Source organism: Macaca mulatta, chromosome 3 (genome assembly GCF_049350105.2).
Source record: "Macaca mulatta isolate MMU2019108-1 chromosome 3, T2T-MMU8v2.0, whole genome shotgun sequence".
NCBI classification, from domain to species: Eukaryota; Metazoa; Chordata; class Mammalia; order Primates; family Cercopithecidae; genus Macaca; species Macaca mulatta.
The window spans coordinates 70805266-70877354 of NC_133408.1; the positions used below are offsets into that span (position 1 = coordinate 70805266).

General features: G+C 40.2%; 1 protein-coding gene, 2 long non-coding RNA genes and 1 pseudogene across 5 annotated transcripts; all 4 read right to left on the bottom strand.

The window, feature by feature from the left end:
* Positions 1 to 8776: 8776 nt before the first annotated feature.
* LOC144339834 (tripartite motif-containing protein 60-like) lies at positions 8777 to 9736 on the bottom strand (annotated as a pseudogene). The gene has a single exon (XR_013415261.1). The product of XR_013415261.1 is annotated as a tripartite motif-containing protein 60-like (transcript).
* Positions 9737 to 10821: 1085 nt separating this feature from the next.
* Positions 10822 to 59957, bottom strand: LOC710897 (uncharacterized). 2 transcript variants are annotated; one of them, XM_077996666.1, is made up of 4 exons: positions 59759 to 59957; positions 34794 to 34920; positions 34169 to 34264; positions 10822 to 17606 (listed from the first exon to the last, which is right to left on the bottom strand). In XM_077996666.1, exons 1-4 carry the CDS (start codon positions 59759 to 59761, stop codon positions 16573 to 16575), a joined length of 1260 nt encoding a protein of 419 aa, XP_077852792.1. In that variant the 5' UTR covers positions 59762 to 59957; the 3' UTR covers positions 10822 to 16572. The 2 variants fall into 2 exon arrangements, with proteins under 2 accessions (XP_077852792.1, XP_014988920.1); XM_015133434.3 differs by having other exon boundaries at positions 10822 to 17630.
* On the bottom strand, positions 50721 to 53513 carry LOC114676893 (uncharacterized). Its single transcript, XR_003728071.2, has 2 exons — positions 51355 to 53513; positions 50721 to 51183 (listed from the first exon to the last, which is right to left on the bottom strand). It is a non-coding gene; the product is annotated as an uncharacterized LOC114676893 (long non-coding RNA).
* A 5580-nt stretch (positions 59958 to 65537) lies between the features above and the next one.
* LOC144339835 (uncharacterized) lies at positions 65538 to 67545 on the bottom strand. The gene is made up of 2 exons (XR_013415262.1): positions 67262 to 67545; positions 65538 to 66464 (listed from the first exon to the last, which is right to left on the bottom strand). It is a non-coding gene; the product is annotated as an uncharacterized LOC144339835 (long non-coding RNA).
* Between the last annotated feature and the right edge of the window lie 4544 nt (positions 67546 to 72089).

Genomic DNA, 72089 nt, shown 5'->3' on the forward strand with positions numbered 1-72089 from the left:
TTAAGGCACTAATCTGCTCTTTAGCAAAATTTGTGAAGAATTATGAAAGGTTTTTGCTTTTTACATTTCTAAGCCATCATTTTGGTTAAATAATTTATAGTAATCTGAAATTTCATTCATAACATCAAGTGTTTTAAACCCCTAACATGTAACATCCTTCTGAAAATCAAACTCTAGTTACAAAATTGTCTTTCCTAATTCCTGGCTTTTGGATGCTAAAGAGGGCTCCTGGAGTATCCACAAGAGAAGTAAATAGGATTATATGACAGGTTTAGTTACATAGAATTGCCAAAATGGTGTTCAATATTCTTTAGATTATATTGTGGTGAATAATACTAATACATGTTCCAAAATTGTATGGGATTTCTAAAATTCTAGTGTCTGAAGTATATGCTATACCACAATTAAGGCTGTTAAGTTATTGTAAACCACAGAAATAATCAAAATTTTTTGTCAATCATGTTTCTGACTGTAACTACCCTGGACATTTTGTTATACACAGACAATTGTTGTCTTGTTTTGATTTTTTTCAAAAAATGGTTTTTAATCAGCTATAGAACTTTGACAGGTGCTCTCAAATGCATGCTTCTGATAACTTGGAGCTTGTGACATTGGAATATAGGAAAAACGTACAGGACTCATGAAGAGCTAAAATGTTCATGAATATTAAACAAAACAAGAGTTAACTGAATGGATTGGACTAATAGAAAACTGAAGTAATCTTGCTGACTTTTGCTTGTAACATTACTGATCATTGTATTGTTTACCAGCATCAAGGAAACTTATTTTGAGCTTATTTACAGCCTTTAATATTTGACTAAGGTGCACTCCTGTGAACAAAATTTGGAGCATGTTTGTCTCTCTGCCTGGCTTCTCCAGAATTTGAAAAATAATGTGAGTATTCTTAACCTATGGCAATATGGCTGTTTGCATCGGGTATGCTTCCCTTTATGGAATCAAGCTCAACTTGCAGAGCCAATAAAAGCCCGTTGGAAAAACTGGCCTCACACCTCAATTATTCAGTCCTTGTGCAGGGTTCCTGATCTGTGGTAAGTAAAGAATCACACTTTCTGATAGGCCCAGGAGCCCCAAGTTTATCTTGGGACCTCAAGAGGAGAGGATCACCCAACTCATAAGTATTTGATAGTACAAACCCATGGCTGGGCTTGACTTTAGAAAGTCCTATCTAAAATTTCTTGTGGAACAGAGTTCCATCAAAGCCAATGTAAAAGACCTATGTAAAAATAATTATACTTGCTGCACTTTATGCAAATAATCAGGCCAAGTATAAGACTGAAGTTTATTTCACAAATAACTTAGTCCTATCATGATTTGTTTTTAACAGAAAAGAGGACTGGATAAAGATTATGTTTCAAAACTTATTATACATTTGTCATTAAATTCTAAACTCATTAGTTTTGAGTTTTTGCCTACATTTTAGATCAACCCTGTTTATTCCTGTGAACCAACTAGTGATCTTCAACTGTAGCTCAGAAGAAACAAAAAGGGATGGGTAATGTAAAAATCTGGATTAATATTCTATTTCTGGGCAATTATCCTGCAAATCCTGCAGAGTGATGGGTATAAATTGGGTGCCCATCCCAATCTCAGTAAGCATAACTACAGCCACTAGTTATCTGGGTGTGTCAAAAGACATTCTTTTCTCTCTCTTGTGGAAAAAGGACTCAATTCCATAGCTTCATCTTAGCATTCAGCTCATAAGCAGTCTATGCAATCCTCTGAGACATAGTTTTGTCCCAACCTCAATTCTAAGCTTCAGGTTGAAGCCCTAGGAAAGAATATGGGATCTGAGAAATCCACAGGCAGATGATAATGGAGGTTAAAAGGCACAGTGCAAATGAGCAAGACTAATTCCAGCCGATTAAGCCAAGCCTCCCATTTCATAGATAAAGCTCATGCAACGATCTGTGGAATAAATGAGGTCTAGTCAACTCCAGAACCACAGACAGCAGGAGAGATAGGGTAAGAGCAAATATTTCCACCCCCCTAGGCCTCCCTGTTAACCGGGGTGAAAGCTGCTTGGATACCCATGGGTGGCACCCTGTCACAATCACTGGGACTTGGGGATACAAGGATGGAAGGGGAAAAGAGAACATTCTTTCTGCTGTCAACATACCCTGGGTATTTGCTAGGACGAAAAAGGAACCAGGGACACCTGCTCCTCTCTTCCTAGATGAGTAGCCATTCATTCATCTTCAGTCTATACCCTTTTCAAATGCATCCTGAACCCTTGGGACTCCTTTGAAAACATGCTTTTTTCCTTTTATCTCCTCTGTCTTCTCTTTACAGATAGGTAATCATGTCTTCATACTGTGGGGCAGTCCCCTCAGATGCATCCTCCAAGCTTGGAAGAATTAATTTCCCAAACCTTAGACTGAGTGGCTTGGGATTGGACTCAGAACAAAAGAACCCAGAAGCCTGACATGCTGGCAAAAGGGTAAAAGATTTTTTTTTTCTTTTTTTTCCCCAGTTGGGCTTTTGGCCCCCCTCTCCCTATGCAAACTGGTAAAATACCTTGGAATTTTTGAGCTGTCCTTGCCACCTTCCCTGTTTTGTTTTAATACATGCTTTTTAATAACCCAGTTTGATTCTTCCCACCTTCAGGCTACCAAACTTCAAACAGTCACACAACCACAGCCTTGGACAATGGCCCCTTTCATAGAGGACACTTAGATAGGCCTCTTAGGGAGATCTGACTGCCATTTTTCCAAAACAGTGCCCCCTGTCAGCAGGAAGCAGTTAAAAGTGTTTTTTGTCCTCATCTTTATTTTGATTCTAACAGTAGTTAGATGTACTTCTTTAGAGAGGGAAATAACAGAGTTAGAAAACAGCCAAGGGTCCTGGGCGAAACCCCATCTTCAAGCCTAAAACAGTCTGAAGGCTAAAAAATCAGACTGCTGGTCCCAGATGAAGCCTGCCTTTTTCTAACTGATTCTCTCTGAATAATGTCCACCTGCACACTGGAGGAAGGGAGTGGAGTCGTGGAAAGTTTACTCCTTGTGCAGGGAGGATGAGCCTGGCCTCTTCAGTTTCTGTGTGATGGTCTGGTGTTCATCAGTCTAGGAGGTGGAGCCTGTAAACAGGACTCCGACTCACTCTGTTGAGGGTTTTTTTTTTTTCTTTTTCCGGTTTTTAACCCAATCAACTCTACTCCTCATCCTTCAGAGTGTCCCTGAGCCTAATCTTTCCTAGTCATGTGACAAGAACCCAATTTTGCTGAAGGAGAAAGTTCTGTAACATGAGAATTTGGAACCCTCATTTAAGATAAGCTTAGTATATGCATGTGGCTTCTTTTATCTGTTTCAACATTTTTCTGTCTTTATGCCAACACCACAGTATTTTGATTACTGTAAATTTGCAACATATTTTTAAACAAAAAAAGAATTACGCCTCTGAGTTTATTATTTATTTCCAGGTTGTTTGGCTACTTGTGGTTTTTTTTGAGTGTTTACAGAAATTATAGGGCAATATTTTGGTGGCTCACTCCTGTGATCCCAGAACTTTGGGAAGCCAAGGCAGGTGGATTGCTTGAGCCCAGGAGTTTGAGACCAGCCTGGGCAATATGGTGAAACCCTGTTTCTACAAAAAATACAAAAACTTGCTGAGCCTGGTGGCATGCACCTGCAGTCCCAGTTACTTGTAAGGCTGAGGTGAAAAAATCAATTGAGCTTGAGAGGTCAAGGCTACAGTAAGCCATGATTATGACACTGCACTCCAGCCTGCGTGACACAGCTAAATATTGATTCAAACATTTTAGAATATTTTAGTACTGCTTCAAAAAGTTCCATTGGTTTTTTTGAAAGAGATCTCATTGATTTGTAGATCATTTTGAATATCATTAACATCTAAAGAAACTTGCACATTCTAATTCTTGAAAAATAGTATGCCAAATAATTTGTTAAGTTTTCACATATATGCAGGCATGCTAGTTTTCTTGTGGTTTTTAATTTCCAGTTATATTTCATTGTAGTCAGAAATACTTTTTATGATTACCATTTGTTTATGCTAAAACTTGCATTCTAGTTTAGAAGTTTGCCTATCTTAGTACACATGCCATACGCAATTAGAAATATTATGTATTATGCTATTGTTGGGTGAAATGTTTTGTAGATTATTCCCAGGTCTTATTTTTCTTTTTAACCTTTTATTTCCCTTTGCATTTGCCTTTATCTTTATTTTTTCTTTATTTTTTATTTACTTTCATCTTTTTCTATTAATTTTATTTCTATTTTTCTTTTTTCTCATTACATTCTCATTTCAAATTTTCTAGAATTCTTGCTTGTAATGTTTTATTTAATTTTTTTGTTTCTTTTATTTCCATTCATATCCCCTATTATTTTTCTCCACATTTCTTTTTTCATTTTTCTAATTCTTAAAATTTTCTTATTTTGTTGCAAATTATTCCATTTATTTCTCTTGATTTTATTGTATTTATTATCTTCATCTTCATTTTATTTTTCACTGATCTTAATCACATTTGTTTATTTTTCTTTATTTCAGTTTGTCCTTACTATTTCTTAATTACTTTAAATTTATCTTTATATTTCATTTTCGTTCTCTTGATTTCATTTGTTTCACTTTATTTTTCTATATTTTGCTTTGTAAAACAGAAGGGATGAGCTATTTTAGATTGGCTTAGCCATAGTGGTCAAGACTCGTTTGCTGAGGCTCTCTGGCAGCCACTCTACCCCAGGAGTCTCCAACCCAGGGTATAGTCAGGGCCTCCCAGCAGGATTGCTAAGATCCCTGGGCAGATCTTTCATTGTTACAGGCCCATCTAGCATTCAGTGTCATGGGCCATTTCTGCTGCTTTCTGAAGCCCGCTGCAAGTCTTTGTGTTGCTAGGCCAAGACTCTGACTGCCTCTGTGTGTCCCAATGGATCCCTCACACATAATCCAGGGCACTGACTTCTTTCCCAGGAGAGGGCCACACCCACTCCACTGCAGCAGGACATGTTTGGACCATATGTGTCTTTTCTTTGTTATAAAAGAAGTTTTTTTTGTTTTTTGAGATGGAGTCTTGCTCTGTCGCCCAGGCTGGAGTGCAGTGACGTGATCTCAGCTCACTGCAACCTGCAACCTCCGCCTCCCAGGTTCAAATGATTCTCCTGCTTCAGCCTCCCAAGTAGCTGGGATTACAGGTGTCTGCCACCACACCCAGCTAATTTTTTTTTTTTTTGCATTTTTAGTAAAGATAGCGTTTCACCATGTTAGCCAGACTGGTTTCGAACTCCTGACCTCAGGTGATCCACCTGCCTTGGCCTCCAAAACTGCTGGGATTACACGTGTAAGCCACTGTGCCCAGCTGAGAAAAAATTTTTTTTTAACTTGACGTATAACTTATTATGAAAATGTCAGCTTTATGGGTAGATATACATGCAAATATGTGCAAAAATGAACATTTCTACATCTTATTTAACGATTTCATAGAGTTGCTATTTTACCCTTTCCTGTCTTTGTATGTTCAATGGGGAAATCTTCAGTGAAGACTCCTCAGTATGATAGACAAAATGCTGTGCATTGATAGATGCAGTGAAGTAACTTCTGGTTTTCACTTGGAGCTCTCACAGCTAGGATTAAAAACCCTTGGTTGTAAACTCACATGATGAGGAGTTATAGTCTGCCATCATAATTGTTTTCAACTTGCCAAGGGAAAAAGTGGGAAATTGTTTCCCTCAGACCTACTCATCTCCCTTTCATAGGTTTTCAGGGTGTGCACTGTCCAGATTGCTTAGAAGCTCATGATCACAGAGGTCGTATTTGTCAAGAGAAAGCTTTGTTGCAGGATTAAGTGAAGGTGTTACCACTCAGGACCCATGGGTCCTCCAGAGGCAGGATGAGCTTAAAAATCATTCCTGAATCCAGAAAGTAATGACAGAAGTTGGGGGCTGCCCACAGGAGAAAGAAAAATGCTCCCTTTTCCTTTCCAAGTGGTCACTGCTTATTCTGGCATTACTCTTGCTTCTGACCACGATGTGTTTCTTAGTCATCTTTCTTGGTATTCCACTGACTGTGCATCTAAGGAAAAGATGAGATGGATGAGAGTGGTAAAGAGAACAACTGCATCCTTCTATAGCCGATGCCTTGGTGAGTTTTGAAGCACACTGAGCACTCAGAAATCCTTCCTCACTATGGGGTAAGTTATGTCAAATTCGACTCCCATGGAAATGGCACCAGGTTCAAGATGTCAAAGAAGAGACTCAGAACCAGTGAATGAGATATGGAGTTTTACTGGGGACTTACATAGAGGGGAGAAGGTCCAGTGTCAGTGGGCTTAGCAGGATAACCATGCCCACTTGCAGAAAGCATGCAGTTTGTATAGCATTTTTATTTAGCACTTTTTTTCTGAGCAACCTTTCACCTGTCAGACTTCATTTAACAAAAAAGGAATGGCCTCAATTCCCTGTGTGGCCTATGTTCCATGCCACAGGATGGGACAGACCAGGGGCTCAGATGTTCCTCATAGATAAAAAACAATCTCCAGGTTGGCCACTACTAGATTTTTTAGCTTAAAACTCTGAACATTCAGAAGCATTTTTTATACATGGTCAGACTCCAGGTATGCCCGAGTCAAGTTAACACTGTCAGTTGCATCCATCATACAGGCTGGTTCAGGCAGTGGAGGTTCTTCTTCCTAAGACTATATTCAAAAAAGTATTTGCTTTTTCTTGAATCATTGGGTTGACAGTTTACTAAAGGCCTGATGTGTGTGCACATTGCTGGTACAGTTGTCTAAGTTAATGAGATGGCTTCATAGTTGGTAGCGCCTGTTCCCGTTACAGGTGTGACTGGGTGTGTACAGGCTGCTGAGGTGCCTCTTTTCCAGACTTTCATTGGACCATGACATTCTGAGGCCCCAGTTCCACCATTTTCCAAGGTGGGACATGCTGAACCAGTCCCTGGAATTGTGGTTCAGGGTGACCAGGCTGCGGCTGCTCTTTAAAAGGCAGAACTGCCAGGTCTGTGTCTTATTTTCCTTGTCATTCTAACGTATCTTTTGATATGGAGACCAGCAAAGTCTGAGTATGTGACAGCCCTCCTGCTAGAGTTGGTACTATTTATACATGACTCTTAAGAGTCAAAGTAGGTTGAGAGATCTCTCTTCCTGGCACAGCCTGAGTAGGCTAGAGTACTGGGACCCTTAAAGCTTAGCTCATGCAGTCTTCAGGGGAATTTCAAAAAACCATAGGATGAGGGGGTAGAGAAAAAGCTGGTATAAATAAGTTGCAGGTGAAATAATTGGAGGCAGGAAGAGAACGGGACCTGCTTGGAACAGTACACACACTGCCTGGGTACAGCTGAACAGTCAAGCCAGTTCTCTGATTTGGGCCTTGTGCAGTGGGATTAACAGGCCCACTTCTGCTCTGGCCTGGGTGCTGAACACTTTGGTTCTAGAACCAAATGTGGATTCTGGACTCGGGAATTCCAGTTGGGTTTCACAGGCCAGTGAAGTGAGGAGGCCCAGGTGTGCCCACAAAAGTGGCTGTGGGTGAGCTTACGCTACACATGGACTGGCTGCTTCTATGCCTACATTCACAAGACAGATCTTCTTCCTCAAAGGCATGCCCAGGGAGATCTGAGGCTCATAGGAGCCAAGTGAAGAAAAAAGGTGATGCCTCAGCCCAGTGCTTTTGCCCTTCCTGGCTTGTGGCTTTGGGGGCTCAAAGTGCTCATCAGAAAAATGGGCAATGAAAGACTGGCTGCTCACCCCACTTTTACCAGGCGACTGCACAATGCTCACTCTGCAGCTCCAGGTACAGCCTGTGTTTCAAAAAGCTGGGGGATCTCTGGGCTGAGTTCAGGAGTCCCCCTCAGGGACTCCTCCTGCCTACCCCTCTGTGCCCACCTGACAGCTCACCATGTCTGCTGTATGCCACCCTTATTGCCTGCTCTTGCCAAGCCCATGTCTCCCTGGGTTGGCTGGGGGCACATGCTCACTGAAGCCCAGGTGGCCTGACCATCCTTCCTCCAATGTACAGCCTTAGGCAGGTGCCACCCAGGTTTTCTCCTAGAATGTGATCTCAGGGGATCGCAGCAGCACATTCCACTCTAACTTACTGACTAGTTAATCAAAAAGTCACTTAATGTACCAAGGTGGGTGTGGGCCTTGACACTCTTGATATCCTTCCTCTAGTGGGGCTGCACTGGGGGTTGCCATCCTTATTTCTTGGTGGAAAAAGCTAGCAGGTGAGGCAGGACTCAAGCGCTAGGGACAGGACAGAGAACCTAGGCTGGCCTCACCCAGGGCCCTCTGTGGCTCCTGCAGGCAGGAGGGCTCCATGGAGCTTCAGACCCCTTTTCTAGGATGGTGCCCATAGCCCCTTCCTGAATCTCCAAGAAGGGCCCACTCTTTCTGCAACCTGCACCTACTGGTCTCTAAATGGAAGGTGAGCATCTGGTCTCTAAATGGAAGGTGAGCATCCATTTATGTTTGTGGACATGGCCTTCTGCTCCATTTCCATGAGAAATACCTAGGGAATCCTGGGCCTGTGGTGGAGGTTCTCTAAGTGCCAAAGTCAGTAAGTCTCAAGAATATAATTAATAGTATTTTCTGCACATTACTATCTCAGGGTTACTTTTGCCCAAAAATGTGTAAAAACAAATATTAAGATTTTTATCCTTTACATTATCTTAATTAGGTCATCATACAAACCTTTTATTTTCCTCCCAATCATTGAATTTTTGTTTTATTCTCTTTAAATTGTTACCTGCTTTAGAGGCAAAAACTTAAAAAAAAAATACACTACACAAATACTAATAGGTAACAGCAATTTATTTAAATGTAATTAGATTTCTTTAAGTAAATAATTTAAGTAAACAGTTTATATTACTTGTATAAATTATTTTACATCTCACCCTCAATCTTAAAAAAAATTTAGCTAGGTATGCAATTCAAAATTGACAGATTTTTTTAAAATAGGCAACAACATTTTATTGGACAAGTTAGGTAATATTCATTCTCAAATATTTTATCTTAGAAATCAACACACTTGACAATTGATATTCATAGTATCTATGAAAGTGACATTCTCAACGTGCTTTATACTTGCCAAAAATTTAGGAGAAAAAAATCTATTCTGGCCTTCAGCAGTAAAACTTAAAGATTAAAGAAATAAGATTAAATTTACTGGTTAAATTACCCAAAAAACTGAAACAGATTCATTTACTTGTTCTTTATCTTTCAGTATCTGATAATGAACAGATTTTAAGATGTTCAGAATCTGCTTCAGTATAGAAATAAGGCCAAACAGCTCTTGTGAAAGAATCATTAAAATATACAGAACCTATCACTTACATTACTTTAAAAAATCACCAAATTCATAGTCCAAAAGAATACCAATCTTATTGGATTTTACTACTGACAGAAGTGGGCTTTTTTAGGACCTGATGCAGCATAACCACTCTATATATCATCCAATTGCCCCCAAATCAACCCAGAACTGAAGGTTGATCCTGCCAGGTCCTAAGAAGACCGTCTTGACACACACCCAATTTTCATTTAGGATTGTTTCCCACTTCTCCTTCCAGTAATGTCTGCCAGAACTACACTTCTGAGAGCCCAGGACAGCAGGGCAGAAATAAAATCTCCTTGGGTTGTAATAAACGTTTGGTTTTGTTCTTCCATTACACAGCTTTTTCTATCCTCGGAGACAGTAAGTTGAGGATGTGCTGTGTCAAGATCTAAAACCAAGGACAGGTGCGGTGGCTCACACATGTATTCCCAGCACTTTGGAAGGCTGAGGTGGGTGGATCATGAGGTCAGGAGATCAAGACCATCCTGGCTAACACGGTGAAACCCCATCTCTACCAAAAATACAAAAAATTAGCTGGGCCTGGTGGTGGGCACCAGTAGTCTCAGCTATTCAGGAGAGTGAGGCAGGAGAACTGCTTGAACCTAGGAGGCGGAGGTTGCAGCGAGCAGAGATCACGCCACTGCACACCAGCTTGGGTGACAGAGCGAGATTCCATCTCAAAAAAAGAAAAAAAAAAAGATCTAGAATTAAATCTACTTGAAATAGTTCTGTCTAAGCCAGAATATAGAGGAGGATGACTAAAATCCTATATATATATATTTTTTGGAGACGGAGTCTCACTCTGTCGCCTAGGCTGGAGTGCAGTGGCGCGATCTCGGCTCACTGCAAGCTCTGCCTCCCGGGTTTACGCCATTCTCCTGCCTCAGCCTCCTGAGAGGCTGGGACTACAGGCGCCCGCCACCACGCCCGGCTAATTTTTTGTATTTTTAGTAGAAACGGGGTTTCACCATGTTTGCCAGGATGGTCTCGATCTCCTGACCGCGTGATCCGCCTGCCTCGGCCTCCCAAAGTGCTGGGATTACAGGCGTGAGCCACCGCGCCTGGCCCTAAAACCATATTTTATATTTTGTTAATCTATATGAAAAGAGTTCAGAGTATTTTAGGTTTCAATACCTGTGGTGCACACTCTTAATACGTGTCAGCAATTCCAGGTTTGACTGCATAGAATTGCCCACTACCTCCCCCAGTAGATGTTTAAATGTAGAAACATAATCTGAAAATTTTACAAGGTTTTCACTTAGTTTTGCTAAAATGTCCATCTCTTCATCTTGTTTCAATTGTGAGAGTCAACTGTGCAACATGGGTACAATTATGCTCTCTTCATATGCAGAATTAATGTCATTGTTTTTACTACAGATACTTTCCATTTTTCATCTGAGACCACAGGCTAATTTCAAAAAGAATATTTACTTCTAATTATGTAGCTTCTGTTACATAGCTAGTATTGTCTTTGTTTACTTCATGTATATGCCAAAAAGACCTGATAACTTACGAAACATTCAACTGTTTACTTCAACAAACTGGCTCAATAAATTTAATAAACTCAATTATGTCAATTTTATAAAGTAAAATGAACAATAACTAAACAAAAATTGGATTAAATAGCATTCTCTAATTGAAACAAAATATAAAATATACTAAACATACAATACATGCACTACGAAATTATTCACATGTGAAAAATTATTTTGTGAACACCATTAAATATTATCAAAGTCACTTTCATAATCTCTGAGGGGATTATACAAAGAATGTTTTATGAAATTAGACGAAAAGAAAATTACATATTATGTCTATGGTGAGCAATAGGCAAACAAACAAACAACAAAAAATTAGAATTTGCACAAGATGATTCTAAGCCAGGAGCAATAACATTTTAGATAAATGAATTTAATACACAGCAGAGAAAATAGATTTGCTTTCAAAATCTTTGAAGTTTCTGGTTTGCTGGTAACTGATCAAAGCTTGTAAAATTATCTATTTCACTCTAATATTTTTCTTTTCTTCTCAAAGTAGGTACACAACCATAAACAAATACGATTACTTTCTCTATAAATCTGTTACACCTAAAGTTTATTTCATAGTGATATATTTGTATATTTAAATCCATGTAAAACAAAAGTAAAGGTCTGTATGTGTTTAGCAGACCAGAGAAGTCATGTTCAACAGAAAAAAGTAGGATAAAATTTTGTAAATAGTTGTTCAGAATTCAGAAACATATAGCTCCACTATACTCATAATCTTTGTTACAACCATCATAATAACCTGTAGTTACAACAAAACAAAAATGTAAGTTATAGAAACCATATTCTCTAAATTATTTTAAGTTAAAGACCACTGACAAAGGCATCACTAGAGATGTTATTCCACTGTTACCCAACAGTATATTGTTACCTATAACCTTGGGTTAAGATGGGATAAATTATCATCAGTGGCAAGATACATATTCAGTGTAAAATAGCCTTAACACAGTAACAACAATTTTGGTTTATTAAAACAAATTAAGTTCACACGTTGTCATTAAAAAGGCATTTTGAAATTCACTGTATTTTAATAACCTTAATTTGCAAATGGTAAAGCAATTTCCTTCTAAAATTCAAATTGTTTCTCTTACTAAGCAGATTATCCTGATCACTTACCACACTCCTATCATCCTGTCACTTATGACACCGCTGTAAACTACTAAGTGGCCTTTCCACTTAGGATTTCTTCATGTATCTTAGATTTCAGTTTACTTAATCTTCCATGGGAAAGTATATAAATCTGTCCATCTAATAGAGAAGAACCTCTCATAACTCTGGTGCAGCAATCATTGACCATGTTTTCACATAAATTCTAGAAATGAAGACATAGCATCAAATGTAAGAATTAAATTACATCAATATTTGCTTTTGAAAAAATACTGAATCCTTTTAATATAAAAAAGTAGGTTCCTTTTAGAGAAAAGTGATCGAGACTGCTGACTAGAAGCAGCTAGACTGTGTAGTTCTCATAGAGAGGAATGCAAGGTATACACAAATACAGCACCTGCAACTGAAACATCCAGGTACTTGCATTGGGAATAATCAAAGAAACAACTTATGGAGAATGGAGTAAAGAAAGGCAGGACAGTGGGCCACCTGGGAACAACGTGGAGCCAAGGGAACCTCCCCACCCAGTAAAGCAGTGAGTGTATGTGTGACCCTGGGAACGCACAATTCTCCCACAGATCTTCGCAACCTTCAGGTGAGGAGATACTCTCATGGACCCACTTCACCAAGGCCTTCAGTTTAACACACAGAGCTACATGGAGTCTTAGCAGAGCAGCTACTCAGGCCTGTGCAAATTCAAGAGCTTTAGATACTGGCTTTCCAGGCTTCCAGAAAAAGCAGCTGCAACTTGAGCAAAGCAGGAGTTTACACCCCTGTACATACTCATAGGAAAGAGGCAGAATCCAGGGGGCTGAGTAGTGATGGTCTGTAGGACCCACTTCTACAATGCCTCACACAGTAAGACCTACTGGCTTAGATTCCAGCCAACCATTGGCAGCAGCACTGCACCTCCCTGGGATGGAGCTACCAGAAAGAGGAGTGGGTCACCATCTTTGCTGCTTGGGCAACTTAGCCATTCCAGCCTTCAGGCATTGAAGAGCCCAAGCTGACTGGGGGCAGAAAGGATTTCCTAGCACAGTACAGGTGCTCTAAAAAGACAAGACCAGACTGCCTGTTAAAGCAGGTCCCCAGTTTCATTCCTTCTCACTGGAAAGTACTTCCCAATGAGGGTCTCCAGCTACCACCACCAGCGCTCTTTGGTGGATGGAGTTTTGAAACCTCTTTGTGATATAGTTCCTAGAAGGAAGAGTGAGTTGCCATTTTTGCTGTTTGTGTGTTAGCTCTTCCAGCCTTCTGGCTTTGGAGAATCCAAATAAACTGGGGGTGGAAGTGGTACCTCTGAACAGCAGAGTTGTCCTACAAAAATGCGGTTAGACTGCTTTCTTGAGGGGGTCCCCAATCATGTTTTCCTCACTGGGTAAGACCTTCAACAGGGGCTTTCCAGCTACTTCCTACAGGTGCTTTTGGGTCGGAAACAGGTCTGTACCTCCCTGGGATGCAGCTCTCAGAGAAAAGGGCATGCTGCCATTGTTGCTGTTTTGCAGCATTCAGTGGTGATAACTTCCGGTACTGGAACATCTGAGGAGACTAGAAACTGCAGTGGACACCCAGCATACTGCAGCAGCCCTTCAGAAGTCATCAGACTGTTACGTGAGTACCTGTTCTCATATATTCTCATGAGGCAGGTTCTCCAGGCCTGGGCCACTAGCCAATCATTGCCAGAGCTATTGAGCCAGTAGCAACATAGCAACTCCCTGGACAGAGCCTCCAGGGGCCTCTGCAGTACAACTGTCCTTGCCACCCTCAGACTCATGAAAAATCCAAAACCCTAAGTGCCTTATTCACACCTCAAACAACCTGCAGTTTACCCAAGGAGAGGAGGCCAGTCCATCCTCCATGGGTCCCACAAACTACCCACTGCTCCTCACCAGACAGTGAACCCCTAACTTGGCCAAAAGTACAGATCCTCCATCCTGGGCTGGCTGCACTGAGTGATTGCTGACCTACATCTCTCTAAGATGCAGCCCCCAGAAGACAAGCAAAGAGATGGGGCAGCAAGCCAGCTCACATGGTACCCAGAGGATTTGGTGCAAGAGCATCTGTAGTAAAGTGTGGCCAGCGACGGCCATTTCTCCAGGCTCAACTTTCTCCCATAAGAGACTTCAGCCCTAGGGGAACTGTTGGGCCTAATTTCTGCAGGATGGTCTTGCAAATCAAAAGCAGCTGGTCCAACTGCGCACTCCTTGGACTGCTGGTCTCTCCCAGGGCCCCAGTCTGGCCACAGCTGCTCACAGGGCAGTCTCAGGTACCCTGGAAGCTCATACCACAGCATCTGCACTGGTGGGCCATGCCTGACCCATGAGAAGCTCCAGCAAGGCAGCCCCTATGACTGCACCAGCCCACGCTTCTTCCCACACTCCAGCTTCCCCCGAGACCATAGCAACTCCCCATATTTCTTTGCTGGCAGATGTCTGCAAAGGCAGGTTTGGCTTTGCTTGCCCCACCAGCAAATGGAAATGCAATATGCCCCTGCCACCCCCAGCAACTGCCACTGTAGATGAAGCTTTGGTGGGCAGAGAGCCAGAAAACTCCACTCCTGCCTTTGTGCTAACACTGTGTGGAGAACAGGGTATCTTCCCACACTCTGAACAATCACTCCTTCTTGGGGGACACAGAGAAGGCATCAAAACCTTCGCTGGCCAGCATCCTCCCCTATACCAACACCACCTTTAAGTGCAACAGTACACAGTCTCCAGCAGGTATCCCCCACTCCCCTCCCAGCTGCTTTGCTCCTGCCAGTGAGGTGAATGCCAAAGACAGGCAGAAACCCCATATCCACTAGCACTCTGCTCCAGCTGTGGCACCTTGGTTCCACAGAATCGCAAACTCCAAATCTCAAGGAGCCAGAGAACACAGTTGGGGCTCAATACAAGTCCCCCGGAGTTAGAGTATGCAGCCTCTGAGTTGTGAGCTGGGCACTGCCCGCCCCCCCCACCACCAAAACAAAACAAAACAAAACAAAACTGCCAGGAACAAAGCCTGTTGGCTGCATCCATCTTATACCACAATCAAATACTCAAGACCATCAAATAGGATTACCAAAACAAACAAACAAACAAACAAAAAAAACCCATTCAAAGGTCAGCAACCTTAAAGATATGCCCACAAAGACAAGACAAAATCAGTGCAAAGATAAAAACACAAAAAGCCAGAGTGACTATTTTTATCCAAATGACCAAATTACGTTTCCAGCAAGGCTTAAGATGACAGAAGTAGAATTCAGAATATGGATAGAAACAAACTTCACTGAGTTACAAAAGTTAAGTTGCAACCCAATGCAAGGAACGGAAAACATTGCAGGAACTGACAGAAAAAACAGCCAGTGTAGAGAAAAATGTGGCCAACCCGATAGAACTGGAAAACACAATACAAAACCTTTATCATGTAATCACAAATATTAACAGCAGAAGAGGCCAAGCAGAGGAAAGAATCTCAAGAGCTTCAAGACTGACTTTCTGAAATAAGACAGACAAGAATAGTGAAAAAAGAAAAGAGGAATGAACAAAACCTCTAAGAAATATGGGATTATGTAAAGAAACCAAATCCATGATGCAAGAGATTGCCTGAAAGCGATGGGGAGAATGAAAACAACTCGAAATACATATTTCAGGATAACATCCACGAGAACTTCCCCAACCTAGAGAGGCCAATATTCAAATGCAGGAAACGTGGAGAACCCCAGTAAGATACCCCATGAGAAGGTCATCCTCAAGACACATAATCATGAGATTCTCCAAGGTCAAAATGAAAGAAAAAATGTTAAAAGGCAGCTACAGAAAAATAGGACAGGTCACCTCTAAAAGAAGCCCATCAGAAAAACAACGAACCTTTCAGCTGAAATCCTACAAGTCAAAAGAGATTAGGGGCCAATATTCAACATTCTTAAAAAAAGAATTCCAACACAGAATTTCACATCTGACCAAGGTAAGCTTCAGAATTAAAAAATATATATGATCCTATTCAGATAAGCAAATGCTAAGAAATCTGTTACCACAAGATCTGTCTTACAAGAGCTTCCGAAGAAAGCATTAAATAAGAAAGACTATTACCAGTCACTACAAAAGCACACTAAAGTATACAAACTGCAGACACTATAAGGCAACCACATAAACAAATGTGCAAAATAGCCAGCTAAGATTCTAATAACAGAATCAAATCCACACATATGAATACTAACCTTAAACATAAATGGGCTAAATAACCAAATTAAAACACAGATGGCAAGCTGAATAAAGAATCAAGATCTAACAGTATGCTTTAATCAAGACAGCCATCTCAAATAAGCTCAAAATAAGGGGAAAAAGAAAAGTCTACCAAGCAAATAGAAAACAGGAAAAGCAGGGGTTGCAATCCTAGTTTCTGACAAAACAGACTTGAAATTAACATAGATTAAAAAAAAAAAAGGGCATTACATAATAGCAAAGGGCTATATATGCACCCAACACAAGCAACACATAAAGTTCTTAGAGACCCTCTAAGATGATAAATGTTCTTCCATCGTTATTACATTTATACTGCATTTGTTCAGTATTAAATTTCTGATGTTGAACACGGTATGAGGACTTGTTAAAGGCTTTTCCACGTTTTTAACACTTGTGGAGCTTCTCTCTAGTATGAATTCTCTTATGTCTGATGAGGTGTGAGAACCAGCTCGATGCTTTGCCACATTCTTCACATTTGTAGGGTTTTTCTCCAGTGTGAATTCTCTTATGATTAGTCAGGTCTGAGAAGCACTTGAAGGTCTTGCCACATTCTTCACATTTATAAGGTCTCTCTTCCATATGAATTCTCTTGTGGTTAAAAAGGGTGGAGGAGCGGGTAAAGGCTTTGCCACATTCTTCACAGATGTAGGGTTTCTCTCCAGTATGAATTCTCTTATGTTTACTAAGGGCCGAGAACCACTTAAAAGCTTTTCCACATTCATTACATTTGTAGGGTTTCTCTCCAGTATGAATTATCTTATGTTTAGCAAGGTCTGAGAACCACCTATAGGCTTTGTTACATTCTTCACATTTGTAGGGTTTCTCTCCAGTATGAATTCTCTTATGATTAGTAAGGTCTGAGAAGCACTTAAAGGCTTTGCCACATTCTTCACATTTGTAGGGTCTGTCTCCAGTATGATTTCTCTTGTGTTTAACAAGGGTTGAGGAGCAGGTAAAGGTTTTGCCACATCCTTCACATTTGTAAGGTTTCTCTCCAGTATGAACTCTCTTATGTTCAGTAAGGTTTGAAAACTTTTTAAAGGGTTTGCCACATTCTTCACATTTGTAGCATCTCTCTGCAGTATGAACTTTCTTATGTCTAGTAAAATCTGAGAACAACCTACAGTCTTTGCCACATTCTTCACACTTGTAGCATTTCTCTCTGCTAAAAATTTCCTTATTTTCAGTGAAGATTGAGCACAACTGGCAATCGCTGCCAAATTTATTACAATGACAGGTTTTGCTATGGGTAGTTGAAAAACATTGATGAAGGCCATTATAACTGCTTTTCTGCCCCTTGCAATTACCCACACTTTGGTTGTCTTTCTTTAAATGTAAATTATTAAGGTCACAGCTTCCATATTTTCTCAGAATCACTTTTTGAAATGAATCTTTTATGTCATGCTCCGGCAATATCTCTGCAGTAAAATGAAAAGAGCCAGCTGGAGAAAAAAAAAAAAAAATTCTCCCTCATTAGACTCAGGTGAATACACTTTACAAATATATAATTATACAAAGCACATTAACAAAATGACAATAAAATACCACAGGCTCTATATTCTTACAGACATATAAACCTACCAGAAATATACTGACCAAAATGCCTTTGCGAGAAGTCTAAGAACCAGTTAAGCATTTGCAGCATGCCAAGTGAGCAAATGCCAAGAACCACATAGAAGCGTTAATAAAAGTATTTCATATTTACCCAACACAGTCATTCTTCATCCTATGATGACTCTAACTATAGACTCCAAACTCCTGTCTTCCCCCTCCAAAAATAAATAAAATAGTGGCACATGTGTCCATGCTTCTGGCTTATTGAGACCTTACCAAAGACTAATTTCTACATTCCATGACAGTGTTGAAAGGAAAGGTGGTATATACTGACAGCTTCAGACAGATGAGACCAAAGGTAAATGACTGTTACAAGAGATGAAAGACTTCAGTATCATAGACAGACAATGGGTATAGCAAGTGACTACAGGATCTCAGTAAGAAACACAGGGAATGGCCAGGACTGGTGGCTCACACCTGTAATCCCAGCACTTTGGGAGGCTGAGGCAGGAAGACCACCTGAGGTCAGAAGTGCAAGACCAGGCAGGCCAACATGGTGAAACCTTGTCTCAACTAAAAATACAAAAATAAGTAGGGCGTGGTGGCAGGCGCCCATAATTCCAGCTACTTGGGAGGCTGAGGCAGAAGAAAGGAGAATCGCTTGAACTCAGGAGGTGGAGGTTGCAATGAGCCAAGCTCGTAACACTGCACTCTAGTCTGGGCAACAGGAGTAACACTCAAAACAAAACAAAACAACAACAACAACAAAAGAAACAAAACAAAACAAAAAAACATGGGGAATCTTTTTAAACTAAAAAACACACAAGCCCAGAGAAAACATTCATAGAACGGGCTTGAGAGACTCCAAAAATCTCTAGCCTAAAAAACTGGTATCATATTCCCCCAGACAAAAGTCACTTAATACAGATTTTGACATGTGGCTTTTTATCGTACAAATTGCAACCTAACATTACAACATATACAAAATATCAAGATAATATGGCTCAAAGATAAAAATGAATATCCAGAAATCATTTATTTAAAAAAGGAGATGTAAAAATTACATGAAACAATTTGAATTAAAGTCTAGATCTACTTTTTAAAAGAAAAAAAAAATCACCCTAGAAAATCACAATTACATCTCAATGATGCTCAATGAGTAAAATGGAAAAAAAAAAAAAACCAAAATGAAATAACAAAAATGAAACCAACAAAAAGATAAAAAGCACAGAAAGATAAAAAAAAATTGTGTAGAACTACAAAAAAAGACTAATATGCACTTCAACATTAGTAAAAAATATAAGAAAATCAAGAAGCTCGGCAAATTTCAACTAAGATTAAAACAAAGAGATTTCTAACAAGACACAACATAAACAATGATTTAAAAGTTGCAGACAAGAAGAGAATCTGGAATTCAGGAAGAAAAAAGAGATGTGTTATTTATATGCATGCTTCTGCCAGATTATGAGTAAATTTAAGAACACAAATCTTTCAGGCAAGAAGGGAGTAGGATGACATTGTTAAAGCACTGGAAAAAAAAAAAAAGTCCAAGCAAGAAACTTATCCAGCAAAAGTATTCTTCAAAATGAAAAGAAAAAAAAAAATCTAACTGTATCATTATATCAAGATCTGTATCAAGATCTAACTATATGTCTTCAAGAGACTCATTTCAGATCTAATAAAAAAAAATGACTGAAAATGGCAGGATGAAAAATACAATTTATTCAAGTGTTAACCAAATGAGAGGAAAAGAGGCAACAATTTATTAAGTTGAAAACTGTCATATTTCATATAATTTACTTTAAGTCAAAATTCACAAGAGACAAAGTAGGACATTCAATTATAGTAAGAGGGTTCATTCACTGAGAACCTATAAATACAAGACAGTTTTCCCAAACACATAAAGCAAACATTGACGGAACTGAAGCAAAAACAGACAGCAATATAATAATGGAAGGATACATCAACATCCCACTTTCAGTAATAAATAGAGCAAGACAGAATATCAATGAGGGAACAAAAAACTTGAATGCACTATAAAATAATTACACCTAACAAATGTATACAGACAGCAGAATACACATCTTTTCAATATCTCATGAAACATTTTTCTAGATGGATGACCTGTGACATCAAAAAAGAAGTCTTAACATTTTTTTTTAATTGAAATTTTACAGACTATTATTTATGGTCCAAATGGAAGGAAACTAGAAATCAATAGCAGAAGAAAAGCTGAAAAATTCAAAAAACATAAAAATAAAACAACACTTTCTCTCCCCCCACTGCCGCCCCGCCCAGATGGAGTATTGCTCTGTCACCAGGCTGGAGTGCAGTGGCACAATCTCGGCTCACTGCAACCTCCACCTCCTGTGTTCATGTGATACCCCTGCCTTAGCCTCCCCTCCCGAGTAGCTGGGACTACAGGCATGCACCACCACGCGCCCAGCTAATTTTTTGTATTTTAGTAGAGACAAAGTTTCACCATGTTGACCAGGATGGACTTGATCTCCTGACCTCATGATGTGACCACCTCAGCCTCCCAAAGCGCTGGGATGACAGACATGAGCCACTGCACCCAGCCAGCAACACTTTTAAGCATGCTCTTTTTCAAGGGTTGGAAGACGTAATATTGTGAAGATGTCCATGCTGCTTAAAGTGGCCCACACATTCAACACACCCCTTTTCAATTTTTAATTTTACTTTTCCAAAAAGAAAAACAAAAACCCACAAAATTACGTAAGATCTCAAGGGACTGACAATCTTTAAAAGCCTGACAATCTTTAAAAAGAAGAAAAATATTGGAAGCATTATGCTTAACAATTTCCAAACGCAAAATAAACCTACAGTAATCAAAGCACTTTGGTACTGGTGTAAAGGTAGAACACCAAAGTAATGAAACAAAATGCAGCACAGATATAAACTCTTGAATATATGGTCAAGTGAGTTATTTGTACACCATATTGAAGCATTATACACAAAAGAAAATAGGTAAAAGCAATTTAAACTTTCCTTACCAAATGAATGGATAATTTAAAATACAAAAAAGGGAATATTAATCAGCTTTTAAAAAGCAGGAGACCTTCTAATACCTATTATAAAGACAAATTTTGAAGACAACATGCTAAATAAGCCAACTACACACACACAAATACTGTATGAATCTACTTACATGGAATCCTTAAAAATAGAAAATAGAATGATGTTTGTAAAGGGTCAGACAACAGGAAAAATAAGTAGTGGATTCATGTGTATAGCATATTTCTTTTACAAAATAAAATGTTCTAAAGATATGTTGCTAAAAATGTCAATATACTTAAAGCTGAACTATGTAATTGAAAATATTAAAGAGTATAAAATATTGTATTTTTAACTTTTACGTTTCAGACAGAGTTCTGCTCTTGAAGACCAGGCTGGACTGCAGTGATGCCATCTCGGCTCACTGCAACCTCCGCCTCCCAGGTTCAAGCGATTCTCCTGCCTCAGCCACTGCAGGAGCTGGGATTATAGGTGCACACCACTACACCTGGCTAATTTTATATTTTTACTACAGATGGGGTTTTGCCATGTTGGCCAGGCTGGTCTTGAACTTCTGACCTCAGGTGATCTGCCTGCCTTCACCTCCCAAAGTGCAGGGATTACAGCTGTGAGCCACCATGCTCGGCCCTTGTATTTCTTACAATTAAGAATATAAAACAATCATTGACTACTAACAACAACAACAACAAAAAGCAAATATACAAGTCATAAAATAGGGGTAATATTTACACAGGCAAACACACACAGAAATAATTATATTGGCAACATATGTATGACTGATTAACATGACTTTTGTCCAAACATTGGTTTAATGTGTACAGAGTTGAAATATTGGCATACAAAATTTTAATACATAAATAAAAACTAAAAACACAATTAATTAATGTGACATAACCTACTGTAAAACATGAGCCACTAAGATAGAAAATAGTGGAACAAAATTTAACAAAAAAATTAACCAAAAAATATTGAATCAACATAGTGTACTACTAAAAAATAATTATTCTAGATAGCCATGCATTTTAACTGTGACTGCACATTTATAAAGAGCACATATTTTGGTATTTTTGTTCAATTTCAACTTTTCCTATAGGTTCAGAAGCCACATGTTTAGGTTTGTTACATGGGTACATTATGTATTGCTAAGGTTTTGGATACTGCTACTACTACTCAGGTGGACAGCACAGTACCCCATAGGTACCTTTTCAGGCCTTGTCTCTTTCCTCCCTTCCTCCTCTAGTGGTTCCCAGTGTCTACTGTTTTCATTTTTTATATCCATGTATACTCAATATTTGGCTCTCACTTATAAGTAAGAACATACAGTATTTGGCTTTCTGTTTTTCTCCATTAATTTACTTAAGATAATGGCTTTCAGCTGCATCAATGTTGCTACAAAGAACATAATTTTTTTTGGCTGTGTAGTATTTCACTGTGTATAGGTACCAAATATTCTTTATCCAATCCACCAGTGATGGGCAACTAGATTGATTTCATGTCATTGTTATTAAAGACAATAAAGTTTGAATCACTAGTATACAGTGAAAGCAATAACATTTTATGGAAAATGCATTATAATCATTCATAAAAAGCTTTGATATGAATAGGCACTTAAATAATACTGGACATACTTATTATGTCATTAATGTATAGCTGCTATTTTTGCACAAAATGTAAAGGTAAGACGACCTCTGGAAGCAAAGTATTACATTACTAAATAATATAAACAACACAAATACAGTACAATATTGTATGAAATAAAATAAACAATTAGAAATAAATTTATATAATCAATAGACAAAGTTTGAGAAAAGTTGATGAAAATGCTAGTAACTTTTTGTACACAGTAAACTTACACATATAAATCAAAGATTATAATATATGGTGTGCCTGTTAATTATCTAGTTCACGTTTTATATAACACATACATTTGAGCACATTACCTCAGAACTTGTGAAATTACAGGCATAGTTGTTATACAGCAAATCAGAAAGAAAAACATATACGACAACCCTAGTAGTCTTCATAGTAAAGAAGATTATAAATTATTTATAAATTGTAAGTAAGTTATTAAGAAATAGGTAAACTGGTGGCGGGCGCCTGTAGTCCCAGCTACTCGGGAGGCTGAGGCAGGAGAATGGCGGGAACCCGGGAGGCGGAGCTTGCAGTGAGCTGAGATCCGGCCACTGCACTCCAGCCCGGGCTACGGAGCCAGACTCCATCTCAAAAAAAAAAAAAAAAAACCAGAGAAATAGGTAACAATTTGGAATTTATTATATGCTGGAGAGTGTTCTAAGTAACCTATGGTATTAGTATTTTTTGGAATTCTGTGAGGTAAGTAGACAAAATCAACTATTCCACAGTAGAGGCATCTGTCATATAGAATTTACATTTCTAAGCTTAGTTCCTACTAAGAAAAATATACTTTTGAAGTGAAATAGATGTTTAGATTTTCTTGTACTTAATCAGATGCTTTGTGCTCTGATAAAAGTTCTCACTTTCAATTTATGTATGATCAACTGACTGGAAATTATAAAGCAGAAAACGTATGACGTCTGTCCCGGGCCTCTCTCAAATCTCTTAACCAAATCTCAATGTCTCCCTACTCCTCTCACAGATGTCTAACATAACGCACAGATTTTTAAAAACAGCTTAAAAAGTAGTGGTCTTCAAAAATTTGCACAAATTTTCCAGATCCCTCAAAGCAATAGAAGAACAGTTAGATTATTTAGATCCTTACAGCATAAAAAGGAGTTGTCTCTCACTGTGAATGCACCAGCAGATTAAATGGATAAAAGACTTAAAGAATTCAAAAGCTTAATAAGCATACATCAAAAAATTGTCCTCCATGACAGTAAGAGGCTTCTCAAGAATCAATTCCATTAGAGAACAGCCTCCCAATCCACATTTTAAACTCTGGGTTTCTCCTTCACCTTTGGACCTTTCACATGTGTTATCTGCTAAATCATTCAGACCTATTTGAGTGTATGGCTATTCTTTTCACTCGCTTCCTAGTCCAGTAATATTTTCTATGCTGCAGAAGGTAACCAGGTCTAGCTTAAAGACTTTGCAACACAACTTTTCTATCCTTCAACAGCAATTGGTCTAAGTAAAACACAATCAACTCCCAGTATTATCCTCAGGAGAAATCTAAAACAATGGATCTGTTTAAAGTTCTGATAAATAGGCCAGACACAGTGGCTCACACCTGTAATCCCAGCACTGTGGGAGGCTGAGGCAGGTGGATCACGAGGTCAGGAGATCAAGACCATTCTGGCTCACATGTGAAACCCCATCTCTACTAAAAATACAAAAAATGAGCTGGGTGTGGTTGCGGGCGCCTGTAGTCCCAGCTACTACTGGCGAGAATCTGGGAGGTGGAGCTTGCAGTGAGCTGAGATCAGGCCACTGCACTCCAGCCTGGGCGACAGCGAGACTCCATCTCAAAAAAAAAAAAATAAAATAAATTAAAATTTTTTAAAAAGTTCTGATTAATAGTCTCTCTCCCTTAATATGAAAATGATGGAGTAATGAGAATTAGTCTGTATCTGCTAGAAGAAGGGCAAATGTTGTTATAATACTAGAGGAATTGCCATGCCACAGTCATCTAGGGAAGCAAAAGATTATAGAATCTGAAAAGAAAATGAGGAAAAATCTCTTTAACTTAGAAATTACACACAAAAGTCCAAAGACATAACTGAGAACATGTTTGTGAAGCACTAAAAAATCTATAGCCTGGCTCATTGCCATAGCCATTCTTTAAGCAAGTCTTTAAATATTAGATTAGATGGCTGTTTTTAAGTTTCCAAATTTCATAAAAGCACATGACATAAAAGAAAAAAACAGGAAACAGCCGGGCGCGGTGGCTCAAGCCTGTAATCCCAGCACGTTGGGAGGCCGAGGCGGGCGGATCACAAGGTCAGGAGATCGAGACCACAGTGAAACCCCGTCTCTACTAAAAATACAAAAAATTAGCCGGGCGCGGTGGCGGGCGCCTGTAGTCCCAGCTACTCAGGAGGCTGAGGCAGGAGAATGGCGGGAACCCGGGAGGCGGAGCTTGCAGTGAGCCGAGATCGCGCCACTGCACTCCAGCCTGGGCAACAGCGTGAGACTCCGTCTCAAAAAAAAAAAAAAAAAAAAAAAAAAAGAAAAAAACAGGAAACATACCCCACTTGAAGAAATAAATTTCCAAAACTCAATCCTTAAGAAAAGAAGATCTTTGCATTATCTGACCAACATGTCAAAATAATGATACTAAGTATGCTCAATAACAAAAATAGAACACAGACAAAAAAAAGAACCCAGTAGAAATTGTAGAACAGGATGGGGCGACCAAGATGGCCAAATAGGAACAGCTCCAGCCTCCAGCTCCCAGCGTGAGTGACACAAAGGACGGATGATTTCTGCATTTTCAACTGAGGTACCGGGTTCATCTCACTGGGGCATGTCGGACAGTCGGAGCTATTCAGTGGGTACAGCCCAACCAGTGAAAGCTGAAGCAGGGCAAGGCATCGCCTCATCTGGGAAGCGCAAGGGGGAAAGGAATTCCTTTTCCTAGCCAAGGGAAACTGAGACACACAACACCTAGAAAATCGGGTAACTCCCACCCCAGTACTGCACTTTACCAAGGGTCTTAGCAAACGGCACACCAGAAGATTATATCTCACACCTGGCCCGGAAGGTCCCATGCCCACGGAGTCTCCCTCATTGCTAGCACAACAGTCTGAGATCTAACTGCAAGGTGGCAGGTAGGTTGGGGGAGGGGCGCCCATCATTGCTGAGGCTTAAGTAGGTAAACAAAGGCACCTGGAAGCTTGAATTGAGTGGAGCCCACCGCAGCTCAAGGAGGCCTGCCTGCCTCTGTACACTCCACCTCTGGGGACAGGGCATAGCTAAACAAAAAGCTGCAGAAACCTCTGCAGAGGCAAATGTCCCAGTCTGACAGCTTTGAAGAGAGCAGTGGTTCTCCCAGCATGGAGGCTGAGATCTAAGAATGGACAGATCCTGATCCCTGAGCAGCCAAACTGGGAAACATCCCCCACTAGGTGTAGACCGACACCTCACACCTCACACGGTGAGGTACACCCCTGAGACGAAGCTTCCAGAGCAAGAATCAGACAGCAACACTCGCTGTTCAGCATTATGTAGCCTCCGCTGCTGATACCCAGGCAAACAGGGTCTGGAGTGGACCTCAAGCAAACTCCAACATACCTGCAGCTGAGGGTCCTCACTGTTAGAAGGAAAACTAACAAACAGAAAGGACACCCACACCAAAACCCCATCAGTACATCACCACCATCAAAGACCAAAGGCAGATAACCACAAAGATGGGGAAAAAGCAGGGCAGAAAAGTTGGAAATTCAAAAAATCAGAGTGCATCTCCCCCTCCAAAGCAACGCAGCTCATCACCAGCAACGGAACAAAGCTGGACGGAGAATGACTTTGACGAGTTGAGAGAAGAAGGCTTCAGTCGATCAAACTTCTCAGAGCTAAAGGAAGAACTACGTACCCAGCACAAAGAAACTAAAAACCTTGAAAAAAGAATGGATGAATGGATAACTAGAATAATCAATGCAGAGGAGACCATAAAAGAACTGATAGAGATGAAAAGCATGACATGAGAACTACATGACAAATGCACAAGCTTCAGTAACCAACTAGATCAACTGGAAGAAAGAGTATCAGTGATTGAAGATCAAATGAATGAAATGCGAGAAGAGAAGTGTAGAGAAAAAAGTGAAAAGAAATGAACAAAGCCTCCGAGAAATATGGGATTATCTGAAAAGACCAAATATACGTCTGACTGGTGTGCCTGAAAGTGACGAGGAAAATGGAACCAAGTTGGAAAACACTCTGCAGGATATCATCCAGGAGAACTTCCCCAACCTAGTAAGGCAGGCCAACATTCAAATTCAGGAAATACAGAGAACGCCACAAAGATACTCCTCGAGAAGAGCAACTCCAAGACACATAATTGCCAGATTCACCAAAGTTGAAATGAAGGAAAAAATGTTAAGGGCAGCCAGAGAAAAAGGTCGGGTTACCCACAAAGGGAAGCCCATCAGACTAACAGCAGATCTCTCGGCAGAAACTCGCTAAGCCAGAAGAGAGTGGAGGCTAATATTCAACATTCTTAAAGAAAAGAATTCTCAACCCAGAATTTCATATCCAGCCAAACTAAGTTTCATAAGTGGAGGAGAAATAAAATCCTTTTCAGACAAGCAAATGCTTACAGATTTTGTCACCACCAGGCCTGCCCTATAAGAGATCCTGAAGGAAGCACTAAATATGGAAAGGAACAACCGGTACCAGTCATTGCAAAAACATGCCAAAATGTAAAGTCCATCGATGCTAGGAAGAAACTGCATCAATTAACGAGCAAAATAACCAGTTAATATCATAATGACAGGATCAAGTTCACACATAACAATATTAACCTTAAATGTAAATGGACTAAACGGTCCAATAAAAGACACAGACTGGCAAATTGGATAAACAGCCAAGACCCATCAGTTTGCTGTATTCAGGAGACCCATCTCACATGCAGAGACACACATAGGCTCAAAATAAAGGGATGGAGGAAGATCTACCAAGCAAATGGAAAACAAAAAAAAAGCAGGGGTTGCAATCCTAGTCTCTGATAAAACAGACTTTAAACCATCAAAGATCAAAACAGACAAAGAAAGCCATTAAACTCATCAGGAAGAGCTAACTATCCTAATTATATATGCACCCAATACAGGAGCACCCAGATTCATAAAACAGGTCCTTAGAGACTTACAAAGAAACTTAGACTCCCATACAATAATAATGGGAGACTTTAACACCCCACTGTCAACATTAGACAGATTAACGAGACAGAAAGTTAACAAAGATATCCAGGAATTGAACTCAACTCTGCACCAAATGGACCTAATAGACATCTACAGAACTCTCCACCCCAAATCAACAGAATATACATTCTTCTCAGCACCACATCGCACTTATTCCAAAATCGACCACATAGTTGGAAGTAAAGCACTCCTCAGCAAATGTACAAGAACAGAAATTATAACAAACTGTCTCTCAGACCACAGTGCAATCAAACTAGAACTCAGGACTAAGAAACTCAATCAAAACAGCTCAACTATATGGCAACTGAACAACCTGCTCCTGAATGACTACTGGGTACATAAAGAAATGACGGCAGAAATAAAGATGTTCTTTGAAACCAATGAGAACAAAGATACAACATATAAGAATCTCTGGGACACATTTAAAGCAGTGTGTACAGGGAAATTTATAGCACTAAATACACACAAGAGAAAGCAGGAAAGATGTAAAATTGACACCCTAACATCACAATTAAAAGCACTTCGCAACTTCAGCACAGTCTCAGGATACAAAATTAATGTGCAAAAATCACAAGCATTCTTATACACCAGTAACAGACAAACAGCCAAATCATGAATGAACTCCCATTCACAATAGCTTCAAAGAGAATAAAATATCTAGGAATCCAACTTACACGGGATGCAAAGGACCTCTTTAAGGAGAACTACAAACCACTGCTCAGTGAAATAAAAGAGGACACAAACAAATGGAAGAACATACCATGCTCATGGATAGGAAGAATCAATATTGTGAAAATGGCCATACTGCCCAAGGTAATTTATAGATTCAATGCCATCCCCATTATGCTACCAATGACTTTCTTCACAGAATTGGAAAAAACTGCTTTAAAGTTCATATGGAACAAAAAAAAGACCCCACATTGCCAAGGGAATCCTAAGCCAAAAGAACAAAGCTGGAGGCATCACGCTACCTGACTTCAAACTATACTACAAGGCTACAGTAACCAAAACAGCATGGTGCTGGTACCAAAACAGAGATATAGACCAATGGAACACAACAGAGCCCTCAGAAATAACACCACACATCTACAGCCATCTGATCTTTGACAAACCTGACGAAAACAAGAAATAGGGAGAGGATTCCCTATTTAATAAATGGTGCTGGGAAAATTGGCTAGCCGTAAGTAGAAAGCTGAAACTGGATCCTTTCCTTACTCCTTATACGAAAATTAATTCAAGATGGATTAGAGACTTAAATGTTAGACCTAAAACCATAAAAACCCCAGAAGAAAACCTAGGTAATACCATTCAGGACATAGTCATGGGCAAGAACTTCATATCTAAAACACCAAAAGCAACGGCAACAAAAGCCAAAATTGACAAATGGGATCTAATTAAATTAAAGAGCTTCTGCACAGCAAAAGAAACTACCATCAGAGTGAACAGGCAACCTACAGAATGGGAGAAAATTTTTGCAATCTACTCGTCTGACAAAGGGCTAATATCCAGAACCTACAAAGAACTCAAACAAATTTACAAGAAAAAAACAAACAAGCCCATCAAAAAGTGGGCAAAGGATATGAACAGACACTTCTCAAAAGAAGACATTCATACAGCCAACAGTCACATGAAAAAATGCTCATCATCACTGGCCATCACAGAAATGCAAATCAAAACCACAATGAGATACCATCTCACACCAGTTAGAATGGCAATCATTAAAAAATCAGGAAACAACAGGTGCTGGAGAGGATGTGGAGAAATAGGAACACTTTTACACTGTTGGTGGGACTGTAAACTAGTTCAACCATTGTGGAAAACAGTGTGGCAATTCCTCAATGATCTAGAACTAGAAATACCATTTGACCCAGCCATCCCATTACTGGGGATATACCCAAAAGATTATAAATCATGCTGCTATAAAGACACATGCACATGTATGTTTATTGCAGTATTATTCACAATAGCAAAGACTTGGAATCAACCCAAATGTCCATCAGTGACAGACTGGATCAAGAAAATGTGGCAAATATACACCATGGAATACGATGCAGTCATAAAAAAGGAAGAATTCGTGTCCTTTGTAGGGACATGGATGCAGTTGGAAACCACCATTCTCAGCAAACTATCGCAAGAACAGAAAACCAAACACCACATGTTCTCACTCATAGGTGAGAACTGAACAATGAGATCACTTGGACACAGGAAGGGGAACATCACACAGCGGGGCCTATTGTGGGGAGGGGGGAGGGGGGAGGGAGAGCATTAGGAGATATACCTAATGTAAATGACGAGTTAATGGGTGCAGCACACCAACATGGCACATGTATACATATGTAACAAATCTGCACGTTGTGCACATGTACCCTAGAACTTAAAGTATAATAATAAAAAAATAAAAATATTAAAAAAAGAAATTGTGGAACAGAAAAATAATTGTTGAAAAATTTTGTAAAGCCACAACAGAATTAATGATCAGAAAACGAAAATCAGAAAACTAAAGACATGTTATTTATAGAGTCATGAAAAAAATAAAATAAAAAAACTTGAAAAACATCAACATGGAATATGTGACTTATTAGATACGATTAAGGAGACCAATATATTCATGAAAGGAGTCTTTGAAGAAGAATGCAAGGGAAAGTGGTAGAGAGGTGATTTGAAGAAAAAAGGGACTCATTAAAACTTCCTAAATTTCAAAGTGATGAAAAAAAATCTGCTACCAACCAAGGATACTTAATCTGGGAGAAATTTACTTAAAACATAAGACAAAAATAAAGACTTTCTAAAATGAACCAAAGGTAAGCGTGTTCATTACCCCTAAAACATTCTTATAAGAAATACAACATGGAGTCCATTATGTTGACAGACATGGTGGTTCACACCTGTAATTCCAGCAACTTTGTAGGCTGAGGCAGAAGAAGCAGCATTTTTGGCCAGGAGTTTGAGACCAGCCTGGGTGATATAGTGAGACCCCTTCTCAAAGAAGAGACCTTTATAATAATTTTGTTTTTCAGGGAGAGGGTTTTAAGACCTGCTAGAACTAAAGATTGACTGGAGTCATTTTGAAAAGGCAGGTCCTCATATAGGTGAAAAACTTGAAAACCCTTGGTCTTTGGCTACAGGCCAAGAAATGGTTCACCTATTTTGACTTGACTTAAAATTCTGTAGTGACTCCATAATCATCTCCAGCTTCTTCCAGCCATAGCCTAGGAGTGGTTCTGCACATCAGAGACCCAGAGAAAGATGCCTATTTGTGGTTATAGCAGTAGGTCTGCAGACTTCGGCCTTTACTGTGCTCTCTGAAACAGTTCAGTGACTCACTTTCAGCAGTGATAGTCAGTTTGTGGCAAGTTCTGCCAACCTAGGTACTCAAAGTGTTACTTGGGGAAATCCTGCCACATACTCAGTAAAAAACACACATCAGGCACACCGTATACCAACTGTACTGCAGAACACTGCCCTAGTGCTGGCCCTGCAGATCAAAGTCCTGAAGGCAATTCAGTCTGCCAAGAAATAAGAGAGGATTAACAACTACCCAGGCTCCTGGTAACAAACCCACTAAAGGCAAACTCCACAACAGAACAAGCAGCAGCCATGTGACCCACGTATAACCCCTCTCCACTGCATACACAAAAAGATTCTATCAGCTAATTGACCCAAGAGAAGATTTGTACCTGCTGAAATTAGTCTAAAGAATTGGAAAATTTAGATTCAATAAATACCCTATTAAAATTCTAGTAAAATTTTTCAAAATTTTAATGTTAAAATTTATATGGAATTACAAAAAACATTGAATAGCCAAAGCAGTTTTGAGGATTAAAAACAAAGCTAGGGGCATGATAGTTTCTGATTTTAAACTACATTTGAAGACTACTGTAATAAAAACAGGATGATCTGTGCATAAAAATGCACACCGGTATCAGTGGAGCAGAATGGAGAGCCCAGAAACAAATCCACTCATGTAAGATCAACTTATCTTTGACACTGAACCACTGAGAATGCTGAAAGTACAGTCTCTTCCATGCTTGGGGCTGGGAAAACTGAACATCCACAAGTAAAATAATAAAATTATACCACTTTTCTTACACTATATTTAAAAACTGACTAAATATAAAATAAGGACTCTAATGTATGACATAAATTCTTAATAATCTTAAAAGAAAACATATGAAGAAACCTTAATATTGGTCTTGAAGTGAATTTTTGGATACAACAGCAAAAGTACAGCAATAAAAGCAAATATAAACAAATTAAACTGATCAAATTAAAACACTTCTGCAGAACCAAGGAAAAACAGAATAAGAAAACCACATCTGATAAGTGGTTAGTATCAAAAATATATAAGAAACTCATGCAAATAAAAGGCAACAACTATAATAGTAATAATAACAAGATTTAAAAATAAGCCAAGGATTAAATAAATGTTTACTAATGAAAACATACAATTGGGCAACAGGTATATAGAAAGGTGCTCAATGTCACCAATCTGGCAGATGCAAATTAAATTCATTGTGAGATATTACTTTATACCTGTTAGGATTGCTAATATCAAGAAGAAGATTTATAACAAGCGTTGACAACAATATATTAAAGAAAAGATGCTGTACACTTTTGGTGACGTGGAATTTTCTAGAGACATTATGAAAACCAGTATGTAGGTTCTTTTAAAAAATATTTAATAGTACTACTATACAATTCAGCTATCTCATTTCTGCATATACAATAAATTTACTATCTCAAAGAAATACCTGCACCTCCACGTTCACTGAAACATTTTTCACAATTGTCAAGATACGAAAGCAGTCTCAAGTGTTTGTGGACACTGACTGCACAAAAAAAACCATGGTATATATACAAAATAGAATATTATTCAGCCATAAAAAATAATAAAACCCTGCCATTTCTACAACATGGATGGACCTCGATGACGTTATGCCAAGTGAAACATCACAGAAACAGAAAGACAAATACTGTATGATCTCACTTCTATGGAGAATATAATAAGGTTGGACTCCCAAGAGAAGAGAATACAGAGGTGAGTGCTAGGCCCTGGAGGTGAAGAAAGGGGAGTATGTTGTTCAAATGGTACAAATTTTCAGTTAAAGGACAAATAAGTTATGGTAACCTAAGGTACAGCTTTCTGAATACTGAAAGTAATACTGTTATGTATGCTGAAAACGTGCTGAGAGATCTTAATTGTTCTCACTACAAAAAAGGTAACTCGTAAGGTCATAAATGTGTTTTTTCATTAATTTAACTGTATTAATCATTTCATTATGTATACACATATAAAATCAATACATTGTATATAATACATAGGTATTCAATTATTATTTGTGAAAAAAATTCGCATTACTGGGATTATATGTGTGTGTGTGTCATACACATGCATATATAAATGTGTTTATATATATACATATGAATGACACAATCACAATAAGCTTTATACTAAATAAAATCACAAAATGATGTCATTTAAAATTAAAATTAAAGTTAAAATTGAAGTTTAAAATGTACTCAGCACGCCAGACGCAGTGGCTCATGCCTGTAATCCCAGCACTTTGGGAGGCCGAGGCAGGCAGATCACCTGAGGCTGGGAGTTCAAGACCAGCCTGACCAACATAGAGAAACCCCGTCTCTACTAAAAATACAAAATTCTCCGGGTGTGGTGGCACATGCCTGTAATCCCAGCTACTAGGGAGGCTGAGGCAGAAGAATCGCTTGAACCTGGGAGGCGGAGGTTGCAGTGAGCCGAGATTGCGCCATTACACTCCAGCCCGGGCAACAAGAGCAAAACTCCGTCTCAAAAAATATATATATATATACTCAGCAATGTTTTAAGCTCCCCAGTGACATAGTATATTTAATAAATGTCTGAAGTAGATACATTGAACTACATTACATACAGTTGAGGAATTTGGCCATATTTACCAACATTTGTTTTTATAAGAATAACATTTTGACGTAACACAATTTTAGAGTTTGTTTCATTTAGGGAGATGCTTAGTGTTTTGATATAATTACTGAGTATACATTTCTGTAAAATCACATTTGAAGGCTCCATAGAACAGAAAATTATAAAGCAGGAAGCATACATCTTTTTGTGGTGTTCCTGGAATTTCTGATCCAAATTACAATATCACCAAAACTTATATATTTAGACATTATCCAAAAAGAGAACTTAAAAAATGGTTTAATATAGAGTTTCTCAAAAATACAGATATTGCTGTTTCCCCAAAGCAATGGAAAAGCAGTCAAATCACCCATTTTCTTTTAAGCCATGAAAGACTTTCATTACTGTAAACTAAAAACAAAAACAAAACAACACACACACACATACACACACACACATTACTGAAGGGGAAGTACAGTGCTTGGAAAATTCACAAGAATGGGACAAAAAATGTCCCTATGTTAAAGCAAGAGAAAGAAATGAAGGCTTCTCAGAAACTATTTCCACTGGAGCAGAGTTTCTGAAAGCATGTTTAAAGGTCTGGCTTCCTCTTTGACATTGGGTTCCGTCATTTGTGTCATTTGCTTCATTTACTCCCACCTACCTGGATGTTTGACTACTGCCTCCTGTCTCTTCACTTTCCAGGGCTCTTTTCTTTGCTCCAGACAGGTCATCAAGTCTGGCTTAAAGATAGCAAGACCTGTTTTATTAGAAAAAAATAACATGACTCTTGCTAGGATAATCCGATTACCAATCTAGTACTGTGCTCAGTAGAGAAGAAAGAACATTATAGAAGACTCTAGAAAATTAATTTAAATATACTGTTTCCTAACAGAGACTTTAGAATATTTAGAAAGTATTTTAAATTTGTGCTTCTTAGCTCTATTGCCCAGTAATACTGAATCAAAAATCAGCGTGAAAAATGCATTTTTAGGTGTGGGTAACAATATTTCATGCTACTAAATTTCTGATATCACCACTAATTTAGACTGAAGTATACAGATGAGCTCAAAAAAGGGAAAGATTAATGTTAAGATGAAACATCTTGAAGATTATATTTTCTACCTCAACAGATACCCAATTTTTTCTTTTTGAAGCAGGATTCTGAAACTTATTTATGCAAAGCAGCACCTCAAAAAAAAAAAAAAAAAAAAAAAAAAAAAAAAAAAAACAGAAGAAAATAAAATATTTAATGTAGAATATGAGTTGTATATTGAAGTTATTCTCACCCAAGGAGACCAGGTTTCTGTAGTTCTCTAACATCACATCCCTATACAAACACTGCTGAGCAGAGTCCAGGCATTCCCACTCTTCTGGGGAGAATTCTATGGCCACATCCCTGAATGTCAACACTCCCTGGAAAACAAAACATATTTACCAAGTGACCATAGAAAGAATTCTTGATTTGACATCAGGTAAAATGAGAGTAAAGAGAGCTGGTTCTGACTTATATGAGTTACTGGAGTTATTCAATAGGATACTTTCTAGCACAGAAATATTCTCTACTGTATTTTTACCTCTGAGAAAAGATGGAATAAGATCATGAAACCAGTGTATGTGCAATACTTTTCTTGGTGATACTGTATAAAATAAAGGACATTAACACAGGCATGTACATTTCTTAATGCTATATTTACATAATCCAAGTTAAGCTGTCTATAGTTCCCATATGGAAACTTCATGGTGAAGTAAAAGCATACTTCTCAAATCTTATTGTGTACAGCAATGAACAGGAGATCTTGTTAAAACCTAGATTTTGACTCTGAAGATCTAGGGCAAAGCTTGAGTTTTCAAATTTCTAAGAAGTTTGCCAGTGATATTACTGCTTCTAGCCCAAGAATATTTTGTCAAAAATTCAGTAAGTGGCACAGCCTAGGTTTTTAGTTTATTTGACCAGTAAAGAGAGATGAGAGCCTTCATTTTCCATAGCAAGCTATATGCAAAGAGAAGGTAAGAAGAAAGAAGAGCTATCAGATTAAATATGGTTTAATCTTGTTCTTGCACATCACTTGATAAAACTCCCCAAGGTACCTATCAATAATAAAGAGAAAAATAATTAACTCAAGTGAAAAATATCTGTCAGAGAGCATATTTACCAAGTAAATAAAGATCAACTATATTAAAAGAAATTTGTATCAGGTGCTGATTAACAAAGGATACAAGACTACTGTGCTATTATTAACATTAACATAAAAAGGGTCAACTTAATATGAGTCTAGTCATGAAGAAACACCAGTTTTAAGCAAAATTTAAGCTACAAATATCTCCCATGTTCTGTAATCTCTAATTTTTGGTTAAACTTTTTTTTTTTTTAAACTTTAAGTTCTGCGATACATGTGCAGAACGTGCAGGTTTGTTACACAGGTATACATGTGTCATGGTAGATTGCTGCTCCTATCAACCCATCATCTAGGTTTTAAGCCCCACATGCATTAGGTATTTGTCCTAATGCTCTCCCTCCCCTTGCCCCCATCTGCTAACAGGCTCTGGTGTGTGATGTTTCCCTCCCTGTGTTCATGTGTTTTCATTGTTCAAATCCTACTTATGAGTGAGAACATGCCGTGTTTGGTTTTCTGTTCCTGTAAGTTTGTTAGTTTGCTGAGAATGATGGTTTCCAGCTTCATCCACATCCCGGCAAAGGGCACGAACTCATTCTTTTTTATGGCTGCAGAGTATTGCATGGTGTATATGTGCCACATTTTCTTTATCCAGTCTATCATTGATGGGCATTTGGGTTGGTTGCAAGTCTTTGCTATTGTAAATAGTGCTACAATAAACATACGTGTGCATGTGTCTTCATAGAATGATTTATAATCCTTTGGGCATATACCCAGTAATGAGATTGCTGGGTCAAATGGTATTTCTGGTTCTAGATCCTTGAGGAGTCACCACACTGTCTTCCACAATGGTTGAACTAATTTACACTCCCACCAACAGTGTAAAAGCGTTCCTATTTCTCCACATCCTCGCCAGTATCTGTTTCCTGACTTTTTAATGCTCGCCATTCTAACTGGTGTGAGATAGTATCTCATTGTTGTTTTGATTTGCATTCCTCTAATGACCAGTGATGATGAACTTTTTTTTGTTTCTTGGCCGCATAAACGTCTTCTTTTGAGAAGTGTCTGTTCACATCCTTCGCCCACTTTTTGATGGGGTTGCTTTTTTCTTGTAAATTTGTTTAAGTTCCTTGTAGATTCTGGGTATTTGCCCTTTGTCAGATGGATAGATTGCAAAAATTTTCTCCCATTCTGTAGGCTGCCTGTTCACTCTGATGAAAGTTTCTTTTGCTATGCGGAAGCTCTTTAATTATATCCCATTTGTCAATTTTGGCTTTTGTTGCCATTGCTTTTGGTGTTTTAGTCATGAAGTCTTTGCCTGTGCCTATGTCCTAAACAGTACTGCCTAGGTTTTCTTCTAGGGTTTTCACGGTTTTAGGTTTTACATTTAACTCTTTAATCCATCTTGAGTTAATTTTTGTATAAGGTGTAAGGAAGTGGGGGTCCAGTTTCTGTTTTCTGCATATGACTAGTCAGTTTTCCAAGCACCATTTATAAGTAGGGAATCCATTCCCCATTGCTTATTTTTGTCAGGTTTGTTGAAGATAAGATGGTTGTATATGTGTGGTGTTATTTCTGAGGCTTCTGTTCTGTTCCATTGGTCTAGATATCTGTTTTGGTACCAGTACCATGCTGTTTTGGTTACTGTAGCCTTGTAGTATAGTTTGAAGTAAGGTAGTGTGATGCCTCCAGCTTTGTTCTTTTTGCTTAGAATTGCGTTGGCTATATGGGCTCTTTTTTGGTTCCATATGAAATTTAAAGTTTTTTTTCTAATTCTGTGAAGAAAATCAATGGTAGCCTGATGGGAATAGCATTGAATCTATAAATTACTTTGGGCAGTATTGCCATTTTCATGATATTGATTCTTCCTATCCATGAGCATGGAATTTCTTTTCCATTTGTTTGTGTTCTCTTATATTTCCTTGTTTTAGCATCCTAGAGAGGAAGTCTCTTCTGTTTTTTATTCAGAACTTTCTGAGTTATCCTTGGCAATAAAGACCATTCTCGTTAAAAGTGCATTTTTTTAAAGCAGTTTTGCTTAGATTTAATGGAAGCTAAACAGTACATGGTCTCCTTCTTCACTGATAACCAAGGACCTGATCCCATCTCAAACAAGAATCTTGGGCCTCCACACCTTTCCATGTTCGACAGCCGCAAAAGAAACATTTGTAATGTTGCCGGTATAAATTCATGGTGACAATATTTTCATGGTTTATTAAAAGCTGGGATGTAGAGAATAAGGAGAAGACTCGGGTATATAAGGAAAAAGTATTTCTCAAAGTCCCTTGACTATCATGAGAATAAAAAGTGAAAAAGGAGTTAAACTGATAAGGCAAAACATCACAAGTAGAGTGTTGCGGGAAGTCAGGGACCCTGAACAGTGGGACCAGCTGGAGTCGCGGCAGAGGAACATGAATTGTGAAAACTTCATGGACATTTATCAGTTCCCAAATAATACTTTTGTAATTTCTTATGCCTGTCTTTAACCTCTTAATCCTGTTATCTTCGTAAGCTGAGAATGTATGTCACCTCAGGACCACTGTGATAATTGTGTTAACTGTACAAATTGATTGTAAAACATGTGTGTTTGAACAATATGAAATCAGTGCACCTTGAAAAAGAACAGAATAACAGCAATTTTTAGGGAAAAGGGAAGACAACCATACGATCTGACTGCCTGCAGGGTGCAGCAAAAAGAGCCATATTTTTCTTCTTGCACAGAGCCTATAAACGGACGTGCAAGTAGGAGATATCGCTAAATTCTTTTCCTAGCAAGGAATATTAATATTAATACCCTGGGAAAGGAATGCATTCCTGGGGGAAGGTCTATAAACGGCAGCTCTGGGAGTATCTGTCTTATGTGTTTGAGATAAGGACTGAGATACACCCTGGTCTCCTGCAGAACCCTCAGGCTTATTAGGGTAGGGAAAAACTCCACCCTGGTAAATTTGTGGTCAGACCGGTTCTCTGCTCTCCAATCCTGTTTTCTGTTGTTTATCAAGACAACATGTGCACAGCTGAACCTAGACCCTTATCAGTAGTTCTGTTTTGCCTTTTGTCCTGTTCCCTCAGAAGCAGCTGATCTTTTTTCTGCTTTTTGCCTTTTGAAGCATGTGATCTTTGTACCTACTCCCTGTTTTATACCCCCTCCCCTTTTGAAACCCTTAATAAAAACTTGCTGGTCTGAGACTCAGGTGGGTATCAGTCCTACTGATATGTGATGTCAACCCCGATGGCCCAGCTGTAAAATTCCTCTCTTTGTACTCTTTCTCTTTATTTCTCAGCTGGCTGACACTTATGGAAAATAGAAGGAACCTATGTTGAAATATTGGGGGCGGGTTCCCCCGATAGTAGAGAAGTAAACATTTGCAAGTTCTACACACATAATATTTCAGAGAAGAAGTGGACACGGTCTCTGACCTGAGACACATGCACCTCAGAATAAGCCATTTCTTTCCTTTTCTCCTTCTCTGTGATCCCTTCCCAGGTGTGATTATCTGCACAAATTACACCTGTTTCTTGAGAATATGCCTTTGAAGCATGAGCAAAACTCCTTCCCCCGAAGCAACCACACCCACAGGCAGAAGGACCTAGAATTGCAGATAAAGTCTGCCTTTGTCCTTTAACACAAGAGAGTATCAGAACCAGTAAAGTCCTACATAAAAACCAAAATGTGAGTTTCCCCTTTTCAACACTCAGTTGCCCTTCTCTGCCATAGATGCCAGCAATTTCTACTGCAGCAATGGGAATATGGGCCGCACTGACCTGCCCCTACCAAACCCAAGCAGAGTAGTCACTATGATCTTCATCTGGAACTAAAGCTAAACTCACCTCTTGTGAATGTATCTGAAAGCACTCATGGTTGACCCTGGGCTCACCTTAGCCTCACATGCGGCACTTAATTCAAACAACATGGCTACAGGGGAAGTGGAGCAAGATGACTAAAAAACATCCTCCAGCAATCATCCCCCAGATAAAACACCAAATAGAATGACTATCCCAATAAGAAGCATCTTCATAAGAGCAAAAACTCTGGGGAGTGATCACAGGACCTAGTTTTAGCATCAAAGAGGCACTGAAGAGGGTAAAAAAGAAAGCCATTAATTGCCAACAGCAGCCCTCCTCCATTCCCTGGCAGTGCAGCTTGGCAGAGAGAAAATCCATGTGCTTACAGAAGGGAGAGTGCAGTGATTGTGAGAGTTTGCAGTAAAACTCAGTGCTGCCTGTCACAGCAGAAAGCAGCATGGGGCAGAATTCAGCTAGAGCCTACAGAGGGAGCACTCAGACTAGCCCTAGTCAGAGAGGAATTGTCCATTTCAGTAATCAAAACCTGAGTTTCAGGTAGCCCCACCACCATGGGCTAAAGCACTCTGGGGTTCTAAATAAACTTGAAAGGCAGTCTAAGAGCCACTGGGTGCTTTGCTAGGCTCAGAGCCGGAAAACTCGAAGTGCATGTGACCTTGTGAGATGTCAACTGGGATGGCCAAGAAAGTGCCTGCATTACCGTTACCCCAGGTATAGGCAGTGCAGTTCACAGCTCCAGGAGAAAATCTTTCTTTCTACTTGAGGAAAGGGGAGAGAAGAGTAAAAAAAACTTTGTCCTGCAACTGGGACATCATCTCAGCCATAGTAGAATACATCACCAGAAAAAGCCCTGAGGCCCCCATTCTAGGACTTAGTTTCTGAGTGACAGTTCTAGACATAGCCTGGGCCAGAAGAGAACACACTGCCTTGAAGGGAAGATACCAGTTCTGGCAGATTCATCACCTGCTGACTAAAGAGCCCTTGGGCCACGAATAAACATCAGCAGTAACCAGGTAGTACTTGCTGCATCCCTTCAGGGGGTGAGACCCAGTGCAGTGCAATCCAAGCTGTGGCCGCCATGTGGAGAGACTCCTGCTTGAGGAAAAGAGAGGGAAGAAGAAGAGACTTTGTCTTGAAGCTTGATTACCAGCTCGGCCATAGTAGGGTGGCTGTAACAAGACAGCTCCTGAAGTCTCTGATTTCGGGCCTTGGCTCCTGGATGACATTTCTGGAACTACCCTAGGCCAGAAAAAAACTCACTTCCCTGAAGCAAAAGAAACAGGCCGGGCAGAGTTCACCACAAGCTGACCGAAGATCCCTTAGGTCTTCACTGGATATCAGCAGTAGCCTGGAAGTACTTGCTGTTGGCTCTGGGTGCTGGTGGTCATGGGGAGTGGTTTCTTATGCTTGAGAAAGGAGAGAAAAGAGTAGAAAGGATGTTGTCTCATAGCCTCAGTGCCAGCAAAGCCACAGCAGAATAGGGCACCAAGTAGATTCCTAAGGTTTCTGACTCCATGTTCTTGCTACCAAATGGCATTTTGCTCTCCCCAGCCCAGGGTGGGTAACAGAGCTCACTGCGCTGAGGGAAAGGACATGAGACTGGCTGGATTCACCACCTCCTGAAGAGAAACTGGGTCTTGAGTGAGTATCTGCAGTAGCTAGGTAGTGGTCACTGTGGGCCTTATGTGAGAGCCAGTCCTTTGCTGGCTTTGGGTCTGACTTAGTGTAGTCTTAGTGATGGTGACCACAGGGGTGCTTGTGTTACACCCATCCCAGCTCCAGGCAGCTCAGCATGGAGACAGAGAAAGATTCCATTTATTTGGCAGAATGTAAAAAAATAGAAAAAGAGTCTGCCTGGTAACCCACAGACTCTCTTGGATCTTACCTATGACCACCAAAGTGGTACCTCTACAAGTCTGCAAGCATCACCATGTTATTCAGGTTGGGGTGTCCCCTAATGCAGATATGACTGCAATGATCAAAGACTTAGATTACAACACTCAATTCCCTTTGAATACTTGGAAAGCCTTTCTAAGAAGGACAGGTATTAAAAAGCCCAGAATGCCCAGACATCAATGAACATCCACAAAGACTATTCAGGAAAACACAACCTCATTAAATGAGCTAAATAAGGCACTAGTGTGCAAATCCTAAGAGAGAGAGATATGTAACCTTTCAGACAGGAAATTCAAAAAAGCTCAGCAAAATTCAAAATAACAACAACAACAACAAAAATTCAGAATCTGATCCAATAAATTTGATAAATTAAAATCATTTTGAAGAATCTAGCAAAAATTCTGGTGCCGAAAATTCAAATGACATTGAAGAATGCATTAGAGTCTCTCAACAGCAGAATTGACCAAGCAGAAGAAAGAATTAGTAAGTCTGAACACATGTTATTTGAAAAGATACAGTCAGATGAGAAAAAAAAAAAAAAAAAAAAAAAAAAGCCTCAAGAGGGCAACACTAAGAAATACGGCCTTAAAGAGGAGGTAGAGAAAAAGTTCTGGGTAGAAAGTTTATTCAAACGGATAAGGAGAACTTCCCATACCTAAAAAAAAAAAAAAAAAGTATTAGTATTCAAGTACAAGAAGGTTATAGAATACCAACCACAATTCACTTAAGTATGACGACCTGAAGATCTTTAATAAAACTCTCAAAGGTCAAAGATAAAGGATTCTAAAAGCAGCAAGAGAAAAGAAACAAACAACATTCAAACAAGCACCAATATGTTTGACAGTGGACTCTTCAGTGGAAATCTTACAGGCCAGAACTTTCATCCTAGAACACATCCAGCAAAAATATCCTTCTACCATTTAAAAAAAAAAAAAAAAAAAAAAAAAAGACAAACAAGCTGAGATTTTAACACCCCCAGACCTGTCCCACAAAAAATGCTAAAGGTAGTTCTTCAATCTAAACAAACAGGACATTAATGATCAATAAGAAAACGTCTGGTACAAAACTCACTGGTATATGAAGGACACAGACAAAGACAAAATTTTCTAGCACTATAAATGTGGTGTGTAAACTACTCATATTTTGAGAAGACTGAAAGATTAGTCTATAACTACTTGTAATTATTAAAAATAATAATTCTCTACCTCAAGGCCATAACTCATATTTCTACTTTTGAGGCATTTATAGTTATTAAACATACTAACCATAACAAGTTTAAGACATAGACAGTATAAGATATAAATACAAACAATAAAATGTTAAAAAGTTGGGAGATAAACTGTAGTTTTTATTAGTTTTCTCTTTGCTTTCTTGTTTGTTCATTTTTACAATAAGTGTTAAGTTGCCATCAGTTTAAAATAATGGGTTGTAAGATGTTATCTGCAAGCCTCATGGTAACCTCAAATAAAAAAAACCTGTAATAGACATGCATACATAAAATCAAAAAATTAAAACATACCACTAGAAAGAATCATCTTTACTAAAAGAAAGACAGGATGAATGGGAGAGCGAAAAGTAGACAGAAAAGAACACAAAACAACAAGAAATCAGATAACAGAATGGCAGGTGTCTTTATTTATTAATAACAACACTGAATATAAATTAACTCCCCAATCAAAAGACACAAATTGGCCAAATGGGTTAAAACAAACAAACAAAAAAACCCAAGACCTGACACTTTGTTTCTTACAAGACGTACACTTCACCTATGAAGGCACAGAAAGACTGAAAATAAAGGGACAGAAAAAGACATTCCATGCAAATGGAAACCAAAAAAGAGGAATAGCTATGTTAAATAAAACAGACTTCAAGACAAAAACTATAAAAAGAGACGAGAGTTATTATAATAAAGTGGCCAATTCAGCAAGAGAATACAACAACTGCAAATTTATATGCACCTAACACTGGAGAACTCAGATACATGAAGCAAATATTAGAACTAAAGAGAGAGAGATCAACCCCAATACAACAGAGACTTCGACAACTCACTTTCAGCAGGAGATAGATCATCCAGATAGTAAAATCAACAAATAAACATTGAACTTAATCTATACTGTGAACCAAATAGACCTAAAAGACATTTACAAAGCATTTCATCAAAAAGCTACAGAATACAAATGCTACACTTCAGTCCCTGAATTATTCTCAAGGATAGACCATGAGTTAGGTCACAAAATAACTCTTAAAATAATCTCCCCCCAAAATGTGATTATATCAAGTATTTTCTCTGACAATAATAGAATAAAACTAATAATCACTAACAGAAAAAACTTTGGAAACTATACAAACAGAGAAATTAAAATATGCTCCTGAGTGACTAGTGGGCCAATAAGGAAATTAAGAAAAAAATTTAAAATGTTCTTGAAACAAATGAAAATGAAAACGTAACAAAACTATGAATACAATGAAAGAAGTACTAAGAAGGTTTATAGCAGTAAGTACCTACATCAAAACAGTTAAAAAAAATCTCCAAATAAACTAATGATGTATCATACAGAACTAGACAAGAGCAAACCAAACCCAAAATTAGAAGAAAACAGTAAAAACTATAGCAGACATAAATGAATATAAAACCAAAAAATCAAAAGAAACATAATGAAAAGTTAGAATTTTCTGAAAAGGTAAAATTTACAAAACATTAGCCCATTGGCTAAAGATTTGAGATTCAGGGTCCCATGGTGTTGAAATTACTTTCAGGTCTGAAGGTGCCAAGTGCATTGAAAGATGGAGCTGGAATGGTTGATTGCTGTGCTGTGAAGCTATTTTTCTACAAATCTGGCTGAACTGCTCTGGAAGGGACTGTGTATTAAAAATACGCAGATAAATACTCTGCCTGCAGATTTGGGGGCAAGCCAAAGAGAGAAAAGCCTCTCTGAACTAAAGCCTTGTGAATACCTCCTGTGTTTATATCCTGTCTGGTAATTCTGTACAGTGTTTGGGAAACATAATTAAAAACAAAATTATCTCCAACCTCAGAGATACTCTAAAATGGTAGAAGACAAAGAAAATTATTTATTTTTACATAATTAAACCACAATGTGACATCCATCATAGGCAATCTGCTGAGATTACAAAAGCAGAAATAAAAATCACCATATTTAGTCTAAGTAGAAGACTTAACAGCATAATTTGTCATATATAGTTCATCCTAAATTAACTGGGCAATTGAGAAGCCTATATGTATATTGGGTATATTCAATGAAAATTTAAATTGGCTATATTCAAAAGCAAAATAAGCTTTCCTTGACTTCATAATATTTTATGAATTTACCTACCGTCCGACAGAAACGTAAACCATTTACATTTCAATACAATGGTTTCCAGATCCTACAGAAAGACATTTCTAAGTTAAAAGACTGACAAAGTCCTATTTACCTATTTAAATGATGTACATATATTTAATAGACAAAATAAATTTACATATAAAATTTTTCTAAAATTAATGTTTTAAAAGGAGAGCAAAATGCCTTATCTTCAACTTGGATAATTAAGTCTGGTATTTCTAATTTGTATTTGCCCTTACAACAGCCAAGTCTAAGGCCATGACCTTGAATTCATGGACATCTGATTTCCAGTAGGCATCTGAATCAGGCACCCGAGGAGTGGTATTGGGTATAATTTTTCACATGAAAGAGGGTTTAGTCAGGAAGTAAAGGCAGAAGAAAGATGCTATGAAGAACTGTTAATGTGAAATAATCTGAATAATCAACAAAGCCTCAAAATCCAATATTAGAGTTTATTCAAGTGAAAAGTTAGAAACAGTCACCCATGAGACAATAGCTCTAGTGAAATGAGATGAGTGCTTCATAGCTGAAACTCAAGTTCTTATTTCTACAGGCAAAAACAAATTGAACAAGATGACAAAGTTTTCTATACAAGCCTGGTTTAAGATTTGTAAAAAATTAATCGGTTACAGTGTATTTTTTTTTTACAACTGGTTTTTCTTTCCTTTTCAACCTAAGAGTGTATTTTAACATTTCATCTTAAGACAGTGCAATAGCCACAGGTAAGAGGGAGGTTAATCTACAATAAAAGTCAATGGTGAAGGGGAAAGAGGTCTTCCATGGGGCACTTCAGCCATTTACAACACCTGACAAAAGAATGCAGATGTAGAAGTGTAATCTATAAACAGAAAAAACAAAGGTGACAGCTGACTTGTTACAGCTGCCTGTCACATTACCCAGATCTTGTATTTACATTCCTTTAAGGCCCGGAATAATTTAGAGTATCAAACAGCTTAAATTTTGAATTATTTAGTTTCACAGGACCTATGGGCAGGGGACAGTCCTGAGTTAGGGGAAAGACTAATTTGTGTTACAGATAGTGACTCAGAAACAGTTAGGCTCTGGCTTATTTCTGTGTCTATGCAGGTAGAAGGGACTGTGATCAGGTGACTCAGAAGCCCAGTTGACTGGATGGAGCAGATCATAGCCACAGATTTAGGATCTGGGGACACGGATAAGTCTAAAGTCCTCTAGGCACCTGTATTTGGCTGAAAACTCTAGGGCAAAGAAAATTTAGATGCAATTTGTGAGCATGGAGATTTGTCCTAAGAGGTGTGTGAGCACATTATTACATAGTGTGCATGTGTCCCGGGGGTGGGGGGGCAGAATCTCATACTGGTAGCTAAATGGGAGAAGGAATCTGCTCTCATAACTCATTTCCTATGTGTCCTCAGTTCCTGTTGATCTTGGGGGAAACATGGAATCACAGAACAATTTACAGTGTGACAGTCTGTGTGCAGTAGAACAGAACCTCCCTTTTCTGAGACACCTGGAGCCTCCCTTCAGCCCAGGGCCTGCCTGACACATGCTGAGTGACTCACAGGCACACATGTGTCCTTGGCTCCTCTTATGTTATTTGTTGTAGATGATGGACCCAAGTGTCAAAAACATCAGCAAAACAACTCCATTTCCTTTTGAGTAACTCAGGGCATATTGTCAGAAATTATTATAGCATGAGCATGAAGATATATATTTATCCCAGTTTTGTTGGAAAATGAACGAATTAAAAAAAAAAAGAACAAATCAGCAACAATGGATATGTGGTAGGAATAGATGGAAGACTTTGGCAATGATGCCGTGAATCTATATTTTATAATATATAAGTAACAAAGCAGAACATAATTGCATTAACAGATAAGATTATGTTGTTTTCAAATAGTTTGGGTGTGTTTACCATGAATTTTTGTACCACAAATACCCCTGCTTTTAGGTATTTATTTTCTTACTTTTTTAAAAAAATCAACTTTTGGCCGGGCATGGTGGCTCACGCTTGTAATCCCAGCACTTTGGGAGGCTGAGGCGGGCGGATTACGAGGACAGGAGATCGAGACCACTGTGAAACCCCGTCTCTACTAAAAATACAAAAAATAAATTAGCCGGGCATGGTGGCGGGCGCCTGTAGTCCCAGCTACTGGGGAGGCTGAGGCAGGAGAATGGCGTGAACCCGGGAGGCGGAGCTTGCAGTGAGCCGAGATCGCGCCACTGCACTTTAGCCTGGGCGACAAAGCGAGACTCTGTCTCAAAATAAATAAATAAATACATACATACATAAATACACAAATAAACAAACTTTTAAGTTCTGGGGTACATATGCAGGATGTGCAGGTTTGTTACATACCTGTGTGTCATGGTGCCTTGCTGCCCAGATCAACCTCTATCATCCAGGTACTAAGCTCAGCACCCATTAGCTGTTCTTCCTGACTCTCTCCCCACCCCCTGACAGGCCCCAGGGTATGTTGTTCCCCCAATGTGTCCAAGTTCTCATCGTTCACTTCCACTTATTAGTATGAGAGGATGCAGTGTTTGGTTTTCTGTTCCTGTGTTAGTTTGCTAATAGCAGCTTCCAGCTCCATCCATGTCCCTGTCAAGGACATGATCTTTTTCCTTCTTATGCCTGCATAGTATTCCATGGTATATATCTACCACATTTTCTTTATCCAGTCTACTTTTGAAAGCGATTTGGGTTAATTCCATGTCTTTGCTATTATGAATAGTATTTTTTTGTTTGTTTATTTTAGGTGGCCCTAGAAAGGCCTTACTAAGAATTAGGAAGTTTTAATAAGTAATAGAGAGTGACTAAGCAGTTTTGTAAAGAGTAAACAGAAAGATGTACATTTTTTATAGAATTAAAATGTTGATGGTCCTACTAAACTATTATCTAAACTATTCCAATAACTGACATATTCTTATTACTGTTATTTCAGTTAATTACACTAATAAATATTTTAATTTTCAAGTCAGGATATTACTTCTGTCTCAACATACTCAACAATAAAATAAATAATCTGTAATTATTATTATTTCTATTTCACAAATGAAAGCTGTGAGACACAAAGAGTCTGTGTAACTTATAAAAGTTGACTTTTTAATTGTGGGAATAAGTTTCAGGCCCTTTTTTTTTTTTTTTTTTTTCTGAGACGGAGTCTCGCTCTGTCGCCCAGCCCAGGCTGGAGTGCAGTGGCGCGATCTCGGCTCACTGCAAGCTCCGCCTCCCGGGTTCACGCCATTCTCCTGCCTCAGCCTCCCGAGTAGCTGGGACTACAGGCGCCCACAACCGCGCCCGGCTAATTTTTTTTATTTTTAGTAGAGACGGGGTTTCACCGTGGTCTTGATCTCCTGACCTTGTGATCCGCCCGCCTCGGCCTCCCAAAGTGCTGGGATTACAGGCGTGAGCCACCGCGCCCGGCCTCAGGCCCTTTTTAAAGCCAACTTTCTTCTCTATTAGACGTCTTTTGTCACATTCTCAGCCGTAATTTTAGAAATGTCTATATCTTCACTCCTGTTCACACTGTATTTTGATGTCACGAGTTACTATCTTAACACTTCCTAGAACAGTGCCTGGCCTTATCAAACATGATTCCCAAAGGAAAAAAATAAAAACACGATTTCTATTTGTAGATGATACACTATACCTAGAAACCCAAGCGATTCAACAAATACCAAGATTTAGCATAGTGGCAGCATAAAAAATAAACCTGTTTATAAAATAAATATAAAAATCAATGTTCTATCATATTGAGATACCACTTCATACACATGAGAATGGCCATCATACGAAAAATAACAGCATAATCCCTAAAAGAACAAGCGGTAAAAAGAAGAGGGAGAAATTAGAATGATTTTTAACTCCTGGTGCAAATGTAAAATGGTATAGTCACTATAAAAAACAATGTGGACATTTCTTGAAAAACGAACAAACAAACATAAAATGTACGTTCTTCTACATTTAGAACATAGAATTATATGATCCAGCTATTTCATTACTAAATATATATCCAAAAGAATTAAAAGCAGGGGATTGAAGAAATATTTATATGCTTGTGTTTATGGCAGCACTATTCACAATGGCCATAAGCTGGAAGCAGCCCACGTCTTCAGCAATGAAAAAACAAAATGCGTTACTTACATGCAATGAAATATTAATCCTTAAAGAGGAAAATAAATTTTACACATGCTGAACCTTGAGGACATTATGCTAACTGAAACAAGCCAATTCCAAAGGAACAAATACTGTATGACTCCACTTACATAATTTATTGAGAATGGTAGAATTCATAGAGAAGGAAAGTAGAACAGTGGTTTTAACAGTGGAGACTGGGATTAACATTGAGTTTTAACTTTGCAAGACAAAAAGAACTATGAACATGAGTGGTGGTTATGGTTGCAAAACAGTGTGAACGTACTTTATTGTCACTTTATGTACACTTTTTTTTTTTTTTTGAGACAGTCTTACTCTGTCACCCAGGCTGGAGTGCAGTGGTGCAATCTCGGCTCACTGCAACCTTCGCCTCCCAGGTTCAAGAGATTCTCCTGCCTCAGCCTCCTGAGTAGCTGGGATTACAGGCATGTGACACCATGCCTGGCTAATTTTTTTGTAGTTTTTAGTAGAGATAGGGTTTTACCATATTGGCCAGGCTGGTCTCAAACTCCTGACCTGGTGATCCACTCGTCTGGGCCTCCCAAAGTGTTGGGATTACAGGCATGAGCCACCACGCCCAGCCTATGTACACTTAATAATGGCTTAAAATGATATATTTTATGTTATGCATATTTTACAATATTATTTTTGATAATTTTAATATAGAAAACCAATGAAAATTTAACAAATATAATGAGGGGGGAAAGATGGCATTACCAAAGCTACAATAAATACATCTAGGAGAAAATTTTAAAGAGGTATGTAAAACATAAAAGTACAACCTTAAAAGAGTTTAAAAGACACAAAAATAAGCTAAAAATTTTTGTAACATCCTAGAGACATCGATTTTAACACAATTTTAGGTATTTAACATAATAGACAAAAAGTTGATGAATAAAGGCAGTTGGCTCATAAATTTGAAAATAATATAGAAATAGAAATGTACACTAAGACTACAGAGAGATACCTATTTTTACCTCTCAGTTGGAAAAATTCCACAATATTCAGTGATGCTGTAAAAAACACTCTTGTGCAATCCAATTAGAAGAGAATATACAAAATACCTAAGCATTAACTTTGAACCCTGCAAACTCAGTTCTGTGACTATATCATGCAACAGAGCTTTACAAACGTTAAAGAAATATTTCTGAGTTTATTCCCTGTGACTTTACTTGTCATAGCAAAATAACAGACAGAGCAGCTATGTTTATTTATAGGGCACAGGGTAAATAGCCTTATGCCACCATCTTATCAGAACATTCAGCAGCTTTTAATATAGAAGAAGAAAGACCTCTGTGTGCCTGTATGGAGCCTTGGTCATAGCATATTATCAAGGGCTGTGTCAGTGTGAGAATGTGATTGTAGTAAGAAACATATATTGGTCTCTATCTACCCCAGCAAGTTGAAGTCCTGAAGTTCTAAGCAATCTTGTCTTTCTCTCCTTTTGAAGACAAACCTGAAGATGAGTTTTTCTCTCACTGCATAGACCAACCAGAAACTGAGGTGTGCTTTCAGACATGGGTGAGCATTGAGGGAAGGCTACCTTTGCATCCAGGGCATGGTTTTCCTTGCAAGTCCAAAACAGCCCAAAACAGCTACTTACTGAGAGAGTCTCTGCATATACTAAATCCTGCTGTACATCTGTGCCTCCTCCACAAAGCTTGGCAGCTCATGTATTTATGCCCAGGTGTGTGTTCCAGGACAGCCTTCTCCCCCTATTGCTTCCACCCCTGTGCTGGATACACATAATCTATTAACAATGAGAAATTAGATATAACTTTTTTATCTGATTCATGTGAGCAACCTCTAAATTATTAGGCCCAGAGGCATAAAAATGAGGAAGCAGTCATGTCCCGCCCGCTCCCTGTATTAGTCTGTTTTCATGCTGCTGATGAAGACACACCTGAGACTGGGCAATTTACAAAAGAAAAAGGTTTAATTGGACTTACAGTTCCACATGGCTGGGAAGACCTCACGATCATGGCAAAATGCAAGGAGGAACAAGTCACATCTTACGTGGAGGGCGGCAGGCGAAACAAAAAAATGTGTGCAAGGGAACTTCTCTTTAAAAACTATCGGATCTCATGAGACTTATTCATTATCAAGAGAACAGCATGGGAAATACTTGCCCCCATGATTCAATTACCTCCTACAGGGTCCCTCCTACAACATGTGGGAATTCCAGATGAAATTTGGGTGGGGACACAGCCAAACCATATCATTCTGTCTCTCGCCCCTCCCAAATCTCGTATCTTCACATTTCATAATCTATCATGCTTTACCAACAGTCTCCAGAGTCTCAACTCATTTCAGCATTAACTCAAAAGTCCACAGTTCAAAGTCTCATCCAAGACAAGGCAAGTCCTTTCTGTCTATGAGCCTGTAAAATCAAAAAGCAAGTTAGTTACTTCCTAGATACAATGCGGGTAAAGGCACCGGGTAAATACAACCACTCCAAAAGGGAGAAATTGGCCAAACAAAAGGGCTATAGGTCCCATGCAAGTCCAAAATCCAACAGGGCAGTCAAATCTTAAAGCTCCAAAATTATCACCTTTGACTTCATGTCTCACATCCAGGTCACACTGATACAAGAGATGAGCTTCAGTGGCCTTGGGCATCTCCGCCCTGTGGCTTTGCAGGGTATAGCCCCCCTCCTGGCTGCTTTCATGGGCTAGCATTGAGGTCTGCAGCTTTTCCAGGTGCACGGTGCAAGCTGTCAGTGGATCTACCATTCTGGGGTCTGGAGGATGGTGCCTCTCTTCTCACAGCTCCACTAGGCTTCCCTTCCGCACTGCTCTAGCAGAGGTTCTCCATGAGGGCCACACCCCTGCAGCAAATTTCTGCCTGGGCATCTGGCTGAGGAGGCCTCACAATTATGGTGGAAGGCAAGAAGGAACAAGTCATATCTTATGTGGATGGCAACAGGCAAAAAAACAAAAACAAAAAACAAAACAAAACAAAAAAAAACAAGAACTTGTGCAGGGGAACTCCTGTTTATAAAAAACCATCAGATATGAGACGTATTCACTATCTGGAGAACAGCAAGGGAAAGACTTGCCCCCATGATTCAATTACTCCCACCAGGTCTCTCCTATAACATGCGGGAATTCAAGATGAGATGTGGGTGGGGACACAGCCAAACCATATCACTTCCCATCTACATCCTTAAGCTAAACAATTACTTCTTGAAGCTACTTGCTATGTGAAATCTAGACTTATTGACGGCATGAGTAGCTATAAATTAACCTAACTATTCTGCCATAATTCATAGACGGTAGTTCAACAACATATAGCTTATCATTAATCAATGTTATTTCTGCAAACTAACAAGAATTCTTGACAATGGCCAACTATTTATTCTGCTTTTTACTTTATAAACCGTATTTAAAAGGCCAAAGTTCACATCTTAGGTAACATGCATCTGAGTCTTCCAGGCAGCTGTCCACACCTTGGCTCAAGTAAATTCTTTAAAATTTTATTTTTTTGCCCCTGCTTCTTCCTTTAGATTGACATTTGTGGTGCTGTGAGCAGGATTCAGAGGGACATCCCCAACCATCCAACATCCCTCTTGAACTCAGAAACTAGCCAATGAGAAGCCCTTGTATTCTTCCAGCTCCCAGTACCTCATTGAGTGTAAGGGATGAATACTTCTGATTTCAGATTTCCCTACTATTTCGTGAGGTCAAGACTTTGCTTGAGCTGTTTTCAACCCTCACTTTCTAGAAAAAAGATTTCCATTTTTGATTAAAGTTAGATTTTTAATTTCAATTTTTTTAACTGCTTTCTCTGCTTCTGTCTCAAGATAGAAAATCTGGGTCATAATATTGGCAGTCTAGCCCTGGTGGTTTTACTTCTTTTGTTCTAAATTAGGTAACATGCTTTTAAAAACACAGCTGTTTTCTATTGCTTCTAATTTCAACTTGACTTTTTGGAACCTTCAAACCAAAAGGTGCATGGGAGTGAATTCTCTCATCCCAAAGAGAAAAGGCAATTTCTTTATCTGACTCATTTGGGTGCTCTAGGCAACTTGAGACTTTGTAGAGGTGTTAGGATGATTTTCAACGATGTGTACCAGTCTCACAGGGTCTTTCCAAAAGAAAAACACCTGCAGAAACTTTTAACTAAGCTGGAAGGTAAACATAAGCATTGCTCACCCAGCACTATAATCAGCAACTCTTGGGTGACACCTGGAGGAGTGATGCTCATAAACAGCACACTTAGAACTGGCACACTGCTCTGGCCATGATTACCTTTGAAAAGTTTCTAAATTATGGAAAACTGATCATCAAAACCATGCTTTTCGTTCTAGGTAACATCCCTTAGAAACATAAGCTGAACTTATGTATAATACTTGTGGAGCTTCACCTTGCAAATGCCTAGGTAAATGGACCAACATGACTTCAGATGACCCCAAAATGCAATGAGAAAAATGAAGGTCTTTTGACATTTCTAAATTAATATATTTCCATGTGCAATTGGAAAAGGCAGGTTTTAGAATGAAATTTAATGAAAGGCCTTCTTTCTGTTTTGCCTGGCTAAATTCTAATAAGAGATTTCAAAGTACATTTTAAGAGGGCTCTTTCACTTCCTCAAAAAAAAAAAAAAAAAAAACCTTTTACATGTTCAAACTGCCTGTTTGACTTTGCTGCAGGATTTACAATACATATTTTAACTTTCTCCAGTCTTTTCTCAGTCTCTCGGAGATGTAAATCTTACCATGGATTTGAAATGTTAACATCCAGAGAATTAGCAAAACAGCATTCCAGCTGAGATCAAATTAGAAAAAAAAAAACAAGTATTTTTAGACCAAATCTCAAAATTTTATTTCTCAATGAATTATCTCTAGCTTAGGCAAAAACATTACATACATAATAATTAATTACTAAAGTATTTGTTTTTATTATTTGATTTTTGTTCTTGACCTTCTGGAGTCCACATTTGCAAACTTGTCTACTCCCATATAGACAGCTTTCGTTCTCCTGTTTTACCAACCATTTCTTAAGATCTTGTGTCTGGCCTTTGCAGGTAGATGGTAAGCTGAGAAGCTGAGATACTAAAAAATGTGGCCTGAAAATATAGATTTCAACCCATTTGCAGTAAGCTGTTCTTAGGATAAGTTTTGATTATAGAAGAGCTACAATTTTTTTGTTATTTTGAAGTTTTATAGTCATACAGGATTTCTTGGATTTGGCCTCATGAATGTTTGTGTTGGTTTTTAGTCACCAGTTCAGGTATGCCTTTAATTTAAAATTTAAAATTTCAGTTTATATTTAGAGTGTAATAGAAACTTTTGTTGTTTTGTTTGTTTAGTCTTCTCTCTGGAACTAAATAAAACCATATACTGTGGTTTGGAAAAAAGAAAACTATTTACTGAAAAATTTCAAAGAGAAACAGCTTTGAATAGTGATTACCCTAGTCCTCCAGGAAACAAAAATGCCCCATCCCCTTCCTTCTTGATGTAAATTTTAGAAAGAAAAAGACAAGTAAAGAAATGTTTTGGTCTGAGCACGGTGGCTCACACCTGCAATCCCAGCACTTTGGGAGGCCAAGGCAGGCGGATCACGAGGTCAGGAGTTTGAGACCAGCCTGGCCAACATGGTAAAACCCCGCCTCTACTAAAAATACAAAAAATTAGCCGGGCGTGGTGGCGGGCACCTGTAATCCCAGCTGCTTGGGAGGCTGAGGCAGGAGAATAATTTTAAAAAATTAAATGCTCTACAGTCAAAAGTCCATTTATTTAAAATTGACAGGCTATATATATGTATATGTACACACACACACACATATACACACATACACACGCGTATTTGAGGCCTACGGTTTTCCCATATAAGGTCTTTAGTTAACTAAATTTCTCTCTCCCTAAACTAGTATCTCTATGTGCTTGTTTCTTCTCTTGCCGATGTGATTTTTGCCAAGAATAATGAACCTTACTGGCTTTTTGGAAAACAAAATCTTCTCAAACTGTCTCCTCTGGAATTAATTCTTCCATTTCCTTCTATGTGTCTTATGTTCCACTTAAAACCTTTTGTCACTATAGAGGACAACTAAAGGAAACTTCTAGCAGCCTGAGACCCCTTGAAGAGCACAGATAAAGCACCATAGGCTTCTCCTTTTTGGCAGGGTACCTCTGTTTTTCTTCATGAAGCCCCCAGAGTTGTGGGTAAACAGGTTCTTTTGAGGTCTGAAGCTCTACTACCTTTTACAATGAACTCCCTCTCTGGGGCTTTTAGACAGAAACATGAGTAAGTCATATGTTGTGTCTACATGTATATATATGTCTATAAATGTCTTTGTATATTATCTACATGGTACTGAATTAACTTAAAGATAACTGCTCATGAATTAAAAAATAAGCCCAATATTTTTCAAGAATATGTGAACTGAGTAAATCTTTTGGTAAACATGACTAGTTTAATATTGTTGGTTTAATAAAAAACAATGTCTTCTGACTTCTCAGCAAAATATGTATATATTTAACTTTAAGTTTATTGCTTTTATGATACTTGCCCAACATGGTAATATAAAAATGGATAATAGGAAGTTTAACTTTAGATGAGTAGATTAGTCTGTTTCATGAAATTTTACAAAAATAATTGTTAAGAATAAGTAAAACATGTAAATGGGACAAAAGTTTATAAACTTACAATACTAATTGTTTTGTAATGTGTTCAGTGTCTCAAATCTATGGAAACTACACTCGCAGACTGTTGTTAAGTTACATTAAATGATGGCTATTCATTAAACATCTAAATTATCCCCAAGTAATAAAATGCTAAGATACTATTTTTTTTTTTTTTTGAGGCAGAGTCTCGCTCTGTTGCCCAGGCTGGAGTGCAGTGGCCGGATCTCAGCTCATTAGTTAAAAATTAAACTAATTTTTAAATATAAGTTTAAAATCTGTTAGTATGTCTTATTCCACAATAAAAATGTTTCCATTTAAAATCCTATGTTTCTAAAAAGTATAAAATATATATTTATAAAATTTTAGTACATGACTAATAGTTAAAATTGCTTACTTCTCAGGCTTTCACTATAAATTAAGATTATTAAAAATTAAAATTCTGCCTAAGATATACTAACTAAAACTATTGTTAAGGAGAGAAACAACTTTACATACAGAGTACAAAGAAAATAAAATGTGTTTATGAAAAAATATTTTAGAAACAGACGTGATGTGGTTTTTCTTAAAGAAAAGGCAATTTTGCTGAGTTTAGAGGTTATTTAAAAAATATGTAAAATTGAAAGAAAAAAGATAAAGAAAATGAGGTAAACTTAATGGAGATGGAAAACTGGAGAAAGAGAAAAATAAAATTTTAAGGGGTTATAAAAGGTTTATAGAAATCTTATCTTGTACGGTCAAAGCTGATTGAGATTGAATACATCTGTTTATAATGCTTTCCTAAAATTAGCTTTAATATTAATAATATAAAAATAAAATTTGATTTTCTCTTTTTATGAAGAAAAAGACTTACTCCAAATTTGTTGGAAGGAACCCTTTCAGATTTTCTTAGCCAGTACCTGTGCCACTAAATTGAAGGGTAATGTCTTTTAAAATATCTGGTCACTGCTCTCTCTATACATAGCTCTGAAAAAACCCAGCACTGGACAAATTCTCTCTAACTTTTCCACAGGCATGGCCACCAATCTGTTTTAGATTAAGATTCTATTTGAAAAAAATCTGCTAATTATCTGCCTGGCTTTCAAAAAACAGCTTCATTCATTTTATTGGAAAAAATGTTTTTGCCTTGGTGAGGTTGTCACCTCCCACGAACATATGATTAAAAATATTTTTATAAGCTTAGAAAAAATTACTGATAAAACTGTTACATCCATTGCAGCTCAAAAAAAAAAAAAAAAAAACTACAGATTCACTGGCTACGATTATACTAGACAATCATATTGCTTTATATATATAACCTGAGCAAAGATATGTATGTATGGTAGGAAGTACTTTTATTGTGTACACATAAATACTTCCTATGAAGCAGAAATTTTTTTAAAAAATGAGTTGGCCACTGTCACAAATTCTCCACTGTGCACAAGACAGAAACTGATGTTTTCATGAATGTTTTGTAATTTATGTGTTAATCTACTATATTTTCTTGTAGATATGTATTTATTTTTCTGCAGGCATCATGAAAGACATTTCCTCTATGTCTTTTCCCAGGTAGCATTCCCAAAGCTAAGCCCTGGGATTCTGTTTGAAATCATACTAAATAGAACAGACCTCAGAATCTTACCACGCTCACTGTGCGAAATATAAAAGGTAAATGAGAATTTTTAACCAATGGAATACAAACTATTTTTTTCTAAATCCACCTCTTTTCTCTTGGAAAACATTTTTTTAAATCTTTCAAGCTCTAACGATAAAATCCATTATACAATTAATGAAAAACTGAAGTTGAAGTGAATGAACATATACATTCAAGGCGACAAACACGGGGGGAAGTAGTGCTGACTGGAACACAGATGTATTAGACTCATGTGTCAATTACTTGAGAGATTCTCCCCACCCCCATTCTGCTCACTAAAGTATTTCATCATTACTCTCCCAAAAGACACTGCACTTGCCCCCTGTGTGGCGGATGTGTATTTTGCTTTGCAAATTTATACACTCCCTCACTAGGGTGGATCTTTCCTGTACTTTGGGACAGTTATTCTCCTTCACAAGCCTGAGAGAAACCAGAGAGCAAGATGCGTCTGCGCCTTTTCCCCTCAATACCAGAACCTGACTGGTTGACCACCAGCGTGTCTGCAAGAAAAGAAAACTAGGGTTGAGAGGGAAAAAAATCTTAATGTTAAAGCGGTTAGCTTTTTAGAGGAAGGGTAAATCAGGAAACTGTCCTCAGCACAAGGGCATCCAGCTGCTCCCCTGAGAGGCTCCACCCAATACCTCCGGCTCTTCTGTGAAAGGAGATGACCCAGGGGCTAGTGTTTGCTAAACACTCCAAGAGACATGGTCCTTGTGGGTGTCTTGGATCATCCCCAACAAGCTGTAATACTTGGAACCAGGAAAATACAGGAGAGTGGTTGAGGACACGCGACCCTGCAAAGTTTTCCAAAGACATTCTGGGAAGGCGCGGGTGCCTAGAGAAGATGAGAGGAGATGCGCAGAGTGTCAGGTGATTACTCTTTGCTTTTCTGTCCTGTGAAATATTCACAAACAGACGAATATATTAAAAAGAGCCACCCACGGCTCTGTTAAACAAAAATAAACAACTAAAATGCCACATCAGTTTTAAAATTAAATAAAGAACTGATAGTTCATAATGGGATTTGGAGAGGGATAGTTGGCATTTGGGAATGTGGGAAAGAAATTGGAAATGTAGAATTTTCTACAGTCCCTAGAACAGTTAGGCTGGGAGAACAGTTTTAGATTTGAGACCCTGCTTGCCAAACATTTGAAAAATGCAGAGAAAACCAACGACCCTGTGGAGCATTAAAATAATTACACAGCTAGCAATTAGGCTGAAGTGGCCATGGCGCCCTGGGATTCTGCCTAAGGAAACCTAACTACGTCAAAGGAATTTTTTGTAAATTACTAACTTTGAGGAAAAACAAAAAAACAACAAAAAAACCTTAGGCTTAACCAACCACAAGCTGCCAAGAAAAAGCTAATTACATAACCAGGACATTTCCACCGGAGGGCTTCAAATGCAATACGTAACTGGAACCAATCAAATATTGTATCTGGTTTGCTTCCTCATACCTCTTAAAAAAAAAAAAAAAAAAAAAAGAAGCCTTTTGTTCCAAGACCCTCCTTTGAGCACCCAAACAACAAATCATAGCTGGCTGTTCTGATTCATAAATTGCTGTTTGTGCAAATAAACTGTTTGTATTAATCGCTTCCGGCATTACTGTAAATACCTCAGACTGGGTAACTTACAAGAGGATTAACTAGCTCATGGTTCCACAGGCTGTATAGAAAGCATTAACACCAGCGTCTGCTTCTGGGGAGGCCCCACCCAGGAAGCTTAAAATCACGGAGGAAGGTGAAGCAAGAGCTTGAAAAGGAGACAAGGTGGGCTGCTGTACACTTTTAAATGAACTTCAGGGAACTCACTCACTATTGGGAGGACAATACCAAGAGGAATGGTGCTAAACTATTCATGAGAAATCCGCGCCCATAATCCTTCCACCAGGCCCCACCTCCAACATGGGGGATTACATTTAAACAGGAGATTTGGGCTGGAAAACACACCCAAACTATATCCTAAAGTTGCCTCAAATTTAGGCTAGGGCGGTGGCTCACGTATGTAATCCCGGCGCTTTAGGTGGCCCGAGGCGGGCGGATCACCTGAGACCTGAGCTCAGGAGTTCGAGACCAGCCTAAGCAACATGGCAAAAGCCCGTCTCTACAAAACAACACCAACAACAAAAACAAAAAACAGGCATGGTGGCGCACCCGTCTAGTCCTAGCTACTTGGAGGACTGGGGTGAGTGGATCAGCTGAGCCCGAGACGTGGAAGCGGCAGTGAGAAGAAATGCACTTTAGCCTGGGCAACACAGTGAGACACTGTCTCGGGAAAAAAAAAGGGGCCACAATTTTATTTTTAAAAGGAGAAAGAAGGGACTAGGGACCCCAAGGCCCACTGCTTCTTCCACGGAGGAACTCCAGACCCTAAATGAGGATTCTCGTCTTATGACGCTCCCATCATCCCCGCACAATCTGGAGGAGGGAGACTCGAGGTTGCGGCACAGAGCTGCCCAGAAAGGGCCCTGAACTGGGGAGAAATTCGAGCTTATGGAAAAAACAAAACGTACGGTTTTGGCTGCTGGCTCAGCCCCTCATCTGCGATGGAGGGAAATGAGGACTGAGCTGTGCCCGCGGGGACTCGGGGCTGAAGACTCCAGAGCCGACCGCGAGAAGGCCGAGATACAACCGCAGCCGGTTCCGGCCGGATTCAAACACCCTCTTCCCCATTCTCGGGACACCCACTCCACGCTCTCACCATTTCCCAGCCTCCGGATGTTCCGCCGTCCTCCCTATGGATCTCCCAGTACCTGCAGATCACGGGATAACAGAAGCTATGGTAGAGTCACCGAGGAGCTCCAGGAGCGGAGGAGATGGAACAGTGGAGACGGGAACTGGGCTCAGAGCCCGGGAGCTAGGAGACAAAGGCCCCGCCATATTGAAGAGGCCGCCTCTTCGTCTGTAGCTGCGCACCTGATTGGACAATTTCACGCTAGCACCACTGATTGGCTAGGGCTCCAGGCCCCACCCATTTAAACCCTGAGTGACAGAAAATGTAATCAGACACTGGGCTGAACGAGGCAGGAGTGACAGGTTTTTGCCTGCACCTTTTTCAGGCAGATTCCTCCCTGTGCTGGGGTCCTGGCCCTGCCTGAGAGACATTTGTATTTAACCTTGCATATAAGATTATATCACTTTCTGATTATATTTACGTGTGTGTGTATATATTACATTCTGAATTATAGTTATGTGTATGCTGCAGGCCCTGTCTCAGCATCCTGTTTTTCCCTTTAGCTGCAGGAGATCAGACTCCTCCAGGAGATGCAGCTGCACCAGCTGGTTGCAGACAATTATCACCTTCAGTCTGTGAAGCAATTTTGGATCTGCTTCCAATTAATGGAGTGGCTCAGTGAGACTGAGAGTTGAGGGCCTGGCAGATTGGTTAGAGGGGCCACTCGCCCAGGCCTCCCAAAACACCCTCTTTCCCACCAAAGCTGAGCCTGCCTAAGGACCTAAAAAAGCATAGTGAACCAAGATCGGATCCTAGTCAGGGATAGTGCTGGGCTGTGGGGTAAAGTCAGCTAGGACAGGGCCTCCAGGTGCGGGGAGAGGCCGACATCTTCTGTAGGGCCCCGGGCAAGTCACTGCCCTCTTTGGGCCTCTGTTTTCTTATCTAAAAAAGGTAGGGATGATGAGCCTCACAGGGTAATGATGAGCTTCAAAGGAGAAAAGAAATTTGAGAGTGCTTGTGCCTGGCTCTTCCCGAGAGAGATGATGATGAGAACAATGGTGACAGCTACGTATAACTGAGTCCTCAGGAGGCCCAGTGAGGTAGGTGTGGTTCCCATCATACTTTCAAGTTAGGAAACAGTCTCAGGGAGGCCTGGCTGCATGCCCAAGGTTCCACACACAGTGAGTGTTGGAGCAGGGAGTGAATCTAGAATCAGAGCTTACTGGAGGTGGCAGGAGCACTGGACCAGCTTACTCACACCAGCTATCCAGGGTACCAGGTCAGTGTAACTGGGCATAACTGGATGAAGGGAGCATAGTAGCACTGACCTTGTCCTTGACCCTGGCATATGAAGACACCCAAGTTGGCCACCCTCGAGAAGAAAACACAGAGAGCCCAGATGACGCTAAAGCTGCAAAAAGGCAGTGTCCCTGTGATGGGGAGGAGCTCCAGGGAGTCAGAGGGAAGAGCTCCTCCCTCCCAGCTGGAGGCCTCCACATCAAAAGAGCAAGGGGCCTTTCTCTCCCAGCCCTTTCCTCCTGTGGCAACAGTCCTTGAAATGCCTCTATAAGCGAAATCAGAGTAAAGGCCTGGAAGAGCTGGGCTGAGTGGATTTGGGAAATGGTGGGGCTAGGGACCACATAACATTGTGACTTGTTAAAATCTCACCACAGAGTTAACAAGGGGGTGCTTCATGTTTTTGGAGGCCAGCTAGGAAGAGGGGAGAGAGCTGGGGAGAGGCAGCTGAGTGCCTTTGGCTTTTTCAAGTAAAAGATGTGGATAAGAGAGTCCAGGAGACAGGGGCTTATGAGATTTCAGAGACAGGCCTTGAATGGACACCCAAAAGTGGATACTCATCCCCATCACCACCCGATGGCACAGGGTGTTGCCTCCATCCTGGGCACATTTTCCAGTTGTCTGGTGATGGGAGACCCTGCCAGAAAGGATTATATGGATGGGAGTGAGCCTGGCATGGGCAGGGCTGGAACCAGGATCCTGAGGCTTGGGAGAAGAGAATCCAGGACTACACCCTTAGATCTCAGCACTTGGCAAACTCCTCTCATGAGAGTCTCACGGCTGCCTCTGTGAGCTGAGGCATCAGGCCCCTCTTCCCTATGAGTGTTGAAGACTCCACATCAGCTGCCAGTCCCTGTTCCCTAAATGGTGAAGCTGCAGAGCTGCCTGCTTGCAAAGCTCAGTGAGGTTTGGCCTGAGCTGGACTCAGACTCTCCCTCAGATGGTGCCAATGGAAAGATAGTAAACTTAGGCCCCTCCAAGGGCAGGCAGCTCGTATGTGGCTGAGCCCTTTTCTTTTTCTTTTTCTTTTTTTTTTTTTTTTTTTGAGATGGAGCCTTGCTCTGTTGCCCAGACTGGAGTGCAGTGGCATGATCTTGGCTCACTGCAAACTCTGCCTCCCAGGTTCAAGCAATTCTCTGCCTCAGCCTCCTGAGTAGCTGGGATTACAGGCGCCCTCCACCACTCCTAGCTATTTTGTGTATTTTTAGTAGAGACGGGGTTTCACTGTCTTGGCCAGGCTGGTCTTGAACTCCTGACCCTGTGATCCACCGGCCTCGGCCTCCCAAAGTGCTGGGATTACAGGTGTGAGCCACCGCGCCTGGCCTGGCTGAGCAGTTTTTTAATGGAAGCCCTCAGTTTTTATGTCTGTCATCAAAGAGAGTTGGGGTGGGAGGTCTCTGAGCCTCAGCTCCCATTGTCCCCTTTGAACCCCAGAACCTGATGCAGACCCAAGTCCTGCTTTGTGCACATCCCCTGATCCTGGTGGCCCTGGCAGTAATGCAGTATGAAGAATGTGGGGAGGGGACCTAATCAGGGTCCAAGGGACCTTTCTGATGAACATTGGCTGACTTCCAGGAAAATGTAACACCCAGAAAGAAAAGGAAGGTGAGCGGCTGGGGCAACACTGGGGGAGAGTGGAGAGGTGAAAGTCAGAGATGCCCTTGGGGAGGATACTCTATGTTTATATACTTTTTTTTTTTTTTGATATAGAGTCTCACTGTTGCCCAGGCTGGAGTGCAGTGGCATGATCTCTGCTCACTGCAACTTCCTCCTTCCGGGTTCAAGCAATTCTCCTGCCTCAGCCACCTGAGTAGCTGGGATTACAGGCATGCGCCACCACACCTGGCTAATTTTTCATATTTTTGGGTTTCACCATGTTAGGTTGGTCTCGAACTCTTGACCTCAAGTGATCCACCCACTTTGCCCTCCCAAAGTGCTGGGATTACAGGCATGAGCCACTGTGCCTGACTTAACCTTTTCAATAAATCTAAGATGCAGAGGATGGAGCCTGTGCAATCTCAGATTTAGATTCCATCGTCTGCATCTTAGATTTACTGAAAAGATTTGACACACAGAGGAAGAGACCCATCATAGTGGAGGGTGTGAGTAGGGGACTGAAATCAAAAACCAGTTCCTGGAGGAGGGGCTATCTGTATCCAACTCTGAAAACAGGTTGGGACTGCATGGTATTAGAGAACAGGAAGAGGCCCTTAAGAGAAGAGCCCCAGAAACCAGCCCCTGTTCCCTCTCTTTCCCACAAGTTCCCTTCAGCATCTTTCACCCAGGCCCCATTAGTAGGTCGTTTACTTTCCTTCCATTGGCACCACCTGAGGGAGAGTCTGAGTCCAGCTCAGGCCAAACCTCACTGAGCTTTGTAAGCAGGCAGCTCTGCAGCTTCATCACTCAGGGAACAGGAACTGACAGCTGATGTAGAGTCCTCAACATTCATAGGGAAAAGGGGCCTGATGCCTCAGCTCACAGAGGCAGCCGTGAGACTCTCATGAGAGGAGTTTGCCAAGTGCTGAGATCTAAGGGTGTAGTCCTGGATTCTCTTCTCCCAAGCCTCAGGATCCTGGTTCCAGCCCTGCCCATGCCAGGCTCACTCCCATCCATATAATCCTTTCTGGCAGGGTCTCCTATCACCAGATAACTGGAAAATGTGCCCAGGATGGAGGCAACACCCTGTGCTGTTGGGTGGTGATGGGGATGAATACTCACTTTTGGGTGTCCATTCAAGGCCTGTCTCCCCTGTCTCCTGGACCCTCCTATCCACATCTTCCACTTGTCCCTCCCTTTAGCTGCAGGAGATCAAAGTTCTCCATGAGATGCAGCTGTTTCAGCTGGCTGTAGACAATTATCACCTTCAGCCTATGGAGCAATTTTGGGTCTGCCTCCAGTTAATGGAGTGGCTCAGTGAGACTGAGAGGTGAGGGTCTAGCAGATCGGCAGAGGGCATGGAGAATATTTATTTTGGGCCACCTGCCAAGAGCCTGTGGCCATGGCTCCCCGGTGAGTGTCAGGCCCTGCTGCATGGTGACCCCTGGGGCCCAGCACTCCAGCTGGGCAGGCACTGGGAAGGAGACTAGGGGTGTGGCTCCTAGAGGCCTCACATCTGCCTCTATGTCTTGTAGCTACAACCTGTCCTGCCAGCTGGATCGCTTATCCCAGTAGGCCAGCACCACCACCCTCAAGGCCATGGAGAACATGCCATGATGAATGTTAGGGGACACTGAGTGCCTGGACCAGCAGGAGCAAAGTGCCTTAGGGCTCAGTGACATTTAGGCTAGGCATGGGATCTGGGTGTCAGACAACTACACTGAGCTCCCAGTTCCACCACTGACCAGCCCTGTGACTGGGGCAGAGGACTCACTGCTGTGGTACTTGAGGCCCCATTGTCATGAATATAATACACACTGGCAATTCCTTTTTCGCATTTATCTATTTATTTATAATCACCAGGTACTACTGATCTCTGTTGGTGTTTTTATTGAAAATTAATAAGCATGTGATACATTTTTTATCATTCTTCCTCATGATTTCTTTACTATATGATCCCTCTCATGTGTAGAACTTAAGACTAATTAAATTCATAGAAACACAAAGTAGGAGAGTGTTTCCCAGGGGCTGGGGGAGAATAACAAGGAGTTGTTGTTCAATGGGTATAGTTTCAGTTTCAAAAAATGGAAAATGCTTTTTATATATGGAAATGATGGTAGCAAAATAATGAGTGTACTTAATTCATCTCAACTGAAACCTTTAAAATGGTTAAAATAGTTAATTTTGTGTGTATTTTAACATAATGTATAAAATTAAATTTCTATATTATTTTTTAAGAGACAGAGTCTTGCTCTGTTACCCAGACTGGAGTGCAGGAGTGCAATTATTGCTTCCTGCAGCCTTGAACTCACAGGTGCAACTGATCTTTCTGCCTCAGCTTTCTGAGTAGCTGGAATGACAGGCACATGCCACCATGCCTGGCTAATTTTTGATTTTTTTGTAGAGAGAGGGTCTCACTCTATTGCCCAGGCTGGTTTAAAATTCCCAGCCACAAGTGATCCTCCCACCTTAGCCTCCTAAAATATTTTAGGCTGAGCATGTTGGCTCATGCCTGTAATCTCAGTGCTTACATATCTACAGCAGCATTGATGAATATTACAAATATGATGTATAAAAGAAAGTAGATGTAAAAATATACATACTATATAATGTAATTTATGTAAAATCCAAAAAGAATATAAAATTGAGGTTTTGGCTTTCAGTAATAGTGGAGTAGCTTGTCGAACACTACTCTTACAAATAATGGTAAAATCTGGATACAATGTCATATATTGTTATACAGAAACACACATCTATATATCATACATATGATATATGTGGGAATAAGAACTGAATGGTAATTTTAGCTGTGCCCACTGAAAGGGAGACAGGTATTTGAATTTGAATCCAGCCAAATTAACTCCCTCTTCAAAAAATAACAACACTCTTCAAAGGAATACAACAAGATTCAGAGTCTCTGTAAATATTATTTATAGTTTTTAAAATACAATTTTAAAATTTAAGAGACATGAGAAGAAACACAAAAATGTAATCCATACACAAGATAAAACATAGGCATAAGAAGCTATCCCCAAAATGTCCAAGATGTTATCAGCAGTCAAGTATTTGAGAGCAGCCATTAAAACTATACTCATGGGTGAAGAAAAAAAATTCTCATAATGAGTAAATACATGTGGAATCTCTGTAGAGAAATGCACATTATTAAAAAGAACCACATAGAAAGATAATGAAATTTTTAAATAGTACTTTGAGGTTGATTCATCGATTAGAAAAAGAACAATAGAAATTATTCAATCCAAAAAAAAAAGTACAAAAAGTTTGAAGAAAATGAACAGTCTTACCAATCTGTGAGAAGATTGTGGCCCAGAAAGAGTAAAGGGACAGAAAAATTAAATGGGGTGCAAAAGTAACAATTGATAGCTTAAAACTTGCAAAAATTGGTGAAAACCCCACATTTTTATATCCAAGCAGTCAACAAATCCCAAAAAGAAAATCCAAGTAATATCATACCAAGGCCATATTGTGATTTAAGAAACTGGCAGGGCAGGGCTTTCAATTGACTTTCTATGATTTCTAACTTTTACTATTTATAATGATGGAAAATAGGTTATCCTTGAGAGATTTATCTTGGAGAATGTCTCACATATCAGGCACAGATGACTAAGGGTTATTAAAGGCAGATGACTTTCTAGCCTTGTTTTAGAGTTTTAATTTCTTACCTTGGAAATAAATTTGTTTCTTACAAATCTTGTAGTAAAAGTGATTCTCCAGAAAGATGTGCCCAGGATATTCTCTCCTATTGCATCCTCCCTGCATGGAATTGAAGCTGTGCATACTTCAATTTCAGAAATGTACAGTATTAATTACTTAATCTGAAAAACTAAAAGAAAAACATGAAAAACATGAATTAACATAATTACTGTTACGTTCCTTCAGCAAATGACTAAAAGTGGTTCCAGAGAGATATTTAAAAATCATTATTAAAAGAATTTCTACGGGAGCCCTATTCAGGGCAAAAAGACATTGTACATTACCTCAGCACACAAACTTTCCTAATGTTTTGGGAAGGACCTAGGGTCCTGTTTTGTACTTTTGGCCGGTGTTAACGCTAAGACACCTGATTCCTGGGAACCAGCCTGTGTGGGAGTCACAGAGTCGTGGATGTGGCTCCCAAAGTGGCTTAAAGGGGTCCCTTCTCTGAGTATTCTGATTGTATGAAGGAGTCAGGTCTTTCCCCTGTGACGTTTTCTCCTCTTTATTACAGTGGCAGGAGCATCCCTGCTAGATGCCTGACCCAGGTGTGTAGGCCAAGCAGCCAGCCTGGAAATCCAATGGGGTGTTCTTGGGGTACAGAGGAGGCTTTGTGACAGTCCAGAGAGAGAGAGAAAGGAAAAGGTGGCTTGGGAGAGGCAAGTGCAAAGATACCAGAGATGGGGTATTGTCATTTTAGGCAGTTAATTGACGGTTTCACTTACCAGGGAGCTCCCATCATGGGCTCCCAAAAGGCCTGACAACTGCTAGGCCCGCGGGCCACTAGCTCCACCTTTACAGAGAGGCTGCGCTATGGAGGGGCTGCACTATGCATGTCTGAAAGCCGCGTGGGACAGAGGAAGGGGCAGGGATGAGGGAAAGGACGGGGTGAGGGAAGGAAGGGAGGGTAAACCTAACAACGGCAACCTTGAGCAGGCTGGGAGAGGCTTCCTCAGGTAGGGGTGATGTCACAATCACAGGTTGAGATCAGCTGCCCGGGCCACGCTGGCTCCCCGCAGGCAAGCGAGACTCGGGAACAGCCAGCATCCCCTCCGTATCGGGAACCGCTCTAGACGCGCAGAGGGGCGGAGTCCAAACGAGTGCCATCACCGTACATCCTGGGAGCTGTAGTCTCTTAACCGCTCGTAGCCCGTTAGTGGCAAGGCGACAGTATTACAATTCCAGCGTGCGCAAGGCTGGGGGCGGTGCGAAGCCCTGGGGCAAGGCAGTGCGCCCCTCGCTAGACATGCTGAGAGTTGTAGTCTCTTAACCGCTCACAGTCCCCTGGTTGCAGGATTGCAGGACTACAATCCCGGCATGCTCCGGGCTCGGGGTTGGGCATAGCCTTAGAAAGAGAGGCAGGGCGGCCGGGCGCGGTGGTTTACGCCTGTAATCCCAGCTCTTTGGGAAGCCGAGGCGGGCGGATCACGAGGTCAGGAGATCGAGCCTATCCTAGCTAACACGGTGAAACCCCCGTCTCTACTAAAAATACGTAAAATTAGCCGCGCGTGGTGGCGGGCGCCTGTAGTCCCAGCTACTCGGGAGGCTGAGGCAGGAGGATCGCTTGAACCCCGGGGGCGGAGGTTGCAGTGAGCCAAGATCGCGCCACTGCACGCCAGCCTTGGCGACAGAGGGAGACTCCGTCAAAATAAATAAATAAATAAGAAGAAGAAAGAGAGGCAGGGCGCTGCGCACCTCGCCGATCATGCGGGGACGTTGTAGTCTCTTAACGGCTCACCGCTCTCTGGTTGCCTGGCTGCAGGACTACAATTCCATCAGGCACCGGGCTCAGTGGGAGGGGCAGGGTGGTGTGGCAATGCAGTGCTGCCCGCTCACCCCCTGCTGCCCCTTGTCCATGGGGAGTGAGTTTGGAGAGGAATATGAGGGATAAAACTGGGCTGAACAGTGAGAAGGGTGTGACTTCTCGAAGTACACCTCGCTTTTGCACAAATCTGGCAGGTCCCACCTCCGGCTGAGCAACTCGGTTTCCTCTCTTTATCCTTGCCCGCTGGTCTTTCCACAGCATCGCGCCTCCTCCAGCCGATGGAGCCGCCTGCTTTCCTAAACTACTGCAGAAACTGGCCTGATGTTTGTCTGAGACATTGTACATTGTGCCACCGGCCTCTGCTTACTCCGGGCAGAGCGCCAGTTCAGCAGCATTTGGGAGAGATTTGCTGCCTGGGCCGCCCGTGTACAACTTCAGCTTTGCAGTGGGTAACATGGGCTGTGGTTTGGTGAAAATGTCAACCTCACTGACCCCTTTTTCGTGGAAGTGGAAGTCGAGACATGAGGGAGAGTAAGTATTGGCTTACCCGGGATCTGTTAAAAGCAGAGGAGAAAGCACCAATATTTCCAGGCATGTGTCTGGTGGGACATTTTCGCCAACCCATTTAAGGGGCTAGGCCTCCAAAAATCAACCTAAAGGTGATGATCGTTTTGATATTTTACACTTGTAATCATGGGCCTCATCTCACCTTAGACCTGACTGGCCAGTGTCTCAAAGACATAGATGGTGACCAGCTCTCTCTGGAAGAGATGGTGCTCCAGCTTTGTGGGAGCAACTTTCAAGGTGTAGATCATCTGGAAGGCATCTGAACCTGTGAGGTTTAACATCTCTGCTTTGGATGGAAAGCTCATGACCTGCAGTCAGGGATGTAACTGAACTTGCTGGGAATGATCTGTTGAAATGTTCTGTCTAGATAGTGGAAACATCCAGGAGCACTTCTGCTTCCATGTAGCCTCTAAATAATTGATGTCCCTAAAATCCCAAGTCCTCAGAAACAGTTACTTTTGGCAGGGCATGGTGACTCACACCTGTAATCCCAGCACTTTGGGAGGCCAAGGCAGGTGGATCACCTGAGGCCAGGAGCTTGATACCAGCATGGCCAATATGGTGAAACCGCATCTCTACTAAAAATACAAAAATTAACTGGGCATGGTGGCGTGTTCTCGTAATCTCAGCTACATGGGAGGCCGAGCCAGGAGAATTGCTTGAACCCAGGAGGTGGAGGTTGCAGTGATCTGAGGTCGCACCACTGCACTCCAGCCTGGGCTACAGAGCAAAACTCCATCTCAGAAAAAAAAAAAAAAAGGAAAAAAGAAAGTTACTTTCAGAAAGTTGGTACCAGCTTTCTTGTTTTTATATCTAATCTGTAAAAACCCAGGTGTTAATCTACAGGAAAGTAATAGTTCATTCATGTCACATATTCCAATAGTTTTTCATTTGTCATTTCTGAATGTGGTACACTATCAGAAAAAATGGGAAAACATGATTGTGACCATGGAAATCTATTACTGTACTTATGAAACTTGTGAAGAATTTACCACTTCAGGATTAATTACACCTGGATTCATCACTGCCTTTGTAAAGAAAGGAAGAGAAACCATGTGTCATCTATGCAGGTGGCAAGATGAGGAAATATATGGAGATGATAGCACAATACTAGGGCTCTAGTCTTTTTTTTTTTTTTTTTTTTTTTGAGATGGAGTCTCATTCTGTCACCCAGGCTGGAGTGAAGTGGTGCAATCTTGGCTCACTGCAAACTACGCCTCCCGGATTCAAGCTATTTTCCTGCCTCAGCCTCCCAAGTAGCTTGCATTACAGGCATCTGCTACCACGCCTGGCTAATTTTTGTATATTTAGTAGAGACAGGGCTTTATGGTGTTGGTCGGGCTGGTCTCAAACTCCTGACCTCAAGTGATCCACCCTCCTCGGCCTCCCAACCTGCTGGGGTTACAGGCGTGAGCCACCGCACCAGCCGGGTGCTGCTCTTTTTAAAAGTAAGGCCCTTAGGGACAGTCTGTGTGGTAAAGTGCATGCATCCCTCCCCCATCCCTCAGCATTCTCACCCTACTCCCAGTTCCCTCTTTTGGTAAGGGGGTCTGATTACCCTTGCCCACAAGTGTTGAAAGGGAATGTTGTAATGTGAGGCTATCCATCATTTTAAAATGAGGATTAATGGAGAGGAGAGTCTTGGGACCTGTGTTTAGATGCACTGCTGTTTGGTGTGTGGCTGCAAAGACACTGTGCTGTCAGCCATCTCAAGGCAGCTGTCTGAGAAGACTGGTCCTGAGGCAACCACAGCGGCTGTGCACGGAGCAGGATCTCTTTGCAATTTGGTGTCTTCTGGTTAGATTTTGTGGCTCTGACCCTCTTCTGCTCTCCCATTCCTGGTAGTATCTGCTGGGTGGCCTGGTTTGTTCCACTTTTTTCCTGTTAGTCTGTTGTGTAACTGTATTTCACAGGATCTTTAGGGATTCTACCCTTACTAGTCACTGGACATTGGCCAGGTACTTATCTTGCTGGAGCCCCCGTGCTCATTTTCTCCAGTGGAGCTGTGAAGAATTCAACTTACTTGTCAGTCTTCTCATTCGGATATTGCTGGACTGTTTATGAATCTGGGAATCTTGTCTTTGGTCTCATTAACATTATCTCTTTTATGTATTTTGAAGTCTGATACCTTTTTGTTTTGTTTTATTTTGTTTTGTTTGACACAGAGTCTTGCTCTGTTGCCCAGGCTGGAGTGCAGTGAAAGGATCTCGGCTCACTGCAACCTCTGCCTTCTGGGTTCAAGTGATTCTCTTACCTCAGCCTCCTGGAATATCTAAGACTACAGGTGCCCACCACTACCATGCCTGGCTAACTTTTGTATTTTTAGTAGAGACAGGGTTTCCCCATGTTGGTCAGGCTGGTCTTGAACTCCTGACCTCAGATGGTCAGTCTGCCTTGGCCTCGCAAAGTGCTGGGATTACAGGCATGAGCCACTGCACCCGGCCACTGATACTATTTTATTAATAATGTGGACACTTGCAGTAACCGCCACTTTTAAATATTAGTGAATTTAGGCTGGGTGCAGTGGCTCACGCCTGTGCCACTTTACTCCAGCCTGAGTGATAGAATGAGATTCTGTCTCAAAAAAAAAAAAAATAAATAAATAAAAGAATTTAACTCTGGCAACAACTTGATGAAGTAGGCATAGATCTCCATTTTACAGGTTAGGAAACTGACACCCAGAGAGGTTGAGTCATTTCATTAATACCACACAAGTTTTTGGTGTATTTCAAATCTTAACCTAGAAATCTTTCTCTAGGATATTTAAGCATATCTCATATTCTACTTTGCTTCTCACTGCCAGAGTCCCCAAGGGTACAGATCTCATTCTCACTCCATTTTCTTCTTGTCGATACAAAACTGGCAAAAAATAGCATCATGGGGAGGGAGGAAACTAGCTGGAGCTGGGTCTTCCCTTTTCTATTATCCTTGATAATTGTTACTTTTTTTGAGTGAGCTGGAGAAGTGACAGAGCCTGGCGAATCCTTACCTTTAAAGTTTATTATGTAAAGCTAATCCACTTACTTTTTGCAGGTGTGATTATTCTATTTTTTTTTTTTTTTTTTTTTTTTTTTTAGATATGGAGTCCTGCTCTTTTCACCCATGCTGGAGTGCGATGGTGCAATCTTGGCTTATTGCAACTCTGCCTCCTGGGTTCAAGAGATTCTCCTGCCTCAGCCACCTGAGTAGCTGGGATTATAGGTGCCTGTCACCATGCCCGGCCAACTTTTTGTATTTTTAGTAGAGACAGGGTTTCACCATGTTGGCCAGACCGGTCTCAAACCCCTGACCTCAGGTGATCTCCCATCTAAGACTCCCAAAGTGCTGGCATTACAGGCATGGCCACAGTACCCAGCCTTATCCTAATTATTTTTCTGGGTTTTCTCTTATAAGTTCCTGCTGTGTATTAAAATACAATGCAAA

Bases quoted from the DNA above. Each gene is read 5' to 3' on its own strand.
- LOC710897 (XM_015133434.3), bottom strand. The intron at 34,265-34,793 runs GTGAGAATAACT...CTAATAAAACAG, and splicing joins CAGAAACCTGGTCTCCTTGG to GTCTTGCTATCTTTAAGCCA. The intron at 17,631-34,168 runs GTAGGTGGGAGT...TTTTTTCTCCAG, and splicing joins GGCAGTAGTCAAACATCCAG to CTGGCTCTTTTCATTTTACT.